Source organism: Polyodon spathula, chromosome 6, assembly GCF_017654505.1.
Source record: "Polyodon spathula isolate WHYD16114869_AA chromosome 6, ASM1765450v1, whole genome shotgun sequence".
In the NCBI taxonomy this organism is placed as follows: Eukaryota; Metazoa; Chordata; class Actinopteri; order Acipenseriformes; family Polyodontidae; genus Polyodon; species Polyodon spathula.
Genome location: NC_054539.1, coordinates 16,271,768 through 16,332,715, shown reverse-complemented (window position 1 = coordinate 16,332,715; position 60,948 = coordinate 16,271,768). Strand labels below are relative to the sequence as shown.

General features: G+C 36.2%; 2 protein-coding genes across 4 annotated transcripts in view; both read left to right on the top strand.

Moving 5' to 3' along the window:
• The first annotated feature begins 701 nt into the window (after positions 1–701).
• Positions 702–38,890, top strand: LOC121316920 (lethal(3)malignant brain tumor-like protein 3). Its single transcript, XM_041252294.1, has 22 exons — positions 702–766; positions 3,274–3,395; positions 7,174–7,285; positions 8,290–8,443; positions 9,369–9,522; positions 9,746–9,830; positions 12,236–12,330; positions 12,599–12,703; positions 12,922–13,057; positions 13,314–13,405; positions 15,506–15,657; positions 16,645–16,721; positions 19,439–19,524; positions 19,644–19,754; positions 20,457–20,571; positions 23,188–23,290; positions 26,143–26,292; positions 28,294–28,449; positions 29,136–29,227; positions 29,709–29,872; positions 30,705–30,767; positions 37,857–38,890. The coding sequence occupies exons 2-22, from the start codon at positions 3,294–3,296 to the stop codon at positions 37,995–37,997; spliced, it is 2,445 nt and encodes an 814-aa protein (XP_041108228.1). The 5' UTR covers positions 702–766; positions 3,274–3,293; the 3' UTR covers positions 37,998–38,890.
• A 16,551-nt stretch (positions 38,891–55,441) lies between these two features.
• The window catches only part of LOC121316919 (transmembrane protein 200A-like), a 7,812-nt gene continuing 2,305 nt past the window's right edge, over positions 55,442–60,948 (top strand). Inside the window, exons 1-3 of one of the 3 annotated variants that reach the window (XM_041252291.1) lie at positions 55,442–56,224; positions 57,795–57,939; positions 60,490–60,948. The exon at positions 60,490–60,948 is cut by the window's right edge and continues 2,305 nt beyond it. In XM_041252291.1, coding sequence (XP_041108225.1) covers positions 60,506–60,948 — 443 coding nt within the window. In that variant the 5' untranslated portion in view covers positions 55,442–56,224; positions 57,795–57,939; positions 60,490–60,505. The remainder of the gene's footprint in view (positions 56,225–57,794; positions 57,940–60,489) is intronic. The other 2 variants (XM_041252292.1, XM_041252290.1) reach the window with 2 other exon arrangements.

Below are 60,948 nucleotides of genomic sequence, written 5' to 3'. Positions count from 1 at the left end.
GGATGTATAGGCTGATGTTCGGCAATACATTGCATTACATTTCCGGATATGGATATACTACTTTATTCAACACAATTATACACATTTCCAGTTCAACCCTTATAGGAATTTATTTATTTTTATATTGAGGTTTCTACACCTCTTGCAAACATTTTGTATATAAATTCTGTTTTAATTTCAATACAACAACAATATATCACGCCTGCATAGTCATGTCATTGTTTACGAATGTTTGTTTGTTTGTTTTGTGGCTGTTGCTGCAAATCCACAGCGAAATCTATATGCAACACTGTGTAAGAACCCCTCACGAAAAAACAGTAAAATTAAGTATTGGAAGGTTATATATATATATATATATATATATATATATATATGTGTGTTGATGAATATTTAGAATTTCATGGGTGGACAGATGCAGGTTTTTTTCCTGCCGCAAATACACTGCAATTTTGAAAAATGAAGCGGATTTTTAAACAGCAAAACACATTAGGCGACAGCAGTTGATCGGTTTGTTGGTGCAGCCTAGAAGGATACAAAAGAAACACTGCTGACATTCACAGTGTACAACACTAAATAAGTAATTTGGATCCAAGTAAAGAAGTGTCACAGTTTATGGAAAACAGTTCAACTTTTTTCCGTCAGTGTATATGTATTTTTTAGGCTATTCTGCATTTCCTTCCATACAGTCCAAGCGCTCGCTCCGCTCTCCGCCCATGCGCATTGGCTGCTGCCTGGGCAATTTGTCAGTACTCGTGAGAGAATTTGGGTAAGAAACAGACACATTTTAAACAATTTTACATTTATATCAAAATGTTGTTGTGCCAAAATATTCCATAGAATTAGATGACGTGTGCTGTCAAATACTTTCGTTCGCGTTATGCAGCGATTTACTTGGCATAAAACTTAGAAATAAAGTACCTTAAGGACTGGACGTGTCATCAGTAATTTTAGCCAGGAAGAGGTTGATTGTGCATGAAAATTACATTTGAAATACAATTCGACCGAAATAGGCAAGCAAGTTATTTCATATTATAGATATTATTGGTAACTATTATTTATTTCAATGGGAGACTACTAATTTATTATTTAGTATAACTATTTTCAGAATATATGTTGTTTCAGTGTAATTCCTCCATACGACTGAGAAACTGCAGAAAGTGGGTACCTGGAGCTGTACAGAGCTTACACCTATATTTTAAACAACCGTTTGTTTAATTAGGTTGTTCATTGAATAAAATTATTTTTTTTATTTTTTAACTCAACGTGTCTGTAGGCCTATGGGTGAGAAATATATACGGTACTGTATATTCCATCTCCGCCATTTTGGGAAACTGCCTTTAAAACCCCATTAAATAGTATCAGTGTAAATAAATTGTTTAGCAGAGCCTGATCTCAGAGTATGTGGGATAAGCGCCTTACACCGGTATTCAACTGCAAAACATGAAATATCAAGTCATAATTTAAATGAGATGAAAAAAAAAGTCATTTGTGTTTTGTTTTGCAATTACAGTAGTTACGCCCAACGCATCGGGGGGAAAACAAAACTATTTGAGGAAGAACACATGGTTATTTATATAATCTATCTGCAGTGTTTTCATATGTGCTAGAATGGGAGCAAAAGAAAGTAAACATATTCATAATAAATATAGCATTGTAAGGTAAACATTTTATTTTGTTTATCACAAACATTTTTTAAAATTTTGCCTTGGTAGTTATTTGGTATTTCGTGAAAATAGACTACTAACTGTACAACAGCTGTGTAAAGTAGTATTTCAGTTTTCTCTTATTGTCTATACAATAGATTTAAAAAGTCAAAGTACAAAATGCATACAAATTCACGAAGAGAAAACGTGCTGCATTGTTTAGTGTTTAAAACACTAGTCGGAATATATCATCTTAAATATGATAAGCTTTTTCACATGGTGTAAATGTGTTTTATTCTAGAAAATGCACAATGTGTTTGTGCATAGACAGCACTTCTGTAGTTTGCTTCTTTATTTAGTTATTATTATTATTATTATTATTTTATTATTATTATTATTATTATTATTTATAGTAATTGGAAAATAGCATTACTTAAACTGATTTCATTGTTACTGTATTAGGTAAGCTCTGAAAGGTGCACATTTAGAAATGTATCAAAATGTGGCGAAGGACGACATCAAGTGGTATATTAAGGAATCAACAAACCTATTTTATTTAGGAGTGATACTTGTGGGCAAATATTAACTAAATCAAGCCAAAACAAATTGACTGTTAGGATAAGTTAGACTGCCGGTACAATACAACGGACTTTGACTATTGCAGTACAACTAAACAGTGAGAGATTGTTCAGGTAACATTAAGGTTCGAACAGCCAATCGGATTGTGAAAGGAGTCACACGGGACACACCTTGCATTGTTTATTTTCACGACACAACGCATTCGCTTTGTTTGCATACCTTGTAATGTTAACGGTGGAGGTTTCGATTCTGAAATATAAATCACCCTGGAAGCATACGCGAATCACCTTGGAATATAATCATAGTAGCATTTTAAAGTATTTGGATAAAACAACCACAAAAAGATAGATACAAAATTGTATGTAATATTATGGACACTTATATACACACACACACACACACACACACACACACAGACACTCAGAATATGCCAATAGATATAATACTGCTATTGTACAAATAATTCTGTCAAACTGTATTCTTCATTGTTAAGGGTTTATTGGGTTAACTTTTAACATGTTACCATAGAATTGCAACCAGCTACAGTTTTAAAATTGCATTGCTCAGAATGAAGGACAAATACAGTACAATAGTTCTGAGGATGTTATGAGTACTTTTTTTCTATAATTATCAGGTGTCTAATCGTAATAGAATTTAAGATATTTAGTTAGATGGATAGATTGTGCCAACTGTAGTGCATTTTGTATGCAAAAAAAGTGCCTTATGTAGTGTAACAAAAGAACAAACAACAATTTTAGTAATGTATTAATATGCAGTCATGTACCATTAAGGAAAAGCAGCTTAGATCTGGCTGTTTATGCCCTTTTTAAACATGTTTTAATCCATGATGCGCATACCGTGAAATGCCCTTTAAAATTAATAGCTGAATTTCATCAACTGGCCACTGATCTCATTACAATCACACAAAGTAAACAATATCTCTTTAACAGGGCATGTAATCAACAATGTGATCAGGCCTTTAATGCACTAGGGGAAAAAAAAAATGTGTGCAGTGAAAAACGATGAAATGTTTTATAATGGTATATTGCAGAGTTCAGCAGTACCCTCAGCATGATGGAAGAGTTAGCAAGTGGAGGTGCCCAGGAATTTGATGTCTATGGTGCCATGGACTGGAAAGATGGAGTTGGGACTCTTCCAGGCAGTGAGCTGAAAGTAAGAATCCCAGAATAGCTGCTGTTCTCTCTACTCTGTCGATTTTAAAATGTTGTGATCCAATAACAAATGTACTAGAAGAAAAAACATACAGATTTTTTTGTGGAAATCGTTTTAGTTTTCTATCAGAGCCCTTTTTTTTTTTTTTTTAGTTTTAGCTCTATCATCCAAACCTGGGGTTCTCAAAGGTTTTTTTTGCTAGGCCCCCCTTTGCTTTTCAAAGGCTGACTACTGGGGGTATCAGTATACTTTTTCGTACTTTACTATGTAGTGTGCTACATGTAGCAGGGACTTGTAATCATTATACCTGCACGTCAATGGCGTGCGTCGCGGGGGGGGTGGGGGGGGTGGGGGGGGGGGGTGGGGTGGGGTGGGGGTGTCCATATAATATAATTTATATTTAATGCACTTTTATTTCGACCAAACAGATCTCAACAGTAAAAAAACAACCAGATTACAAAATAAAACCATGGCATAATATTAGACCCACAGAAGTGTTTAAATCAACAGCAAGAATGTCATTTGTGTCACTTGTGTGTTTCTGTTTCAAGGTCGTTGTTCTGTATGAATTATATGAATTAAGATTTAGTTTTGCCATCAGAAATGGAGCGAAGCATTGAAAAATTGCATATAGTATTGGTACTGTCTATTTGTAGACTCCTCTGATTTGTAAAGAACAACTGTTTCTTTAAATTCCACATTCAAAGTGGCTTCTGTAGGGTTATGTAGACATTTAAGAAACATGTGTTACTGTCTGAAAAATGTGCATCTTACCTTTCACAGACAACATGATGCAGTTGGGAGAAAGTACATGAAAACAAACGTTCGCCAATGATTGTGGCAATAATCATAAGTTTGTACACGGATTGTGGCAAATTGAGAAACCATGTGAAACACAAAGAAAATCCTGAACATTAAAAACGTTTTTTTGACCAGCGCTGCCACTTATACACATACAAACAAGCATCTGGCTTCATATGTCATCCTTTACTGTTAAGGATTATGTGTATAAGCACTGTAATGTAATGCTAAGGGTTCACTTTGTATATACTGTGTGAAATTATTGTTTCCAAAATGCTTGGCCATTTTTTTTTCTGCCACAGTAGTAGTAACTCAACAGAACTTGCACACTTATGCTCACAGGCACATTATTCTGGGGATTTTGTGTGCTCAGGCATTTTTTTACATTTCACCACAATTTGCAATTCTGTTTTAAATTCTCACTATCTAACTGTAATATTTTTAAAATCCTGTGAACAAGCCTTCTAAATGTAGAATTTGCTGCCAGTCAGTAGTTGGGGTGGGTTTAAGGTATTCAGAACAAATCAATGATACATCAATAAGGAGGGACATTGCCCAACTGCACGGAAAGTGGGTAGGGGGGGGGGGGGGGGGGGGGGGGGGGGCAACGTGAAGTTAGTAACCATTTCCAGTGTTTTTCAGGTGTTTATTTGGTTAAAACCAAAAATCAGAAGCCCTAATCTTAAAGTTATGATAGTATTTTTGGTGATCACATGACCCCCCCCCCCCCCCCCCCCCCCCCCCCCCCCCCACCCCCCCCCCCCCCCCCCCCCCCCCCCCCCCCCCCCCCCCCCCCCCCTGACATGTAGTCTGTTGTACTACTTCAACCCATCTTCGGAGAAAGTACATGAAAACAAACGTTCGCCAATGATTGTGGCAATAATCATAAGTTTGTACACGGATTGTGGCAAATTGAGAAACCATGTGAAACACAAAGAAAATCCTGAACATTAAAAACGTTTTTTTGACCAGCGCTGCCACTTATACACATACAAACAAGCATCTGGCTTCATATGTCATCCTTTACTGTTAAGGATTATGTGTATAAGCACTGTAATGTAATGCTAAGGGTTCACTTTGTATATACTGTGTGAAATTATTGTTTCCAAAATGCTTGGCCATTTTTTTTTCTGCCACAGTAGTAGTAACTCAACAGAACTTGCACACTTATGCTCACAGGCACATTATTCTGGGGATTTTGTGTGCTCAGGCATTTTTTTACATTTCACCACAATTTGCAATTCTGTTTTAAATTCTCACTATCTAACTGTAATATTTTTAAAATCCTGTGAACAAGCCTTCTAAATGTAGAATTTGCTGCCAGTCAGTAGTTAGGGCGGGTTTAAAGTATTCAGAACAAATCAATGATAAATACAAGTCAGGAAGGAGGGACATTGCCCAACTGCGTTAGCCTTGAACGTTTCCATCCCCTGCCCATCCTTGCACATCGGTCACGTGCATGGGGGTCGTCAACGTGAAGTTATAGCCCGACCATTAACCATTTCGGGCAAGACGGTTTTCCTCCACCTCCAAATTCATAGTCTTTATTTGGTTAAGGCCGATTGTAACGGGTTTGAAGCCTTTCCATCCGCCCTCCCCCCACAAAAATCATTCGGCGTACTGTCACAAAGTCCCCCAATCTTAAAGTTTCGGTATTAGAATCTTCAATATCTCATCGTAGGTGACACATGACACCCCCCCCCCCCCCCCCCCCCCCCCCCCCCCCCTTTCACCAGACAACATGATGCCCCCCCCCCCCCCCCCCCCCCCTTTCACAGACAACATGATGCAGTTGGGAGAAAGTACATGAAAACAAACGTTCGCCAATGATTGTGGCAATAATCATAAGTTTGTACACGGATTGTGGCAAATTGAGAAACCATGTGAAACACAAAGAAAATCCTGAACATTAAAAACGTTTTTTTGACCAGCGCTGCCACTTATACACATACAAACAAGCATCTGGCTTCATATGTCATCCTTTACTGTTAAGGATTATGTGTATAAGCACTGTAATGTAATGCTAAGGGTTCACTTTGTATATACTGTGTGAAATTATTGTTTCCAAAATGCTTGGCCATTTTTTTTTCTGTCACAGTAGTATAGTAACTCAACAGAACTTGCACACTTATGCTCACAGGCACATTATTCTGGGGATTTTGTGTGCTCAGGCATTTTTTTACATTTCACCACAATTTGCAATTCTGTTTTAAATTCTCACTATCTAACTGTAATATTTTTAAAATCCTGTGAACAAGCCTTCTAAATGTAGAATTTGCTGCCAGTCAGTAGTTGGGGTGGGTTTAAGGTATTCAGAACAAATCAATGATACATCAATAAGGAGGGACATTGCCCAACTGCACGGAAAGGTAGGGGGGGGGGGGCAACGTGAAGTTAGTAACCATTTCCAGTGTTTTTCAGGTGTTTATTTGGTTAAAACCAAAAATCAGAAGCCCTAATCTTAAAGTTATGATAGTATTTTTGGTGATCACATGACCCCCCCCCCCCCCCCCCCCCCCCCCCCCCCCCCCCCCCCCCCCCCCCAACAAGACCCTTGCAACCCCCCTTTTGGGTCGGGACCCCCTGTTTGAGAAACGCTGATCTAAACCATAGGTGGTTGTCTCAACATTTCTACCAGTGGGCATAACCTCTTTATACTAACAACTTCAAATACAAACTTTTTCAAATATTCAGTTGTATTGGTTAATAAAGATCTATTCCACAGACAAATCTTTGGAGATTATTAGAATTTGTCAGTAGCTCAGCATAGGGTAGCATCTTTCCAAACAGTGAGTAAGTGTAGGTGTTTTACATTTTCCATTGCACTACCATGGAATCTTAAATGGCCAATGTAAAAAGCAGCTTTACTGCTTACTGAATTTGCACCTGCTTGTGATCATAGACTGTCCTGCTTTACAAGAATCTGTCAAAATGACAGCTTTGGAAATCCCACCGTGCTTTTTTTCTGCCTTGCTAGTTCCGAGTGAATGAGTTTGCCATCTTGGAGGTGATTACTGATGAAGCTGAAGTGGAAAGTGGAAAAAAGGCTCATGCCACAACAACATGGGCAGTGCCCACTGCACAAGAAGGTTAGACTGGCTTTAAATGTTTCAAATGTTGAGTTCAAGTAAACTACCCATGTAGTTAAATAGTAATCACTACAATATACACATAGTTGTTATTTTTTATTTCTTACCAGACGCCCTTATCTAGAGCGACTTGTAATTGTTACAAAATATCACAGTACAAAGTATCACATTACAAAATATCACGTTACATAATATCACATTACAGAGTATCATATTAGAGATAAGAGCAGTTGTAAAGTACAATGAAATCAGTAGCAAAAAAGATCAGATTCAAATAAGAGCAAAAGAAATAGTACAGTAATTAATTACATGTAAGAGCGAGTTCGACTGAGAGCAATTCAGTTATATTAAAAATATTTGATTATACCAGTAAAGTCCAGTATGAGCATGTGGTAAGTACGATAAATGGATGAGAATGATTTAAAAAAAGAGCAGCTACAAAAAGCGTGACTACAGAGACCTATAAGAGTAAAATCAAATACAAGATACAGGGAGCAGTTATAATGAAGAGCAGTAGTAGAATTCACCAAGGTATCAGTGTTATTAATAGCAGTTGATTCAGTGGCACCGAATATAAAGAGTTACCACATTGCCTGAGAGTAGGTTCCATTAATGGAAGAAAGAGTCTGATGCTATTCATGATTAGCGTGATTTTATTATAATAGGACTATTATAATAGGACTAATGATGTTATGCAGTCATCATGCCTTACTAGAAGAACTAATTCTTCTGAGGAAAATAGTGCTTCAGCTTTGGCATGTTTTTCTTCATTCATTTCTGAAAGACAATTACTCACATGAATGGCTTAATATAACCACTATATTACTTATATTCAGTAATTTCTGAATGATTGAGTGCCACATGATATTAGATTAATCATTAAAATTAATCTTTTTTTTGCCAAAAAGCCTAACTGACTGACTTCACTGGGCGACCTTGTCACATCTCAAAACTTTTCTCCAAAAGTAATTTAAATAACAAAATAAAAAGCTGTGTTCATTTAGCTTTTTCAGAAACCCAAGCAACTAAAGAAGAGGATACAACAACCACTAAGGGAGATCTTTGTTGTGAGCACTGTCATGAGTGTGGCCCTCCACAGGATTTTCTTGGTGGTGGAAAATTTTGTAGTGCAAAGTGTATGACGTTGGTGCAAGACATGTAAGTTGAACCCACCTTTAACTGTTAAGTGAGTGGTATAAAATCTGAGCTCATTTCATATTGTACATGCTGTAAGCAGACTAGCAAGGGTTTCAAACTCTGCAATCTTAACTATATATAAATAGATGAAGGTCCTGTTTGTATAACATCTCTCTCATTTAGTATGTCTGTAATAAACAAGGTTGTGCGAATAGCCTGATGTTACACTATAAGTCTCTGAACTGGAACAGTTGTGTGAGCAATGGAGTAACAAACTAGGCAGTGATATCTGGATGGACAAAAGCAGTGATTGACTGGAACATTAACTGTGCTTACAAGAGCTCTTATTGTGCTATGCTTTGACTTGATACTGTACCTTACTGAACCTGATCATACAGTTTAACATAAATACTAAATATGCTGCTTTGTTACCTTGGTATCAATCTAGTTATGATATTTTTAACGAATAGAGGTGACTACAGCTCATTTAAGAAGGACCATTCATGTTTTTAGTAAGTTCACTTTCACAGAGTTGAATTCTTCTTCTTCTTCTTCTTCTTCTTCTTCTTCTTCTTCTTCTTCTTCTTGATATTATTCGAATTTCACATTTAGGACCGGCACGCCTGGTTATTCGGTATTCAGTGTTATTTTGCACTTTTGCATGCAGGTTGAAATTATTTAATATAAATACACAGCACTAGAGTCATTTAAAATCCACCCTAAATGAAAATGGTCTGAAGCCTTGTCAATCAAGCAATAACTAAAGTGATTCTCAGAAGACTAAATAAGATCAGTTTATTATAATGCAAAATACCCAGAAAAAAAAAAAAAACATTTGACAAATCTATTTTGAAAAAGTATTTTGAACACTGTGAAACAGGTACACAGTGTTCAGATGCAGCAACACCTGATGTGTTAATGATGGTTTTGACTGTCTTTCTTTTAGTTCTAGAAAACAAAAGCTGAAGAAAGAAGCACCAAAATCCAGTGATGAGGATGTCTCGAAATGCATCCGAAAAAGAAAAAACAAAGCGTCTGAGAACATGAAAGAACAGCAAAAAGAGAACAGAGACGAGGTCGGAGAAGAGGAAGATGACCCTGTTAGTAGTAATTTGATTTCCTAGGAGTTTGAATAGAAACAAACCTTTTCACAGCTGGGTTTCACCAGGCACAGGTTTCAAAGTTTTTCTTCATTTCTTGTGACTAGTGATTAGACTCTAATGAGAAAAGCAGAGCAGGGAATAGAAATTGTTCATTTGAATAGAAAAATAATTGCTTTAGTGTTTAATTTACTGTAATTCTTTTGTTATTATAATTGTACAGTACGAAAAACCAGACAGGAAAATACAGAAAGGACCTCAAAGGACTCGCAGAAAAAGAAGAGGGGATGCAGCCCTCCTGAAGCAAAGTGAGTTTCAACACTGCAGAATTGTTTATCACCAGTGTGTGGCTAAGACTCAACTATCGGTTTAAAGAATTGTAAGAGGAAAAACAAACATTTTATTGTGTAAACCAAGACAGATGCTTTGGTTATCTTTGCACCTCTTATATTTTTAGTTTTTATCTCAAGTCATTGTCTGTACCTCAGGAGCGCTTTTGTCCAGGTATCAGTCAAACCAGCCCAAAACTAGGTTGGCCTAAGCACTGTCGGACCTAAGCCTACGACCACAGTGAAATTGATAATAATCACAGTCATAAGTTTACTAACCTTTACTTTACAAAGACAGCAAGTAAAAAAAAAAAAAAAAAGGTGAAAGAACATTATACAGAACATTATAAAAATTAAGAGACCATTGCAAAATTATCAGTTTCTCTGGTTTTACTATTTATAGGTATGTGTTTGGGTAAAATGAACATTTTTGTTTTATTCTATAAACTACTGACAACATTTCTCCCAAATTCCAAATAAAAATATTGTCATTTAGAGCATTTATTTGCAGAAAATGACAACTGGTCAAAATAACAAAAAAGGTGCAGTGTTGTCAGACCTCGCATAATGCAAAGAAAATAAGTTCAGATTCATTTTTAAACAACACAATACTAATGTTTTAACTTAGGAAGAGTTCAGAAATCAATATTTGGTGGAATAACCCTGATTTTCAAGCACAGCTTTCATGCGTCTTGGCATGCTCTCCACCAGTCTTTCACATTGATGTTGAGTGACTTTATGCCACTCCTGGCACAAAAATTCAAGCAGCTCGGCTTTGTTTGATGGCTAGTGACCATCCGTCTTCCTCTTGATCACATTCCAGAGGTTTTCAATGGGGTTCAGGTCTGGAGATTGGGCTGGCCATGACAGGGTCTTGATCTGGTGGTCCTCCATCCACACCTTGATCGACCTGGCTGTGTGTCATGGAGCATTGTCCTGGTGGAAATACCAATCCTCAGAGTTGGGGAACATTGTCAGAGCAGAAGGAAGCAAGTTTTCTTCCAGGACAACCTTGTACTTGGCTTGATTCATGCCAAAGCTGCCCGATTCCAGCCTTGCTGAAGCACCCCCAGATCATCACCGATCCTCCACCACATTTCACAAGAGGTGCGAGACACTGTGGCTTGTAGGCCTCTCCAGGTCTCCGTCTAACCATTAGACGACCTGTTGTTGGGCAAAGCTGAAAATTGGACTCATCTGGGGGTGCTTCAGCAAGGCTGGAATCGGGCAGATTTGTCTTTGTGAAGGGCGCATGAATCAAGCCAAGTGGGACAGAGGATGCGTTTTACAGTATAAGTCTATGGCTTTAGTTTATACAGTGGCTTCAGTGGAAAATGTCCCCAGTATTGTGGAAGGTGTGGTACTTGATACTGTATTATACTGCAGGGTACCGGTCGGTTGCCACGGAAACACTCTTTTAAAAAAAAAAAAAAAATCATGTGTCAACTACATTTGTGATTAATTTCCCAAAGAACTGCCAGGTGGCACGCTTTTCTTTTAAAGCTTAAAAAGAAAACTGTGGTTGTACTTCAGATGGTGTCGTTTCAAATCATGTGGCACTGTATCACATTTTAAGGAATTACTAAAGCTAACTCCTAGATCTGAAAAAAAAAAAAAAACATATATTGATGGGAGAAAGAAATAGGAACACTTACTGGTACATAAAACCTAAATTAACATAAACGCAGCGTAACATTTGGTCTGGCTTTGGCTAGAAATATTTTTTTTACATTCTCATGACCAGCCTTTTTCAGACCCTTTGTGCAGGAAAACTATAGGATCATTAAACTGTGAGAATTGGAATGTTTGTATTTTTGGAGAAGGTGTGATTAAACAAAATGTATATTTATTATGTTAATACTATACTGTGCATTATTATGTGTGTGTGTGTGTGTGTGTGTGTGTGTGTGTATATATGTATATATATATATATATATATATATATATATATATATATATATATATATATATATATATATATCATTATTATTATTTTTGAAGTAGTAGTAGTGTTATATAGTACAACACATATATAGTTGTTTCACATTTTATCCACTTGCTTGTCTTTGTAAAGTGAAGGTTAGTGAAATTATGATTGTGATTGTGATTATGTCCATTTTCACTTAGGTCCAAGGAACCTTACATCGGATTTCACTTACACCTGGCAGTGCTTAGGTTGATCTACTTTTGTACCGATTTGACTATGAACCCTTTTGTCCAGTTTAATAGTTCTACCCTCAACATGCATTTCATAGAAACACAGTACGGCTAGATTAAAGCTCTCATCCTCACAGCCTGGAAGAAAAAAAAGTGTTTGCATGACCATCACATAGAAATGGTTTGAACTAAAATGTGGACTTGTTTTTCCTCAATTCTGTTTCTAGCAATGCCTTATGGGGGGAAGAAGAAATCATGGAGTTGGGCATCATATCTGGAACAGGAAAAAGCAGTTGCTGCACCGAGCAAACTATTTAAAGAGGTAACAAGAGTATTCACATTTGGTTTAGTTTCTATTTCAGAGACTCCTATTGCTACTTGTTTCATGTAGTACATTAATAAATAGTGCTTCTACCTTGCCTGTTTGTAAATTCAAATATGAAATGGCCTGGGTGATATCAAATTGTTAACTTTAAGTGATTAACCTAAAGTGTATTAGTGTATGCCTGGTAATGTTAAGTAGATAACTGATTTGTATTTTTTTAAATAAAATAAATAACAATAATAATAATGTCTTCGTTTTTTTCCAGCACCAGTCATTTCCGCAAAGCAAAACTGGATTCAAAGTAGGAATGAAATTGGAAGGAGTGGACCCTGAACACCCTTCAATGTACTGTGTTCTTACTGTTGCTGAGGTAACCACATAAGTTAAAGTCTAAAAAAAATCAGCTTTGAATTTTGATAACACTAGGTTTAATGTGTTCTGTGCACTGGCATTGTTAACATTACATCTTATTTATGAAATCACTTTTTTCTGTTTTTACATATCCAAAAAACAGGTTGTCATGTGTGTTTCGGTTACCTGGTGAATTTAAATGCATATATTGATTAAATATTGAACTTCTCTTTTTAGGTATTGGGCCACAGAATAAGACTCCATTTTGACAATTATTCAGATTGCTATGACTTTTGGTTAAATGCAAACTCTGCAGATATCCATCCAGTAAGCTGGTGTGAAAAAACTGGACACAAACTTCACCCACCGAAAGGTAAGAGCTGCTTCAACTCAAGCCCGTTTTAGGATTAGTAGTAAAACTTTATACAGTTCAAGCTGTTTTCACTTCCTCTCAAAGACAGGTTAGGTACATGTTTTGCAGTGTTTTTTTCTGGGAGTAAAAACACTAACAGTACTGTATTTCCCCTCAGCCTCTTCAGGAGTGTTGTGGGATAAGCAGTAAGAAAGTTGTTAGGGAGACCTGGACTGAACTCTTATTACGCATTGATGGTGCATGCTTCATTTTACAGGGGTCAAAGAAGGTGAATTTAACTGGCAGTCATACCTCAAGCTATGCAAGGCTCAGGCAGCACCCAAATCTCTGTTTGAAAACCGAAACACAGTAAGTATGATAAGCATGCTTTAATCCTTCATCGGCAGAAAAAAAAAAAAACAGAGCGCGCATAATGGGATAAAACATGACCTGAAGGATAGACTCGGGTATATGTATATTTAAAAGAACCAAAATGTATTTAGCCAATAGTCTTCCTAGCTATAGCTGACTTCACTTTTTATGGTCACTTCTTTTGGGCTAGAATGATTCATATAATTGAATTTTAGCTCCCATTTGAATTAGAGATGCTGATATAAGTGGTAGCTTTATTGCTTTATGCATGATAATGATGGTTGTTTACTGTTGCAAATCTAAATGTGTTATTTCTGAAATGCACCTGCACTACATCTCTAGCAGTTTTTGTAATAAATCTTTGGATTGCCTTCATGTTTCCTCCATATTGGACTTTGTGGTCCCTTATTAAAAAAAATGTTGTAGCAGCAGTTTATTAATTTTACTTCAATACTGTGAGGGAGTTATTAATTCCAACCCTCACTAAAAACCATAAAAGTTAACATTACCATTTCATCATAGTGTGTTTATCATTGCACTGTTTAAGGAGAACTGAACGGTTAAGGGCTGGCACGAACATCACTGTGCTAATTGCTTGTACTTTTGATTTGTAATTGTGTATTTAAACCATAGCTTTTGTATTGCAAAAGTACATAAATCAGTCAACTTACCGGTTGGAGGGGGTGTTAGCCTTGTTGCTGGGAGACCTGTGAAAAGAAAAAGAAAGAAAAGTTAGTAATCTGTGTAAACATGGCGAAATGTGCATACTGTGTTCTTTTAATGAAAGGGTGCACTCTTTTGTTGGAAAAATATTGCAGGAAAGGTTGTGTTCAAAATACACAGTAAAAAAAAAATACCTTACCTTTTGAATTCAGCCGTTGTTTGTTTGTTTGTTTGTTTGTGTGGGCAGAGGGGGCGTGCGTCTGTGTAGGTGTACGCGCATCTAAAGCTCATGCATTTATATTGCAGCTAGCGAGAGCATAATAATATTAGTAAACAGAAAGAAAAAAAGGAATGCAAATCTAATGGCCATGGCAATGTACTTTATTTGGTTTTATGTAAAGTATGCAAATTTAATGTTTTAGAAACTATTTTGAAATAATTACTCCCCACTCACTTGGATGAGTTTAGAGGATGGGGCTGATGACAGTCAGGTGATTATAAGGTCACCTAAGCAGTAGATGGTTGGTTGTGGTTGGATGTGGGTTGTGGTTGGATATTCTGGAGTAGCAGCAGCAGCAGGCAGGAGTTCTATAACTGTTTTCATTTTTTTTTGAGAGGCTAGAGGCAAGCAGAAAGCTAATCCACTGTTAAAGCTGAGCTTAACTGTGTTATCCATGTTTATCCTTGGGTTTTTATGTTGTTGTTTTGATTAAAACAACTGTTCACCATTACTGCAACTGTTCCGCAACCTCACAAATACACTAATAAAAACATGTGCATGCCTGGCTACTATGCTCCATTCTCGGCTATACGATAGCAGGGGAAATATCAGGAGAAAAAAAGTGTGCCAGAAGGGCCCTGGAAAATAAGGGAGAGTTGGCAGACAAGTACTGTAACATAGCCTACTGTACTGTAGTATTAACAAAAGTAATAACTCTGTATCCTCATGTGTTTTTAGCAAGAATGCACATGTCATTTATGCCTCGTTGCATCTCATCATTTTTATTCTACTGTAACACATCACATCTGGGAAGTTTGCTAAATTGCTCAAATTAATTTGTTATGAGGCCACTCCAAAACATTTCTGGCAACACAGTGATGGCACAAACCCCAATTAAGTGGAGAAAAGCATGCCTGCAAAATCAAATAAGGGGTTTTCGGCCAACGCCAGTACCACTTTATGTCCTGCAATTAGGGGCTAACTCGATTTGTTTTTCAAACTACAGTATCTAGTTAACTCTTAAAGACTGCTTGCATCGTTTATAAAATATATACACAGTGTTCTAAGCTTATGGGTCTTCTCTACTTTTAATTAAAGCCTGTGAAGTATGTTACATACTAGTATTGTGGTTCACAGTAGTTTACATAGTGTCTATTCCTAAGCCCTGCAAATGTTGCATGGAAAAATAGGCCCATTTCTTTTCTGTTTTGTAGACTGTTACCCCTTCAGGTTTTCGGATAGGAATGAAGTTCGAAGCAGTTGACAAGAAGAACCCTGCTTTTATCTGTGTTGCCACAGTAACTGACATGGTCGACAGTCGCTTTCTGGTGCACTTTGATAATTGGGATGAGAGCTACGACTACTGGTAAATCTACTTATATCAGTTGTACAGATTCATATTGATAGTGTTTTCTTTTTGAGGTAGAGGACAGTATATGCACTTTTTTTATAATATATTCAGCAATTTGTTATAAGGCAGTGACATAGTTTGTGTTGAAGGACTGAGATACTGTGTTCTGTAATACCTGTCACATTTGTAATAATGAGAGAATGGTTACACTGCTGAAAATTGCAGTTGGTATTCCTGGATCTTATCATACATTGTGCATGGTATTTCAAAAAGCAACATTCTAAAAATGTTTTTTTTTTTTAAACTTTTGAGAAAATCAGCCACCAAGTTCATTACATCTTTCAGTAACGTATGAAGGAAGGCCTTATTTGCAGTATCATTTCTGTAGTTGACCTTTACTAATTCCTGCCTCCTAAACCTTTTTTCGCAGCTTAATAATTATTTTATTCTGATTTAAAACCTCACTCCCAAAGATGACAATGCCAATTGATCAGGGCTTTATTGTCTGCAGTTCTAGTTAAAACCACCAGATGGAGGTAGTTGATTTGTAAAGTGGAGTGTTTAATTATATTTCCTATTTATTTATTTATGTATTTGTTTATTTATGTATTTATTTGTACTTACGCTTTTCAAAAAGGATAATGTAAAGATAGCTTTATTTAGTAATATAAGTTATATTCCTGAATAAAGAGATCCATAATTTTGTACTGTATATAAACCGATATATTGTAGTATTGAGCAGGGATTGCTAGACAGTTAGCACAGTATGACATTTATGCAGTTACTTGGTGGAACACGTACCATTTCAATAGAACGTCATTTTCACATCCATTTATGTTTTAAACATATATTAAACTCATTCTATCTTTATTCAACAGCAGTCTTTGCTGCTGTTATGTATGCAAAAAGAGTATGTTATAGTGCAGTGCCTAATGTTTAATATATACTGCATTCAGACATTAGAGTTGTAGTGTGACTGTAACACATGTTTTTATTTTCTAGGTGTGATGCAACAAGTCCCTATATTCACCCAGTTGGCTGGTGTAGAGAACATGGCAAAGTCCTCACCACTCCTCCAGGTAAGTAATAATAACAACAATGCAGGCTAAAATAAATCCATATTAAATCTGTATTGTAAAATTACATTAACTTTAACCCAAGCCGAGTAAAATCAGAACCACCTATTTGTACATAAAAATGGGTTCTAGGTGGCGGCAGTAGGTTAATTTACTCAAAAAATAAAGTAAATAGTGGAATTCCTAATAAAAGTATATTCGCAATTTGCGCTATTTAAAATTTAGGAAACTATTACTGTTACAAAACTAGTAACAAACAACTTCTTTTGTACCCCTGCCAGCTTAATTTTCCCTTTGAAAAAAAATACAGATTGCACACTGGAGTAAAAACTGTTTGACAAAAGGCGGCTATTGTGTTCTTCCACCCGAGTGCATTCTGATTTTTAGATGTCACATATTATTATCTTCAGACGGAGCATGTGTAGCTTAATGAGATTAGAGTTTACTGGAGGAGTTCTAGGAATATGACGTGCTTAAAAGTAATTCTCGAAAAATTCATAATATAGTACTAATTAAGTATGTGCTTTTAAATGTGTCAATATTAAATTAAATACCCAAACCTCTTCATTGAAAGATGCTTTATTATGTAAACCAATGCAACGGTATGGGTGAAACAAACCACAATTATCACCTTTGATCACAACTAATTCTTGAAATAAAAAGAAGCCGATGCATCAGGCGTTGTTTGTGTTTATCCTGTCCTAGAAGATATGATGTCAAAATAAGCTTTTAATATTTTAGCACCTGTGTCGACTTCTGCTAATTCTTGTGAAATTTTACATGATGAGAATCGCAAAGAGGAATCTGAGAAGACTATGAGTGCCAGTCGTTGTACTGTAACTTTGAATCAACAATGAGTGATCCAATGTCTGCCCAAACTGTTGGGGGATAGCCTGTGCATTGACACATGGGTTTTTCTAAAAAAACATACCGTTACATATCCCCACGTGTTGTTACAACTGTTTAAATAACCTACCTGTAATTTTTTATTTTCGTTGTTAACAACCTGACAACTTTTTACACTTTTAACTTTAAAGTCTGTTTCAAAGCTCTTTTCAAAACAGCCGCTGTAGTGCACTGATAGTGTAAGGATTAATGCCCACATTGTCAAACACATGACCCAGCACTAACGCTTCATGATGTGGTATGGAACAGAAAAGCCAGAGCAGTTTTTTTAATGTTGGCTTTTTTTTTATCATTCTTCCTGCAGTGATTTACGGTCTCCACACACTGGATGCAATGTGATTTGTCCTGCGATAAAATGATACTTTCTCTGTGACACTACCTTTCACACCAGTGGCGACAAGCGCACGCGATGTGATAGGCGATTCTCCTATGATTGTATCATCAGCTGGAAATAATCTGATCTAAAACAAATATGTCCACTTTATTAATGGAAGACCTTTCGAAATGTTGACGACAGATTAATCCGACCACAATTGGAATGCCAGAAAATAGTAATAATAATAATAATCCCTATGACTTGTACAGTTGATAAACATGGAGCTCAGTAATAGCAAGCTACATATGTGCACTCTGTTTCTCTCTCTCTCTCTCTCTCTCTCTCTCTCTCTCTCTCTCTCTCTCTCTGTTACAGTATGATAGTCCTGTTATACAACTAATAAAAATGTAGAATACATAATAGCTTTTCAGAATACTTATTCCGTTCAAGGTAAATGAATCACCCACACCAGCTATATCCAGTTCCCTGGAAATGGACTGCCAGATGTTTTCTGCCATTGCCATGTCTTTATAATATTTGTCCTTTATTGTACAGCTCTGGGTATTTTGATGCAGCGGAATTATGTTTTCTTCCGCCATTGCTTACTGAAGGCGTGTAAGGGAAGCTGTTCCTCATTGGTCAGTTCCCTAGTTGCCTCGTGACAGAATCGCAAAAATAGATATCAGTCATTTTTTCACATCACTTCAGTGTCGCCTGTCGCATCACAGGCAGCGAATGGCTCATATCAAAATTTTTTTTTTTTTTTGTCGTGGACCGGTGGCATACAACACATTTTCTTGTGGCATCGTGTCCGGTGTGTAGAGGCCTTTTAGAGGACAGACCTCAAACCCCCGTGTGCTAGAATGGCCATTTTGAAACGGTCAGTTTCCCTGTACAAATTACAATTTTATTTATATATTGATTTATTGAATTCCTGTCTTGTACTGGAATGAAATTAAATGGAATTAATACATAAAAAGGTAGTAGTTCCCATGACCGTGCTTTCCCGATTCATTCTCATCTCGCATTCATAAGTTATATCACTCAGCCAAGTCTTCAGATAACAAGCATCACTTCTAGGCTACAGGAACTAACCATCACTGGACAGCAGTTATGTGTAGAATTAAGGTTAATAGTATTAATAAACATTTTGTGGTATTAAAAAAATAACAACAAACCTCAGTTAATATAATTTCCAATTGAATATTCAATGAAAATCAATCGTTTGGCTCAGCCCTTGTTTTGTATATGCTGAACAGCAAAAAAATGCCGTTAAAAATAATAGTAGTTTATTGTTAGTTTTTTAGAGTTAAAATTGGTTTAATTCTTTTAGAAAATTTGGCTTTTGTGTGCAGTTTCTCCAGTACTGGATCTAGCTGCCTCTGGGCTGTTATGTGTAGTTCTTAAATTTACCAATAATCTTTTCATAAAAATAAATAAACAAATGAAATGAAAATGGTTTCTACATTTAAGTTAATTTATGAAATCTGTTTTACAGATTATCCAAATGTTAAACAGTTTAGCTGGGAAACATATTTGGAAGAAACCAGTACATTACCAGCCCCTGCAAGAGCTTTTAAAACGGTAAATATGATTTTTTTTTTTTTTTTTCTTAAATCACCTTTATTTAATTTTGTATATACTTGTTTTTTTTAATACATTGGTGGATGCATTTGTAATAAAAAACTGTTTTGTCATTTTAGCAACCACCTCATGGTTTTCAGAAAAATATGAAGTTAGAAGCTGTTGACAAAAGGAACCCTGCGCTTATTAGAGTTGTGACAATCGTAGATACAGATGATCACAGAATGAAGGTGAGTTTTACATTTTTCATACTACTATGTTTCACTTCTTAAAAACAACAGTTGAGGCTGTGAACTAAGGATGGGAGTCATGTTATATGACAATGGACACGTTCCCTTCATTATGTCAGTCCATGGCTTCTAAATATATTCGTTCATTTTGTATAGCTAATTGTACTTGTTTTATACTGTTACGGTATTATTAATAATGATAATTGTGTGTGGAAATGAAGGATATCCCTGATAAAGTACTGTATATAACTTACTTTTTTCAGAATATCTTTATAATTCTTTTCTTTCAAATTTCAATTAATCAGAGTGTGTTTATTTTCAAACTGCACTTGGAGGCCATTGACAGATTTGATGTGACACTGAAAATGTGATGCTGACAATTAATTGTTGGTATTTAACCATTAAATGACCTTGAACATGTTGTATTTTTAAAACTATAGTCCAGTCGATTAAAGACTAAAACTTATAGAACACCTTATCATACAGGAGCAGGTCAAAGTGCTTTACAGAGGAATATTGCAAAAGATTAGGGCTGGTGCTTATGGGCAGGGTATTAAATGTTAAAAGTCACATGTGTGATTTGGATTAGTTTCAAGCTGTCAAACAAAGTATTGTATGTAAAGAAAGATCAGTGGACTGTATTGTGTATTGCATCTAAATCTAAACAGGGATTGTTGAAATCATGTTCTGTTTTGGTTGTAGATCCATTTTGATGGCTGGTGTGATGAGTATGATTACTGGGTTGATACAGATAGCCCTGATATTCACCCAGCTGGCTGGTGTGCTAAAGTAGGCCATCCCCTTCAGCCACCTATCAGTAAGTAATTATGTAAAACTACAAAATGAAGAAACCAAGTCAATTGTTAAGTGTTTAAAGATATGCATGAAGTCATGTTTTACTGATTTTACAAGTGTAAGAAGGGCTTTTGGTTCAGGATTGTTGTTGTTTATTAAAAACTGTTTAGATCTGATAAGTCATACATAACTACCAGTACTGGTATGTCAAATTGACTTTAAGAAACTATTAGCTGCTGTTACTTGCGAGCAACAAGCAAAGGTCCTTGTTTTGTTTACGAACCATGTTGCTGTCCAGAAGAGCTTATTGGATTGTTTTGTGCCTTGGGGGAGGAATGTAAATCTCATCGGTATCCAATAATAACAGTGTTTCTCTAGCTATCACTGGAAACTCCTCAGGGCTTGTCCATTAAGTCTGCTTCTGTAGTCACTTAGTACCTTCTGCACGCATGTTATTGATTTTTTTTTTTTTTTTTTTACCTAATCCACCAACAAAAAAACCCCACAAATGTCACTCTTATCACGAGGAGAAAGTATTCCTTAATTGTGACATTTCTTTCTTGTGGTAATGAACCTATTGTGTAAAAAGCAGTCAACGTTGAATAATACCCTGTTTGTGCTACATGTTGAAAATTGGATTGGAAGTGTGAAAAATAATTTTTGATGGTTTTTTAGTGTGCTTACCTTTTTCTGTCTTGTCTGTAATATGCACATTTTTATTTTGCTTTGTGGACCTGGAGGATACTGAACTAGCTTACCTTCTCTATTGATGATTTTCCTCTAGAATAGTTTCCATAGTAACTAGGGGTATTCCCAGTTCAACTTGGGTAGTTATGTTTGGCGAAAACACATTGCACTTTTTTGTTTACAGCTGCTTTTATGTTTTAACTGTCAATTAATACACTGATGTATCCCTTAAGAAAAGAAAAATCTATAAAAGCCGTTTATCTCCAGGCTTATTCTCTTCTGATTCTTATTAAATGAGAAAAATCTTACATTTTTAGATTAGATTTTTTTCTTCTGTTTTTAAACAAGCACTATCTGAATATGTCTAATATGTAAGTGAACCATGGGTGAAGTATTGCACAGCTGCTCCAGGGTAAAGATTACAATTGTTCCATTGTGCGTTCTTTTCTACTCTGTTGATTAGCAATATGTTGGCAGAATTGGGCATGTTACTGAAAAAAAAGTATATTATATTATATTACTCGCTACATATTACTTGTTATATTTCTTTATCTTGTTTTGTCCTGTGAAACAGTTGTTGTAACTATTCTTTACTTTTTATTTATACATCTTGTTCAATTATTAAATGTGTCTGTGACAGGGTGCTCGTGTCACCTATGTGGGTAACCACTGATGTGCAAGACAGAGAGACATGGGAGTTGGAGTTGAAACGCCAGCACAGGCATGCAGGATTTTTTGACACACACAAAAAGTAAACAAACACACATGTATTTTGTAGATACACACATACACACACATATATATATATATATATATATATATATATATATATATATATATATATATATATATATATATATATATACAGCTCTGGAAAAAATTAAGAGACCACTGCAAAATTATCAGTTTCTCTGGTTTTACTATTTATAGGTATGTGTTTGGGTAAAATGAACATTTTTGTTTTATTCTATAAACTACTGACAACATTTCTCCCAAATTCCAAATAAAAATATTGTCATTTAGAGCATTTATTTGCAGAAAATGACAACTGGTCAAAATAACAAAAAAGATGCAGTGTTGTCAGACCTCGAATAATGCAAAGAAAATAAGTTCATATTCATTTTTAAACAACACAGTACTAATGTTTTAACTTAGGAAGAGTTCAGAAATCAATATTTGGTGGAATAACCCTGATTTTCAAGCACAGCTTTCATGCGTCTTGGCATGCTCTCCACCAGTCTTTCACATTGATGTTGGGTGACTTTATGCCACTCTTGGCGCAAAAATTCAAGCAGCTCAGCTTTGTTTGATGGCTTGTGACCATCCATCTTCCTCTTGATCACATTCCAGAGGTTTTCAATGGGGTTCAGGTCTGGAGATTGGGCTGGCCATGACAGGGTCTTGATCTGGTGGTCCTCCATCCACACCTTGATTGACCTGGCTGTGTGGCATGGAGCATTGTCCTGCTGGAAAAACCAATCCTCAGAGTTGGGGAACATTGTCAGAGCAGAAGGAAGCAAGTTTTCTTCCAGGACAACCTTGTACTTGGCTTGATTCATGCCAAAGCTGCCCGATTCCAGCCTTGCTGAAGCACCCCCAGATCATCACGATCCTCCACCACATTTCACAGTGGATGCGAGACACTGTGGCTTGTAGGCCTCTCTAGGTCTCCGTCTAACCATTAGACGACCAGGTGTTGGGCAAAGCTGAAAATTGGACTCATCTGGGGGTGCTTCAGCAAGGCTGGAATCGGGCAGATTTGTCTTTGTGAAGGACGCATGAATCAAGCCAAGTACAAGGTTGTCCTAGAAGAAAACTTGCTTCCTTCTGCTCTGACAACGTTCTCCAACTCTGCGGATCTTATTACAGTAACGTGTCACCCCAATTCTGCACGTTGGTATTTAGCATGGGAATTCTTAAGTAATTGTTTGCACTTCTTCTAATGGTATAGGTCCACAGGATATGTTTGAAGCCTCAGAACAAGGAGGATGTCCTACTCCAGGATGTAAAGGGGTTGGACACATAAAAGGAGCCAGATACTCAGGTCACCACAGGTACACTTGATCCATGCATTAAGTATCTCTTTGAGGGAAGCTTGTACTCTATACATTTGCAAATCCACTGCATCTACAAATGCTAAAATTAATCAACCATTTCAGCTAGCAACTTCATATTTTCCATTATATTTATTTAGTGTAAAATACAGATATAAAATTAACCACTTGCTCTCAAACATAACTAGACACACAGGCATTTTTGCTTTTCATCTTTGTAGTCTGTAGAAGCCCCATTAACACTGTATTCACTATAGTCAGTTATTTTGTGTTATGGTCTGCTTTAACTCACCCAATTGTTTGCATCGCAGCAGTATCTATCACCACATAATGCACAACTCTAGCCAAGGTGAATGACCAGGTTACTGCCTAGCTAGTTATTTGGATTTGAATGAACGATACCCCTCACATCTGTCTAGCATTTACCATATACCGGTGTTAGTCATTCTGTCAAGACACAATGTAGCACATTTATCTTTTTCTTATTTAATGCAATTAATGACACTTGTCAGCAGTGATTTGTGGTCTTATGTGAGTTTAAAATTGAATGTAAGTATTGCATTTAATACCTTTTTTTTTAAACGGATAATAGCATTATCTTCCCAACACAAAAGTGTGATTTTTTTAGCAGCATTAATTCAACTGCAGACCTCACCACTTCCTTCCTTAACAGTCGCATCATATACATGTCACTATATTTTCTACCGAGTGTCTTGTGTTACAGTGATCTTTTATGCTTCATTTATAAAGTTATGCAGCTGTAATACTTGGTTAACTTATCTAGCATTCTCTTTGAAACAAATTAATAATACATGCACATATCTCCAAACAGAATTAACTGTCAGTGTGAGTGTATTAAACATGAAGAATTAAAAAAAAAAAAAAAAAAAAAAAAAAAAAAAACCCTGGGATTAATAGAGCAACTCTAATAGATCATGTGGGAATGTGATTTCCATCGAGTGAAAGTGATAGACCTAATGCGTGTTATTGCTGTTAAGCTGGATAATACATGGTATCGCACTGGAATTATTGCTTGGTTCCAAAAATAAAAAAGGGACCTTTCAGTATTGTTTTAAAATATGTTTTGTTCTTTTGTCTCAACATTAATGTAAGATTTTCAGAATTTGCTAGATTCAGAGAGAAAGAAAAACGGTTTGATTGTGAGAGGTCCATGATTACTGATGAAGCATATACACCGCTAAGCAATCAGGTCCACATATCAAGTTCTTCTATCACTGCAGAACTTGAATGTGTGGGAAGCAGAGAATCCTGCATGTCCTTTGTGTTTATCACTGGCTATCCCGAAGCACATTCTTGTAGGACGTAAGGTGGCTCTGAGCCAGGGTCATGACAAGGTGCTGCATTTTTTGGCATTAGCATTGGAAGAACAGTGTAATGAGATCAAGAGTTCACTGCCAATATCAGCAATACCTGGCACAGAGAGAATGACATTCCTTCATTCAGGAGAGCAACCAACAGGAAATGTTATTAGAACTAGGAGTCACCTGGGACAATTCGGGGTTTCTAGAGAATGTGCCTGTACAGTGGACAGCTACCCCGTTGAGTCAAAGACAGAAATTTGAAATTTGGGTGTCATTTTTTTACCCTGATCTTTCATTTGGACTGTAACTAAAGTGTATGTTTTTCCATCTAAGAAATATCGCTAAATTTAAGATGCTTTCTCTCAGCACAGGATGCTGAGAGACTGATACATGACTTTGTAACTTCTAGAATAGATTGCTGTAATGCCCTGTTTTCTGACATTCCAAACTGTGTTTTGTCCAGATTGCAGCTTGTGCAAAATGCTGCTGCCAGAATCCTAACGAAAACAAGAAAGTTTGACCATATAATGCCAGTATTGGCATCCCTACACTGGTTCCCAGTAAGATACAAGATTGATTTTAAAGTCCCGTTTTGAACCTATAAATCCTGAAATGAGTTAGCTCCATCCTACCCGAGTGACTTATTGGTCCCATATGTTCTAGGTCAGCCACTCTGATCTCAGGATGCTGGGTATATCATCATTCCAAAAACTGTAAAAAAAGAACACAAGTTGTAGAGCAGTTTCTGTAAGGGAGACAGCAACTATGGCAGCTTTTAAAACTAGGCTGAAGACATATTTTTGTAGTCTATCATATACATGACTACTACTGTTGCCTTTTTACTGTATGTTTTATTCTTTTTATTATTGTATCATACTTACACACTACACTACACTTGGGTTGTGTGACAAACTTATTTTTAGTTTTGTTTTCTTTATTAAATGTGACACGAGGGCTGCCATTGCTGGCACCCTAGTGTCAGCACCGGTGTTGTTTGTGTCTGACTCTTAATTATTCAATGATGACCAGTTCAGGTAACATCCCTCTGTTACTGCCACAATTTTAAATGTGAATATATAAAAATAACATTCTGGATAATGTTTCCTGTTCAGACTAGTTTTTTAGTGTGTTAATATTCACTGGATTTGCAATGAAAACTGACAGTAAACATTAAATAAGGCATTTATTATGTTAAAAAGTATTGGCAGCACTAAAGCAAGGATGGGAAGTGAAGATTTGCAATGACAGTAGTAAGCACAAAGCTTCATTTAAACTGGAATTTACAGGTAAATGGCTTTTATTTATTTAAACATGATATTAATTGGAAAAGCAGCTAATTTCCAAAGGCATTGCTGTTTGTGACTATACAAATGAGAAATACTGTCTTTACATTGAGGACATTTTACGCACACATTTTAATAGATTAACTAAAGTATGTTGCTCTTTTTGTTATATCATTATTCTAACTCATTGTACACAATTTTAATTAAGAGCATTTGCATCATGTTTATGAAGGGTTATTTTTTTCAGTGCTGTTGGCTGCCCTTATTCTGACATCAATATCAACAAGGAGACTGTGCTTCCAGACCGCCTCAGTGGAGAAATGCCTCTGTCCAGTCCAGCCATGCCAAAGAACAAAAAAAGAGACGTAAACAGTGTACCAACACCCCCCTTACTTGAGTAAGAGTGACAATTCCATTTCTTTTAGCATTATGTTGACACTTAAATGCACGTTTTAGATTTCAAATTGTGTGAACTTGCTGTTCTGATAGAAGTGCATGTGCACAGCAAGGGTAGTTGGAATCTTCCTGTTTTTTAGCTAGATACATAAAATATTCAGCTGAAGACTGGAGCTTTAGACTCCCGGCCTTATCCTTGTGACTTTTGTCAACCTTCTTTTAGTGAAATGTGACAATGAAAAATATACATTGTGTTACTTAAATGCATTTTCTGTTCCTATTATTTGTGGATTGAAATTATAATAAAAAAAATGAAAGACATATTTTATGCAAGCCAATCCTGTTTTAGGAAAGGACAGTGCAAACAGGTTCATGGCAAAATTTATGGTTAACACAAAATGTGAATGTGTAGAATGTATCGAGACAATGGGACCTCAAACATTTCCACTTGTTTTGAATATGCATTGGGTACAAGGCAAATGCCAGATGGAACTGGATCATCTAGTTATTTTGTCATCTTCTTCTTCTACTTCTATTATTATATATTTAATATCAGTTTTGTAGTAAATTATATTAGTTACACCATGTGTCTAAAGTTTACACCATGTTTCTAAAGTTTGTATTAGTCCTAATATAAAATGATGAATAAGACCCAATGTAAAAGTAATAAATAAACAGATTTTTTTTAAGTATTTATAATTTTTGAAATATAAAAAAGTAATGTATTAAAGGGAAGCTTAGACTTGTGCAAAAGTTTAGTAAACCTGGCTCAATATCTCCAGTTTCCCATATAGTCAAAAATTCTTTGAACTTCAGAGTAGCCCTCTTAGCTTGCAAAGTAACACATTTTTGTTTTATTATTTTCCAGATTGCAGTCTGATAATTTAAAACACTGAGAGCTAGATGTACAATGATGGGCCAGTCACAGGGCAAACATTTGCTTTTTCGTTGCACCAATTCTCAAAGTATGCATTTGTCGTATGTACTAAGAGAAAATATGTTAATGAAGTGAGCCACTGAAGTGAGCCACAGTATAAATATTTGTTGCATCCTCTTAGCGAGATCTCTAGCATTGCGAGAGTTGTGCAACATTTTTTCGAATAAAATAATGAAAGGCAGTTTAATCCCATCATATTCTTGCCACTGTCTCCTGAAAGGACCCAGAGGTAAGATAGTGCACGGTAGACAATAGTTTGACCACTGCAGGTATAGCATGGCTTCTCTGGTGCCTGTACCTGTGCTAATTTGGTCTTCATTTAAATCAAAGAGGGTAATGCAGTTACGAAATACCCTTTTTCTTCTCATCCTACAAATCACTTTTTCACTTGTCTCCTTCTTGTTGCAATTACAGTGGCCATGGTTAGGGGATAGTGTTTTTCATACTGCCTTTTAAAGGTTTGCTAATTGCATTTAAAACATGCTTTCAAAAGTTCTTAACAAATTGATGCAATTGCTGGCAGTTTTAGTACATCTCATTATAATATTTGAAAACCCTCATTTGCACTAGCTCTACCCCATTTTATACAGGAACGCCCATAATTATATATTCATCTAAGGCTGAATGACAAAGAAAAACTGAATTACACTTGTTTAGTACATTTCACCATAGACTTCCAGCTCGTTTGCAACTGGTTTGTGCCTATTGCGACAGCCGCAACACTTTAGTACATCTACCCGAGTTTGATTTCAGGACAAGGAAGGATCCCTACATACTCCCTGACATTTACAGAAAGCTCCAGATGGGCAGAGTTGTAGCTGTATTGCTTTGTTATCTTTTAGAAAGGAGTGGAGTGTACAGAATGATGCAAATGAAAACATACAGAGATATTAGATAAACTTTAATAAACTTTGCTGGTTTCATGAATCATTTGACAATGTAAGCACATGTAGTACATTTAAAACGTTTTAGTAATGAGTTTCAGTTCATAAGTGGTGTAAAATGTTTTACTATACACTCTAAATTGATTACCATATAGATTATGTATTGCTTTTAATTTTTTAGAAAACACTCAAATCCAAATAACTGCAGACATCCTTTAGCTGCCAATCGCTCTGCGGAGAGTTCTGGAACAGAAAAGATTCCTGCAGAGGAAATAGACAGCGAGCCACCACACAAGAAACCTCTCCTATGTAATAACAAGGGAAAGAAACACAACAGGTAAGCACCTGTTTAAACACACAAAACACTTTGGCCTATATTGAAGACCATGTAAGTAATTTATGTAGGTGTCTACTGACACTACATGAACCCAAGTTCTGTTGCAAATACTCTTTCCCGTATTCATTCAATTGCATCAAAGTTGAATATTAATTTTTGTGAAACAGATCATATTTAACATAATAAAAAAAATCCTTCCCCTTTCATTAAAGTGTAAACTGCTTAAACCTAGTTGGCCATAATTATATTTTGTTTGTAGAAGTTTAAGTATATGTTTGTACTCGTTAATGTACGGCCAATTTACTTCTAAGTTGGGCTTGTCATTTAAGTCTATTTATTGAAATAATGGGAAAATATATCCATTTTGGCTCAAGACAGCAATGGCGTGAACATTTAGTAATTTTGTACATTACTTGTAAATTAAGTTTATGTTAGAATTGATCTTCCATAATGAATTTAGCTCAAAGATGCTGCTTTGGCGTGACAGACAGCACTGTGGATATCAGGGTTTGATTCTTAGTCCCTAATTCCTGTGTTGTATTAAGGACACCAGTGGACCTTTACCAGCATTTCTATTTCTGAAGTTGCTCCACCCCCTGGGTTGCATGGATGGGAAAATGATTGTTGTGGGGTGTTTTTCATAAAAGCTGATACAAGTGAAAATGTATTGAATTATATTGATTTAGAGTTGGACGTCCCTGTAAACAATGGAAAGTAGAGGAGTTGGAGAAAGAGGAGGAGATGGATAGTGAGGTGTTTTCAGTTACTGAAACCAAAGGTATGTATTCCAGCATTAGTACAACTATGAATGGTTAGGTGCATTACACATGCAAAGACTGTGACTTACAGTGTATTTAAAACTGTGTCACGTTTATCATTCAGTCTTCATCCTTACAGTGATTAGATCATTAGTAATGACTGATGTTTACATGGTAATCACTGCTAATTAAAATATTGTAAATATGTCTAGCACAAAAACAGCTCACCTCAACCTCTAGTTATTAACACGTTTCACTATTATGGAAATGTTGAGGGTTTTCAAAATTGTTTTTATTTCTGAAGTGAGCAAGTGCCTATGGATTTATCCCTGCTAGCTGCTGTATTTTAACAATCTTTTTTAGATTTTCATTTCTTACCTGCCTCCTATTATGACTGAGTGAACATGTACAGTAAAATGCATTACCCAAAGGGAAGCCCAGCATACAATTTTGGATGCAAATAGTAAAGTTTTGTTTTTATTTTTACTTCTTCATTTTTAGAAACAGAAGAACTCACCTTGCAGCAAGCCCTGCACCAGTCAGTGTTCATGCCTTCCTCGTCTCCATTACCCAGTCTACCTCTGTGCTGGGAGCAACACAGCAAACTCCTCCCCAGTGTGCAGGGTATAACTGCCAGCAAAGTGGCCCAATGGACTGTACAAGAGGTACAGTAGCTACATAGATAGCAATTTGTTTGATAAACTTGTATCTTTTAAATAATTTGTTATACACATGCAATACTTTTTTAACATTCAGGAGATCTGAATTTTCTAAGAAAGAAACTTGAAAGAGAGATTCATACAAATCTGAATTCTAATAACACGGATGTGCACCAATAAGGAATACTTGGCTCCTAACAGATTGCCTTTTAACAGATTTCTTAATCATATTCAAAAGGAAGTATGATAAACAGCTTCAACATCTCTGTCAGGAAGGTGAGTGGTGTATGGAAGGAGTGAATGTCCAAACCGGTAAACAATTCCAAAGTCATTTTAATTATATTCCGACCCCTCTACCAGCAATGGTACCAGTCGTACACACACACAGGATTTTAATCCACAATACACAGTCCAATAATACAATAACAGTGTCCAATATTTACAGTCCACCCATGCTTGAAGTGCAGGGTCAAGTGCTGATGCTGTGCGGGGGGATTTCTGCTGGCTCTGCGGCTTCAGCTCCCAGTCCTGTCCTCATGTCTCATAGAACATTGAGACACTGACTTTGTATTTAGTCTGGTTTCTGGTTTTAAATATTACGCAGTTTAATTATTGGTCTGGGTTATTTATTGTTACAGTATTTTTTCAATGAAGTGCACTCTACACCTCAAGCACAGCCCGAGACCCCCTTGTCACCTTCCATATACTTCATCCACCACTATTACATGTATATGTGAAAATGTAATGCTCTAAGAGGACTACTTTCATCTAGTTTGTAATCACTTTACCTTTTACCTTCTGGTGATTTTTAGAAATATATATATATTTTTTTTTTTAGGTTTCAGAATTTATCCAGGGTTTACCAGGGTGCAATGAGCAAGTCATAACATTCCGAGAGCAGGTAAGTTTGTTGTGGTAGATTGAAATTATTGTTAAAGAAATACTGAAATTGTCACAAACCGGTTTTAGTAAGGGTATATATGATATAAAAAGTATTAAGACACTTATTTGTCAAAGAGTAATGAATACATACCCTTCCTCTTGTAAAAATACATTGAAACATGTATTTACTGTGCAATATAGTAAAAGTACACACTCCATGCATTTCCTGTGCAATGTAGAAGCTTATGCATAACAGGACACTTAAGGAAAAATAATTTGTTCTGTTAGAAGAATCAGGTGTTTTTTATGGGCTAATAATAACTTGTTCGTTCAAACCTTTTTAAAAACATCATGATGTGTAAACATCTGGTTTGATGATCTAATCTGATGGTGTCTATATAAATACCTACAAGATCGACATAAATAGTCATAGATGTTTAGATTCTTAAATTTGCTGAATTGCTCTTAATAAAACAGGGATCTATTTCAAAGCAGTGTAAAAAAAGTAATAGAAAGATGTTATAGTTAGTTTTGAATCCCCATCCCAGTAATGGTCGAGACTTCTGTTGTGAATGTCTCAAATAGAACAGATGTGGGTCACATGTGCCTTAAGACACATGTTGTTAAGAACTTTAGTGTGCCTGCCGTGAAAGATTAAGGGTTCATTTTATAGTTGGCAGAAGAGCTCAAAACCAGTTCACCGCCCCTTCTCATCTAAAATTGGCAATGCTGATAATAAAGGTAGTCCTTTTATCTTCAGGCAGGTCTCCGTGGAGTGTAGCCGCAATAGGGGAAATTGTTTTGTGTTTTCCATGCCTTTCAGTGGCAGATTGCCATCTAATAACATCTGCCATTAGTGTAAATGGGAATGTGTGCCACTTTATCAGTCAAAACTAATTGCCTGTGAACACATAAATATTTATTATGAGTGTGCTTAAATGCTTTGTTTTCAACAATTTGGCATAGAACATTGGAAAATGTATCGACAGTTTACTTATCAGTAATTCTATGCATATTCAATAGGCTCATCTAAATTTAATTAAACTTGGGGGGACATGTATCAAGATCGACTGATGCAGGGCTAAATTGGAGGAGTGTAAAGTAGCTCTACTGCGGCACAAATTATACCCCGTCCCGAATGTATTAACTGGCCCAAAATTAATGAGGCACAGTATAAGCTGACTCATTTATATGCGAAAATTCAGCTGCACCGGTGGTCTGAAACCCTCAAAATTGGCTACCGGTAGCACAGATTAACAGACTAATCTGAAAAATAGCAGCTCCCCTCCAAATGGGCTACCTCAATTGAACAATAGGTAGGTCATTTGGAGAGGCAATGACGTATGTTGACTAAGTGTCTTGACTTTATATTATATTATTATTATTATACAATGGACAAAACCAAATATACATAATGAGAAGGATGTAAGGAAACAGGTTTATTATACGACCAATACAAACAATTGTACATAGCCGGTATTGAGCTATAATTTAATCCTCAGGGAGATCAAAAAGGTTAATGCAGAAACTAAAAACTCCCTTCTTCTCAGTACTCTCCCTCTGTTCCTGGGTTGTTCAGGAAGGATAGGAGACTGCGATCTCTGTCGTAAGAAATGTCCCAGAAAATTCACAATACCATGAATTTCACGGAAATCGTGTATTTGACTGCCTACCGTGAAAAATGTGCATTTTATTTTCCTTACAGTATTTTTCATTACTGTACTCTTCATCTCCCCTGTTGATTTCATTCTTATATCAAGTAGAAGCAGCGCTACAGTAGCTGTACATGGTCTGGCTCAATGCCATGCATTTGGTTACTACGACAACGGGGTCAAACAAATACCAGCTTCGTGATTGGTAAACTCATAATGTATAATGACATTTCTATATCCTTCTAATGCACAGTGTGTGTAAAGAAAAACACAAAAGCTTCGATTTTGTCATTTCAGATTTTTAGTTAACGTTTCTGCTGTGTTGAATACTTGTATTTTGGGATTAGAGGCAGCAAAATAGACTTGGAATCAAGTCGCAATTTTTCGTAACTCGACTCGACCCCAGTCGTTGCCATCAAATGACTCGACTTGACTCGAGTCCCTGCAAGCAAAGACTCCACTCCACTCCCTACAAAAAAGTCTCCAGCTAACTCAAGTTATTGTCTTCATGATAAAGTCAGTAACAAAATTATTTCATTTTCAGTACATGCAGACCCTCTCTAGATGACACACAGACATCTTGTCATTTTGGATTTCATAAACAGGTTCCTGCCATGGTTGTTAAGACTGTTGCTAAGGAAATAGAAAACACCTTTCTTAGCCTATAGCACCGTTCTGTGATCATAAAGTCACAAGCAGCAGGAAGCACCGGAATCAAAATGTGTAGGCGGGAAGCAAAGACAGATTTCTGATCACCCACCGATCACAGAAAATGGTGATTTTTGAGTTTTGTCACAGACATAAAAAAAACAAAACAACAATAACATGGAGAGTACAGTAAAAGTACCTGCGGCGGTGGAGTTCACTTTTAATAATTATACAGTCGACCGGGAGAGAAACAAGCAGGCTGCATCCTGCCAGCACTGTAAAGCAACAATATGAATAAACTGCATTGAAAACACAGCACAGGTAACTGCCACTAATTTATACCGGTAGGTTTTTTGTTTTTTTCAACGGTTAAAATGAGAATCTGAATTAATTAAAGACTCAGGCATAATGCAACAGCTATATTTTTCCAAAATGAGTAGGTATTTTTCCAAAATGAGTAGGTAGTCGATATATATATTTATATATATATATATATATATATATATTTTTTTTATATATTTTTTTTTTTTTTTTTTTTTCAGGTTAGCACGCAAATAAAGGTAATCAATGCATCTGAAACGTTTCTAATAAGTAAAATTTTGCCTAGTGAAAGCTTGAAAAGTAAATAACTTGAGGAGTCTTTGGTGCTCAATATTCTTTTTTTATTTAATGTATGTATGGTTGTATGTATTTTGTCTGTATTGTATGTATATGTATATTAAGTATAAGATGTACCATAAGATCCAAAATGGAAAATTACCTATATGGTAACAGGGTCCTGGGAGACAGTCAACATGGTTTTAGGAAAGGGAGATCGTGTCTAACTAACTTGCTTGATTTTTTTGAAGATGCAACATCGATAATGGATAATTGCAAAGCATATGACATGGTTTATTTAGATTTCCAGAAAGCTTTTGACAAAGTCCCGCACAAAAGATTAATTCTCAAACTGAACGCAGTTGGGATTCAAGGAAACACATGTACATGGATTAGGGAGTGGTTAACATGTAGAAAACAGAAAGTACTGATTAGAGGAAAAACCTCAGAGTGGAGTGTGGTAACCAGTGGTGTACCACAGGGATCAGTATTAGGTCCTCTGCTATTCCTAATCTACATTAATGATTTAGATTCTGGTATAGTAAGCAAACTTGTTAAATTTGCAGACGACACAAAAGTAGGAGGAGTGGCAAACACTGTTGCAGCAGCAAAGGTCATTCAAAATGATCTAGACAAGATTCAGAACTGGGCAGACACATGGCAAATGACATTTAATAGAGAAAAGTGTAAGGTACTGCACGCAGGAAATAAAAATGTACATTATAAATATCATATGGGAGATACTGAAATTGGAGAAGGAATCTATGAAAAAGACCTAGGAGTTTTTGTTGACTCAGAAATGTCTTCATCTAGACAATGTGGGGAAGCTATAAAAAAGGCTAACAAGATGCTCAGAAAAGTGTTGAATTTAAATCAAGGGAAGTAATGTTAAAACTGTACAATGCACTAGTAAGACCTCATCTTGAATATTGTGTTCAATTCTGGTCACCTCGCTATAAAAAAGATATTGCTGCTCTAGAAAGAGTGCAAAGAAGAGCGACCAGAATTATTCCGGGCTTAAAAGGCATGTCATATGCAGACAGGCTAAAAGAATTGAATCTGTTCAGTCTTGAACAAAGAAGACTACGTGGCGACCTAATTCAAGCATTCAAAATTCTAAAAGGTATTGACAGTGTCGACCCAAGGGACTTTTTCAGCCTGAAAAAAGAAACAAGGACCAGGGGTCACAAATGGAGATTAGACAAAGGGGCATTCAGAACAGAAAATAGGAGGCACTTTTTTACACAGAGAATTGTGAGGGTCTGGAATCAACTCCCCAGTAATGTTGTTGAAGCTGACACCCTGGGATCCTTCAAGAAGCTGCTTGATGAGATTCTGGGATCAATAAGCTACTAACAACCAAACGAGCAAGATGGGCCGAATGGCCTCCTCTCGTTTGTAAACTTTCTTATGTTCTTATGTGACCGGAGAGAAAGTTTAAAAGATTAATTTCTTTTTGTATTTTTTTTCAGTCCAGTATTATGTTTTGTTATGCCATTAGGACTCCAACAGACACGTTTTTACTATGTTTTGTGCATTTGTGAAACAGTGTCTGTTACTTAAAAATGTCTAGTTGACTTTTAATGGAAAAAGACTCTCCATAACAAAACATGTATACAGGTTTTTTTTTCTATTTATTTATCATTTGTCCTGCAGTTGCCTATAATTAATTTTTCTGCATGTATTACTACTTTGTATATGATGTAGAATATGTGAATGTAAACATCTAACACTAGTACGTACAATACTCTTTCAAATAAACATGTACAATTTGCCCATGCATATAATTAAGGCTTGACACACCTTAAAATGCGTGGCTAATGAGCGGCGGAGCACATTTTGGCGGTGCTAACATGGCCTTAACTTGCCAAAAGTGTCATGATTCATACGGGGCAATTTTAAGGCTGGTGTAAACTCGGTGCTATGGCCTTCATGCTGTTGGAAACACTTGATACATGTCCCCCTTGGTCTTGTATGAAATGTTTTATACTTTTATTAAGGTTTAGCAAGCTTACCAAATTTAAGGAAACTGCATATTCATAAGCGTATCAGAATACAGATACCTGTATTTGATCAAACACTGCCTGTGTGTAAGTATGACGGGAATAATCTAGATATTTTAATATAACAGGCTGTCAGAAGATTAACATCTCTCAGTAAAGTTTTTTTTGTTTGTTTGTTTTTCTTTAATGTGAAGAATAATATTAGGAAAATATTAAATGGTCGATATACAGTGAAACCTCCAAAATGTGGCCTTAATAGAGGTATGGTCTTATTGCAAAAGGTACTTGGAATTATTTTGGTACTGTACTATGTCGGAAACTCTCTTTCTATTCATAGTTAATAGGAAAAAATCACCAAGTGTACAAATCCTGTGCTCATCTTCCATACCTCTGAGCAGAGTAATGAGAGAAGCTTATTTACTGAAAATATTAGTGGGTTTGCTTTACATGTAAGCATCAAGGCACCTTAGCAGCAAGTCAACTGAAATCAAATTGAATGAACAGGGTTTTCATGCAGTACCTAAAGTGCTACGTGAGCATTACGAAAGCCTTAAGATATTGTCACAGGGCAGGTGTCACATTATTATTTAATCATTTAGCAGACACTTTTATCTAAAGCAGCTTACAGAGACTAGGGGGTGAAATGTGCATCAACCACATCTGCTGCTGCAGTACCTTACAATGGGTTGCCGCAAGAGAGAGAAGCAGATTTTAGTTTAGTACACCATACATGTATATAAGGTCAATTATTATACAAGCCAATAGACAGTCATCAAAAACAATGCGGACAGAGCTAAGATAACCAGTGCGCCTCACGGCTACAGAATTCTGTAGACAAAAACAGAAAAACTTTATTTAAAATAAGTTGCCCGTCTGGACCCAAACAGTTTCTTAAGGGTGCTGTCTTGTAATTCACTTTTGTCTTGTGTACATACTGAGCTCTTAGTGTCATTTAGAGGTGAGCAGGCTTGGAGATAGACATGCCCTTATTGACCGCTGGCTGCTGATGGGAGTAATTGAAATATTATGCCTTGGTGGTGAAGTACTGTGGTTTGTTTGTTGTGTTCTTTTTTTGTTTGTTTGTTTGTTTTGCTATTGAAAGTTCTGGCTGCAATAAATATTTTGGGATTGCAACCCTATATCTGCCTCTTGACTACTCTGCCATAACACCAGCCACTTGGCAACCTTCCTTACCTTCCTGAATATTAATCCTCAGAGGGTGCTGCTGGAAGTATTCCAACACTGTGTTGAGTTCCTAATGAGGACCCAACCTGATATAAGAACTTGCACTACAGTTAGTTTATCAGAAAGCCTGTGCAGATCATATTATTTGATCTTCCCTTGGCATCAAATGGTTAATAATAATACAAATAATAAAAAAACCTTGTTATTGTTACATATTTCTGTTTGAAACAGGCAATTTTGTTAGAGATTATATATGATTATACAAGTTCCATTTGTGACCAGCTCAATATATATGAACAAGTAAAATAACTCAGTCAGACTCTTATAATTGGAAAACATCTGTAGATAGTTCTATTTCTGGACTTGACCACGTTATACTGGAAGTTCTGGAAAGTTTACATTTTTGTGAGGGTATTTCATCAATAAATTACCATTGCTGCATAGTCACATGGAGGTACTGTAGTAATTATGTGTTGCAGATATAATTTGTATAGTTTTTGTGTGTGTGTGTGTGTGTGTGTGTGTGTGTGTGTGTGTGTGTGTGTGTGTGTGTGTGTGTGTGATTAATCTGCAAGATATTTGCTGGTTTACTCTAGCATTATAAAACTGAGATCAAGCATTTCCCAGGGGTTTAAATTGATTTTTTTCTTGGTTTGATGTATGAAACAGCTTTAATAAAACAACATTTATAAACAGAGCAATAGAGAGTAAGGTTATGGAATTCATTTGTGAACCTGTCTATAGGCTCATATATTTCATAGTGTTTCTTCTGTAAAAAGCAGCTTAGTAAACAAAGGATAAGATTAACACTCCTTGTGCTTTGGGGAAATGTATCTAATTTGGTTTTCAGAACAGGACATTCAATCAAAAATGCTATTCAACCACGATTTTTCAGATGGAGTTTGTAATTTCTTAATTCAGAAATGCCAGTGATTATCAAGAACAGAACCTGTACTTAAAAGAAAAAATGGTTAGATTAGCAATGACTTCTATGCTTTATTCACTTAATCTTTCTTTCTGTAGCAAATTGACGGAGAGGCATTTCTGCTGCTCACCCAGGTGGATCTTGTGAAGATAATGAGTATTAAACTGGGACCTGCCTTGAAAATCTACAATTCCATTCTGATGTTCAAAACTGCAGAGAACTCCTACAATGAACTGTAAGCACTTGAGAGGGGAGGAGGACAGACATGTTTGCACTTAAGCTCAAATAAAGCTGTTGTTTAAATCCAAGCACAAATGTTCACACAGCGTGAATGACCAAGATGGACCAGTAAAGTTCTGACAGAGATTCAATAATGTGCCTCATGCCTAGTGCAGTGTTCCATGGCTGGAACGTCTCCAAGACGCACTGAGTATCTGGGATGGTCAGTGTCAGCTACACTAAAATGCATTAGTTTTGCCCCCTTTCTGCTTACTCTGGTTAGCAACCTGAATTTCTTATGGTGCCCTTGCGCTACACAACAAATTTCACTGCCTCATGATTGTATTATACTACTTCTTGTTGAACCTCCCTCCTTTTTTAAAAATCAACTTCAGAATGTGTTTTGTTTACAGGAAAATTCCATACCATAATAAAAAGTTACTTGTGATTTAAGTAGTTGAAATTAGAACCTAAAACAAACCCCCCTCTGCAATTAACTAGTCTGCTCATAATGGTTTTAAATCAGTGAAAACCAAAGTTATTTATCAGTTTATTTCAGTACTAATTTTCAAACAACTTGTTAAAAGCAACCATAAAATGTAATATTACATTGTTTTTATTATTTAAAACAATCAGAAGTTTCAAACTGTGTTGTTTGTATTTCAGTTGTTTATTGTTAAAGCTTGTGCTTTTACAGTAAATAAAGTTTTCCTGTTATGAAAGTATCCTTTTACTGAGCATGTTAGGAAAAGATTCCTGCTCAGGAGTCTGAGAGTAGTATTTTCACAGCTGGAAGGACGATTTAATTGAATACATCCATGGAAATTGGATAATGCATGTGTGACAGGATAGCGTCATGGCCAAGCTGTTACCGGCAGGAAGAGAGACTCGGAGAAACAGAAAGCTGCAGTTTCAGCGCAAATGCACACATTTAATAAACAAAGACAGTAGATGAAACAAAACACACCAACAAAACAAAAGGCACAAGGGCCAAGCAAAACGGCTGTACAAAACACATGGACGGACATAAATACAACACAGCAACAAGGCACATGGATCTCCACCTCTACCACCAACATTCATTCCCTAAACTCATACTAAACTAACACCCATGGTCACCCTTTTTATACACCTCTGGCTGGAGCCTAATTAATCATTGAATCATTCCAGACGCGGTTCCACACACATTCCCACATGTTTTTGCAGGGAGGAATGTAATCCCCTTCCTGCTACCCAATATTCCCCATACAACACACCTGTGCCCTGACAGGGCTTTCACGCTGTCACAGCATTTGAAACATTATTGGGTTTTGATTAATTTTAAATAAAGCCATGCCTGGGGAAGGTGCTTTTAAGTTCATGGGAGATGAGCAATTTTGATTTCACAAATAGAATCTTGCAGTGTTTGGGAACAACTTTTTTTTTTTTCTTACTGTTCATGTGGGAAGCTGTAAGGTACAAAAGTAATAGGCTGGCAGCTTGCAGGAATAAATACGCAACATTAATCCAAAGGTCAGAATAATCCAAAAGGATTAAGGAGAAAGCATTCCAAAACCGCTTGAGTACTATCAAGACATATTTTTCCATTTGCAGTATCATCAGTGCACAGATGTAGAATAGTGCATGTTTTTACATTGAGGTGGAATAGAGCTACCAGGATCCCACCTGTCTTCTTCAAGTCCTGCCATGCAGACATGCATTTTCCCTGTATAAGGGCCTAGTTTTGGGTTTAGTTTGTTAATAGTGAACAACATTGTTTGCATATTTTGTACAGTCATTATTCAACAATGTCATGCTTAGAAGAAAAAGGCTCAGCAACATGTTTTCTTTTGGCATGCTTATACTGGTGCTGAGTGACAAACTTTATATTGGGATTTTGTTTCCCATCTCATTAAAATGAAGCTATCTTCATGACAATACTTGCATTATTTTAAGACATACAGTACATATGTATACTACCATCCATTTTTTATATGTGTATTGTAGATCGTGGAGATACTAATAGCCCTAAATTGTGTATTTACAGCTGTGGCAGAGTATGTATATTACTTACATATATGTACCTAGGGAACTCTTCTACGTGGTTCAGCTAGAAAATGTATAATTTTCTTTAAAATTGTAAAGCCAATGTAAGATATTTATTGTACTGTATGTGAGAGGGATTGCCACAGAAATTAAGTTCCTTGTAAAATGAATTTCTTTATTAAGAAAACTTATATTTCCATATTTCATATTTCCTGTAATAATTGCATGTACATTTGCTGAATTGACAAGTGTGCCATGTTAAAAGGGTGTTTAACCTCAAATTGTTGAATCAAGGGATTAAGCATCTGGTACTATTTTACAATAAGGGGTTTGGTACGACATGAAATACAAAATTAAATGGTAAAGACTTGCACTGTTTATATACTTTTGTATGTGTATTTAGAAAATTGTATGTCCACAGGGCTTACTATTGAATCAACAGATGAAGCAGATATATATATATATATATATATATATATATATATATATATATATATATATATATATATATATATATATATATATATATATGCAACATGTGTTCCTTATGTTTGTGATGCACATTTCAAATATGTGTTTCTGTTTTCTGTAGCCTAATAAGAGTGAGCTGGGTTTCAAAGGAAAACTCATTTGCTTAAATTCACACTAAAATATGGTTACTGTATAAGAATGTTGTCTCGAGGGTCTACCCTTTATTCAGCATGTTTTACTTCCAAAACGTTAAGCAAAATAACCAAAAGAACAATATATAATAATATCCATAAACCAGATACAGTGGTACAGCAGTTGTTTAAACTAACTGTTCTTAGCAAAGATAGTGTAAGAATTATTTACCCTTGCCAAACTGGAACAAAGATATTCACTAGCACATGTAAAGACCAACATTTAATACGTCTATTCTGAAGCATGCAGTTTCCTTTTGAATCCTATTGGGACAATAACCGGCTTATGAAATATCCAAATTACTTTGCTGGTAATTATGTTTTTTGCTGTCAACTCTGCCTACATTGGTCATGTTTCATGATATGTCAAAAATCATCTCTGCAATGTTTTTGAGAAAATGTATTTGGTTAAAACTGGTTGTCAGTGCAGGAATTATCCAGTGCTAATATTAGCTTGGAGTTATCCACTCTTTTTCTTGCAGAATACAAGCATACTATGCTGATTTAACTGGATGGTTTGGCCATCACCTTTTTTAATGTGAAAATAGTGCTTGATTACTATGTGTACCTAAATTGTGGTTTCAAGTTATCTATATATTATTACACTCTCAAATTATCATTATTAAGCAAGCCCCACACCGCTCACGCATAAATACACACTTCTTGTACACAGTTAAGAATGGCAGCTACTAAAAACAGGTCTTAATTGATGTAACGTTCTTGAGCCTGGATCAGCTACAGCTCAAAATTGTACACCACATCTATTCAACTTGAAAGGCTTATTTGGTCAACCCTAACCCTCAGCTTATCCTCCCTTTTGAATAAAACAAACCTGAACAAAAATTAACTTCTCGGAGCTGTAGAAAACACTAAAGGGCCGCGTGAGGCTCAGCAACCCATATTGGTACCATCCTCAACTGTAAATAAAGAACTCACAGGAACTCAGTGCCTAATTACTCCACCACCTCCGAGCATCAAACACTCCTCAACTACCAACTGCGAAAATTGATAATTTAAATGAATCAGATTTTTAATTAACAAATACACATGTGGTATAAAAAGAACACTCCATTGATGTTTATTTAAACCTGTGAGGAAGGCAGCATATAACAATGTAAATAAACACGGTACTGCATGAACAGTTTAGAGTCTAATCTATTTACTGCACTGAATAACTCAACATTCTGTTTATATGTCTAACCCTTTCAGTGTTTGTATTGTGATGTGTCGAGTTCATAGCCAAAGAGAAGCATTGCGCGGTACTGTGCTCCACAGGGCTAGAAGATTTTGATAAATCTAATTGAAAGGGTTGTATGACTGTCATCTGCCTGTTTTCCAGCAGTTCCAAATTATCCTTTAAAATCTTTTTACAGATACAGTACTGATGTTTCTGTACAGTACTTAAGCCAATTTTTGTTCATGAAAATGTATTTACAATAATATTAAAACTGAGAGAAAAATAATAAGTTTAATCCATCCTCAGGATATGTTCTCAATGTTGGCTACTTCATTAACATATTTGCTGTGTACTAACCCTCAGTCTTATCAGTTATTTAATTTCTATATTCAGTTGTAAATGTACTAAGGGGTCTGGTAGAATGCTACGTAGGAGTTCCCTTTGAAGGTTGTTATATATTTTATCTTTCAGTTTATTTTTCAAGATTTCCTGATTGCTGGATTGCAATTTTTTTTTTTTTTTTTTTAATATTAGGGGATCATTCAGACATAGCTGGCATTGCCACATGAAACTAAACATTGCACATACATTAACCATAGTGGTCACACTCTGAAGCATGAATGTCATTTAGCAATAGGACCCAAAGAAGAGGATTCTTCGGGTAACAGCTGGTGTGCAGCATTTAGATATGATGTTGAAAAGCAATGTAAAAAAAGGGGTGAATCCAACACCAGCATACCCAAATAAATTTTCTCCCAATTTGGAATGCCCAGTCGCTTTGCCCCTCACCACAGCAATTCCCCACACGGTTCAAGAGACTCGAAGGTACAGTGGGCATCCCATGACCAAGCCAGCTTCCTTTTTCACCCAGGCACTCGACAGTGGATGTCACTGAGCTGCCGACCTCTGGAGGACAAAGGCCAGTCCTGCAGTTGTCTGCTCTGCGCTCACTGGGCACCTGGCCAGCAGGAAATCCAGCAAAGGTCAACGTACTTCGTTCAGTCAGGACATGAACCTGCACTGTATGACTGACCCTGCACCACTTTTATGCTTTACCATACCTCTGAGCTTTAAAGTTCTAACCTATATTTTCACTATGCATTATTACACTTTGCTGTGCTTTTTACTGTGGCAAACTTTTATATGGGAAAAGAAGTGCATTTCTTTAAATGATTTCTCTTTTACTACTTTACTACTACAAAAGAGAGATACTGACAAACTCTCAAAGATAAGCGTATCTTCCTGGGTAACAGATCAGCAAAGCTACAGGCTACTAATCACACTGTGAAGTAGAGAGGAAAAGCTTTATTAACTTGAACAGGCTACTAATCACACTGTGAAGTATTTATTTATATTCTATAATATATATAATATATATATATATATATATATATATATATATATATATATAATATATATATATACGCGCGACCCCACTGTAAAGGAGGTCAATTCATTTTCTGAAAGACAAATATTAAACTGCACTTTTAAGAGCCAAAAATAAATCGTGGTAGCGTCTTCATTACCCCCGTTGAGAACTCTCTAGACATCGCTGCCACAATATGAACACACTCAATAGGTCTGGAGTAGGGAATTTAATTCTGGAAACTTTTCCCAATCCCAATTAATTTTTTTTATTTTTTTAATCCAGTGATTCCATTTCTGTAATAATAATAACATTGTGCATTTGCTTTTATTAATAATTTCCGGTGTGGAGACAGAGGTAATGCATTCACACAACAAAGGAGTTCTTCAATAAATTAATTTAATAATGAAAAAACACATACAAACCTTGCAAGTAAAGATAACAGTCATGTTGCTCCAGCTCCAGCATGGAACAAGTGAGGCCCTGCTGCCTGCTCATTTCAATAATACTGTTATTTAAAAATGTAAAAGTAGATAAAACACAGAAGTTATTAAACTACTAACTACTACATTTAAACTACAGAAAGTAAAGTCACCTAGTAAATCCTACAAATGTTTAAAAGAAGCAACATCATACAATGACAACCATTGAGTTTTTTTTTTTTTTTTTTTAATCTCATCTTCTGCAGTAACCAACACCCTGCTATTTAAATATGTATGTTAGCAATAAGATCAAATGAGATAGCAGGATGATAAAGGAACACATTCAGAAAATAAATGAAGAAGCATATATCTGCTCAAAGAAAACCAAATACTGGGAAAATCCTTCTGGGTAAAGTGTGGAGGTTTGGACATTGGGATCCTTCAAGATGAAATGAGACACGTTCCTGTGGGAAATTCTGCACAAATACTAAATGGGTCGATGGCCGCTTCTGATTCCCAAGATCAAACATCAGGATATCTATACTAAAGTACTACTTGTAATCACGTTATACAGAGCATCTGCCAATATATAAGAACTAAATTACCTTAATAAATACCTGTAAAATAAGCATATATCTTCTGTATCTTTTATACTGTTTCACAATCAGATTTAGACACACGCAATTTTCCTCTGCATACTTTGCTCAGGTATGTCATTCACTATTTTGTTTCGCTGACACTTCTACAGCAACAAGCTTATTTGTAGCCATAGAAACAAACACGATAGGTTCCATGGTTGTCTTTAAGAAGCTGCAAAGCCATTGTAAACCAGCTTATGTGGTAATAAATAAATAAATATGAATTCTAGGGGATCTACTTCAATTTTAGAAATATGGATCACAGCTAAGTAACTAAAAAAACTGTTTACAAGACATGGGCAATGCTTTTGTTATCCACTAGCATACAGTATGTATATCTATATTATATATATATATATATATATAGGTTCTTTTTATGGGTTATTGTGTTTTTTTTTTTGTTAATTCTATGAATTGTATAATAATAAGCCTGTAGATCCTGTTTTTAGAGGAATGGGGAATAATTTTATGTTTTCAATGGGGATTTTTTGGGTGGTATGTATGTATGTACTTTAAGCCCCTTTCATGCTGGCATAATCTAAACCTACCCAGGCCAGGACCAGGTGTTACGCGGGTTGGCTTTGCGATTTCACACTGCTTTTGTTAAAGCAGGCTTCACCTGGGTGACAGATGCAAGTAAACAATACGCGCATCTATGCCCCGGAAGCAGCTTGCTACTGACGCTTCCATCTAAACTTCTCTGGATTGAACAGTCTGCCCAAATGTTGATTAGAGCAAATGTTTCTTCATCATTGCAGCAATCTGGGTCATGGTGTGTCTCAATCAATAAAAATATGTCTAAACAAAATAAACAGAAATGTTCCTTGTGGAAGTGAAACCTTCATGCATGGCTGTTTGTTATTTCGTCGGCTTACGAACTGCCGTCATGCATTTTGTCTCACTCAGCCCGGGTCAAACTATGTCGACCCACATCCTGAGATGGATCGCTGGGACCCAGGTCAACCCGCATATGACACAGGTACATGGTTTTACACTGCACGGGATTGTGACCTGGGTAGCCAGAACCCGGGTCCAGACCCAGGTAGGAGTGTCAGTGTGAAATGGGTATTAGATGGGAATAAACATGTTCATGAGCACAAAATGTTCTCAGCACTGATTCAGCATTTCCCACAATCTGTTAAAGCAAAATTACATAGTTTAGTTTAAATAATCTTTTTTTTTTAATCTATTAGTTGTTCCTGCCTTTTTAACATGCACAGAATGGAAATGTCATGTGACTGAGTTAAGAATTTAAACTGACAATTATTATCAAATTAAATCAAAAGTGATTTAGAAAATAAATTCATTTTAAATGGTTCCAATTGTAACCTCTTCTCCTAGAATTGATAATATGTCCTTGGAGAAACACTAAGAATCATGAAGTGAATGATATGCTTCCATAAGATAATAGCTTTTTAAATACTTCTAATTATGGTACACTTACCTGGTCTATTGGTAGGCTAAACCTTTAATGAAAGTGGCTAAAAATTACTTTTTCCTGCTGCTGTGAAAATGACGGTAAGGAATGTGGAGGCAATGAGAAAAAAAGATTGAAGGTATACCACTACAAGACATGGGCAATGCTTTTGTTATCCACTAGCATACAGTATGTCTTCTCTCTATTCCATATTTATGTATTTGAAGAGTAGGTTCTCCTTATGGGTTATTGTGTTTTTTTTTTTTTTAATTAGTGTTGCCTATCACTATGTACTTTGATCTAGCTCTGTTTCTTAATCAATTTTACCTGTGTTTTTGTACCCTACCCACTTACAAATGAAGATTGACAGACCAGTTCTGTCTATCAAGTCGATTGCCTTTTCTCCAAAGCAACTCCCTCAGCCAAAATACTGAACCCTCGAGGCAAGGCATAGTCTGGCTAGTCTCCTTGTCTCCTTCTTACCTTGTTAAGCATGGGCCACTGATGTGAGAGCCCTAGTCAATTTTCCTCCCACAAAAGCCAATGTAGTGCTCCCTGTGGACCCCCAGGATTGGCAACTCAGTACAATTGAGAATTGAACCTTTCAACTCTCAATTGTACATATCTGCTGTATATAGATATGCACTTCTACTAGAAATGACAATGTAACCAGACAGACAAATTCATCAGTTTTATCTGTTGCTGAATTTAGCTCAATGATCTAGGGCTAACTTGCTTTTTTGTTTTTTTTAGTTTGTTAATGTAAAGTTAAAGCATATCATAGGTCATCATGCATTTGCATCTTCCATATATCTCTACATAAAGACTATAATTTTTTTTCATACATCCCCATATGTGGTAGTCATGAATGAAAGGGTTAAGACCCTAAAAACACTGTGTCCCATAAGGCTTGCTGCCCATGACAGCCACACTCACCTTCCAGAAGGTTGTCTGTTTAGTTCAATGACTGTATCAAAAATTATTATGTTCCTGCAGCTTAACCTATAGGTAATGTACACAAACAGGAAAGGCAATTAGTTCTGCTTTCTAAAAAAAAAAAAAAAAAAAAAAAAAAAAAAAAAAAAGTAAATTGCACACCTGGGTGAAATATGGAATAGTATAGTCTGTGAAAGACTTGTTGCTTACCTGGAAGAAATTAGCACTGGAATGAATTTTTTAAACCAACTTGTAATCATAGCGTATAGTTCTTGTTTTTTCTCTTTCAGTCGGTCTTGATTAGCAATTGTTATGTTGATTGTTGGTTGATTGTTGGAACATTTTATTTAGATATAAATTAATTTTTGGTCTTAGGAAACTAGCTACTTCAAAGAGAAAATGGATTTAACCAGATGCTTTGACGCTAGGGTTAAGACAAATGGACAATTGTCTGATCCATGCTTTGAAAGAGGATACCTGCAAACTGTTGTCACCATGTAACCTTTAAGATGTCTGGTTATAACATTGCAACTCAGAACTTTTATCTTCAATAAACTATACTTATCTGGACAGAAGACAGCGACTTGTCTTTCCTTCTTTTATTTCGCATTTCAACATTGAGCATTAGGCTGCATTTATCATATTGACCCGAAACATATTGTTTGTGCATGTGACAAAGTGGCTGAGTGGATGTATGTGCAGGGGTAATGCAGTGTGGTAATGAAACAGACAGAGAGGTTTAATCCGGTTTGGAAAAGGGATCTTTATTTTTGTATCCAGGTCTGGTGACCAATAACAATAACAACAAATAATAACGGGTTTGCAGACCAAAACAATTATAATAAACCACACGTATCCACCCCACAATTATACATACATGGTCACCAGTTCTGGGTGAGTGCTGTAGTGCTCGTGGTGGGTGATACAGTTTATTGCGTGACAATAGTGCAGTGCTGTTCCCGGTTTTGTGCTGGCCCTTGATGACAGCTCCGGAATTGTGTTAGCGATCTAGTGTAGTGTTATAAACAAGATGATTACACAGAGACAAACAAACAAAAAACAATTACTGCGTTATTGCAACAGAGTCTTACCCCCTTCCTGGCTGGCTGACTTCCCTTGAACCCTTGGAAATAACTGTCAGACCAGCCCGTCCAAGGAATTCTGTTCTCGCTGTTTAGCACCCACACAGGTCGGGAGGGAGATTTACAACCAAGAATCATTGTATTTCTTTCACAGTGCACCATATCAGTCCAATTATGATTATGTTTTTATATTTTATGTGCATATTCAGATCCTAAAGTAGGAAAATTCATTAAATGTCATGATGAAAAAATATAATTGTAAAATGTTCTTTTGTTATTATTCAGATAGATCTCAAACACAATAGGAGGGTGACAGAGAAATACTTCTACAGTGGAGGAGGGCTAAACCGTGATTGACAGTTGAATGCATATATGTGTCTTTGTACAATGCAAACTTATACTCCCACTATTTCAATGAAGTTATTAAAATAGCTGCTCATTTTTGCAAAAAAAAAAGTTAAAAAAGTTAACCTACTGTTTAAAGTGACAATGAACCCAATCATTCAGTAATAACCCCATTTAACACAAGACATCTATCATGATTACTTTAAGGTCTGTCATTCATTTGTGGAATGACCTCTACACACATTGAAACCAGCACAGGAATAATTGTGTGCTCCCTGCCCATCTAGATGAATTATCTTGATCTCCCCTTACATGTTTGATTCATTGCCAGCTCCAGAAAGCTACCCTAACCGACCATCATAAAGCCTATAATATCTGTACATGCTCAGTAACTACTATACAAACTTTTAGTGTACAGTATATGTCCAAAATGGAATTTACCAAAAATGTGCTCTTTCTGTTCCATGTTGCAATATTATCCCTATTCAAACTGGGCCAATGTACAGAAGAGAGTAGTTAAAACTAACATTACAGAACTCAACTCCTCCCCACCATTTTGCTTCACAATGCGAAATTATAAATTATCACCAGTGGCTACAGAATAACAATCAAGACTTGTTAAAATGTGGAACCTTTTGTTATTTGCAAAGCATTTGTTAGCTTGGATTTTTTGAAATGGTGTACATAATACATTTTTCACTTTTTCAAATACATATATTTATATTCCAATTAAAATGTATCAATGTACAATGTGACGGGGAACTCCCCATCTATATGAATATGTTTGGAACTGGCAGGGAGGGGGTTAAATTTCTCCCTGCCAAGAAAACATGTGAGAATGTGGCTGGAGCTCTAATTGAATAATTAGTAATTACTGATTAATTGGGCTCCAGCCACAGGGGATAAAAGCCAGGGGAGAGGGCCTGCCTGGGTGGTGTTCTTTTGTTTGGGGAGTTTGCTGTTGTGTTGGGGAGAGAGAGAGATATATATATATATATATATATATATATATATATATATATATATATATATATATATATATATATATATATATATATATATATATATATATATATATATATATATATAAATAAATAATAAATAATAAATACTAGACCTGGAACCAATTGACACTGTCAATTTTACTTTGTAAGTTCAATTTGATTATTTGTTTGAATCTCTTTCTGTTGGCTCTTGTGCCTATTTATTTGATTATTTTTGTTTAATAAAGAACTTTATTTTTGCCTTTACTCTGTCTCTGAGCCTCAATCCTCTGTCATCCTGTCACATACAATTATAGTGAACAACCCTCAAGATTAAGGAATACATTTCAAAATCCTGGCCTATTAACTACCCTGTAGCTACAGCTATAGATATTGGTAGATAGATTTTATTGTGATTAAAAAAAAAAAAAAAACTTTTTTAAACAATCAATATTTTTTTTTTTTGGTTATAACCTATTCACACTGCCTAATATTGCTTTTAACACTTGATTGATCTAGGTTGTGAAAATTAACCTTCCAAAGAACGCCTGGGGTGTTTTCACACCCCAAGCATCATTTTCTATAATTATTATCTTCCACAAGGTGTTCTGTTGAAGGTTAAAAGAACAGTGACATTTAGTTTCAAATGAGGACAAACTAAAGTCAGAATTTTCCCTGAGACACTGATCATGCTGCCAACATGGGCTGTACAACTTTCATTCCTGCAGTGAGCTATTTTTAGAAATAAATTACTAAAAGTCAATAAGGAAACCATAAAACACTCACTACCATAAGATCAAATATTCCCTTTTTTCACTCTTTTTCAGAATCCCGAATTCACAAGGGACTGAGAATAACATAAGACTGCCAGTTCTTTGGCAACCCCATTAAAAAAAACAAAACAAACAAAAAAAAACAGTATTGAGTAAGGATACCAAGCAGAAAGCTACAATTCATTAACAAGCCCTAGTTTGATGCCCTTCCACAATTATAGTTGAATACATGAGGACTTAGGTTGTTATTGGAAAGGTACATTTGTGTGTATAATCTTGTTTTACTACATCAGGAAGTAAACAAATTGTGGACACAAGGATAGATTTTACTTCATAACTTTATGGTTAGTTGAGTTGCGAATAGGATACTGTGCAGGTATAATGGACAGGCATAGAAGGTACTACAGTAAAAAATAATGTGTTTCCTGGTTAATTCATTGTTGAGACACAAGAGTTTAAAACTTGTCATATGATATACCATAAGATTGTCTAGTTTGAGTGCTCCAAGGTTTACATGTGCGTTTATAAGATCCTCATATTATTATCTTGTTTTTATGACTAGCATGAGACACTTGAAATTTATTTAAATTTGAAACATCAGTTCCTTTGGAAATTGTTAAGTGTTACTAGCCTTCAATACTTGAATACCGCCACTCTTTATTTAAATCCTGCTGGGTGTTATTATTAACATTACTACATATAATATTGTGACAGGGTAGCCTTGCATTAATGACGTTCCCAGACCAGGCACGGAAGCTGACGACAACACACAAGCAGATACTCGGGTGAAAACGCAATCCTCTGCACCGTTTTTATTCAACAAAAATAACATATTTAAACAAAAACAATGCTCACAGAGCCCAAAAATAAAAGGTTTAAACAAAAACAGTCACAAACACAAAACTGACAAAAGTACCGTGCTGGCTTCGTTTTTGATTTTCTCTGCTTGCTCTCCTTCTCTCCTCTGAACATCCCCTTCAAACACACAAACATATAGGTTTATACAGGGGTGTAGTCCTGGAGGGTCAATGGGGAGCACTGCTCCCCCACTTCTCTTGGGCAGGGAGAGAACCGCTTACTTCATGTGTAGAATATTGAACCGTTTTGCTCCTATTAATATATGGAGATACATATGTGTATAACCCATATAAATAAGCAAACAATACAATAACCGTAAGAGACACTTGAGAGATAAATAATGAAAATAAGTTTGAATATAGCATGCCTGGTCTAGAACAACAGGTGTAATTAATGTAGAGAGGTGAAGGGAACCTGTATTAACGCTGTGCTAAGGTGTCAGCATTTTACAATTAGATGTAAAAATTGGAACAGTTCTTATTTTTAGACCCTGTGGAAGGGTGGTGGATAATTCACTGACACAGGAGACAGACAGGTGGATTTGGCAACACTGCACAGGTGCCCAGTTTTATTTTGGGGTGCTCTTTTTCTTTTAGCCTGCAGAGGCCACTGTTGGTCCGTGGTCTGCTTACCAACGATGGTAAACAGAACCACGGGAATACCAGGTGATGGTACACAATACCGGCGCACTTGCAGGTGCTTCGAAACAATAATTCAAAACAGAAGGCACAAAGAAACAGGGAAAATAAAACAGTAACAAAACTACAAAGAAAAGGTGCTGCATTTGACAGCTATATCCCGGCCGCCGCTATCCGTGCGACCCGGATCCAACTAGCCTGCTTAGTTATTTTTTTCTCGGGGTCTGCCCAAGGGTTGCCTGTTCTCACTGTCTCACTGTGAAACGTTTCGTTTCTTTTTCTCTCTCGACTGGTTCTCAGTCCTGGACCAGCGCTTCCGCACTCTCGGCGCGTCTATAAGGGCAGACCTGAGGAAACAGCAGAGCATTAACTTACAGAGCTAACAATCTCCCCAAGACTCATCTCCCAGCCATTCATAGAGGGGGAAAGTCCACACACCCACTTTCCCACCTCCCTGTGTCACTGCCATGACTCACTGGCGATTGTTGGACGACTGCCGCCCTCTTCCTGCAGCATTGTGAACACGCCAGCAGAGTCAGCACAGATTTCCCCCTACTACAGACCCATATATAAGAAATCATGTGGATAAATTAAGATAAACATTTATTTAAAAGACAAAAGTCAACAAGCAAATGAAGTGTACCTATGGCCTTACACATCTCTTTTTGCAAATACAATATACAAGAAGGGGGAGTGTTATGCAGAATGTATTAATAATAATAATATTAATAATAATAATAATAATAATAATAATAATAATAATAATAATAATAATAATACTGTTTTAATCATGTGTGTATTAGTGTATGAAACTGGTTGTAAAAGTATGTACAGTATTTGTGTATTTATTTATCTACAATACATATAGCTGTAAGTCTATTTGCTTTACAATAATACCTCAATACCTGATTGTCTGAATTTGTAATCAATTGGTACACTTGTTAGCGGGGGGTGGGGGGGTGTAGATAATAGTGACCCCTCGCTTCTAAATATAGCACTACACCACTGGGTTTGTATACATGTACACTTAACAATAATTACACCACTCAAGCAATAATTCAAAAACGGCTCCAGCCACATTCTCACAAGCTGTCTGCCAGATGTGAGCTGCTACCATTGCATCTGCCAGACCACATCCAAACCTATAACAAATGAAACAGTTGTTTATTTGTTTTTTTTAAACACAAAACAATACATTTTTAAATCAAACTAATACAATAATACAACAATAAACCATTCTTTTAAATACACACACAAATTCACCTGTTCCATTTCATTATGTGCAGGGCTTTCCTTCAAATACAAATGCAAATTGAGTCCTTTAAAAAACAGGTTGATACATTTAAGATCATCCACTGTTTAAAATAATTTAAATAGACCCTATTTTATACTGTATTCACAGTATAATCGTAAATCTCGAAAAACTACTCACTTCTAAATCTTTTGTAGTCATTTTTGTATTACTTTAGTATAAATACATGTTAATTTGGATTTATATGTTGTTTTTTTCTGACTTTATGTGAACGAAAAGACACACATTTGCCTGTTTTCCCATTGGAAATAGTGATATTTTGAAATATCACTGTCCTGGTCACAAAAGCAAAGTTTGTGGGGAATAATAGCCATTTTCTATACTTTTGAGGCATAAGCAATTAGGAAATAACACTTACTACCCAGGAACAAAAATTGTGTTACATAGTGTAATCTGACGTCTGATTTGAGGAACACAGTGTAGCGACCGATAGTTGTAGATGGCTGAGAGGAGGTAGATGCTGAAGCTAGGTGAAGTAGGGAGTGATTTCTAGATCTGGCTGCGGGAGGCTTCTTGGGGGTGATGAGACGACAGGTGAAGTTGGCAGTCCCTCAATCACATCAAGCATTGGTTTTATGTCCGATACCGCCTCTACCTGTTTATGTCCTCAAACATCTCCTAGATTGAGTGATGTGCTGGTAGAGATCAGGTTACAGATAGATAAAAGAAGAAGATGATAAATCTCACCTTCACTCCCTGGAATTCAACCTAAGGGTTAACACTTAAAAAATTATTTATTTATTTTGGTGCCTAAGGATGTGGTAAGTGAGAGTCTTGGCAGTGTGGCCAAACTCACAGCTGTTCTCTTGTTAATGTGTGAGCGGTGTATGTATAGTTGATCTGCACTGCCTGTCCTATTGTCATGAATCAGCTGTTTCAACGAATTAGTATTGATGTGTAAGGGCTGGCATTCAGTGTTTCAACCAATTAACACGAATCATTGACATGTAAGGGCGGGTGCTTATAGTTTCAACCTATCAACACCAAGAATTGCCCTGTTACGTGAGCGTTTACATTCGGAAAGTCTTGTAACAGCTGGTTTTGCTATGATAATTGAGCTCAGCAATGTCTGATGATAAAACATGAAAAACATTCTCTAGCATCCAGCAAGGACTATTTTAACTGTTAACATACGTGTCAATATATCTATCAATAAACAACCAATATCATAAAATTGTGTACATGCTATTGTTTGTGTTTGTTTAGCACTTCCTTTCAATAAACTGCATGTTGGGATTATAGGTTCTGTACAGGATTGTGCAGATATGCCACTGGAACTGGCTCTGCCATTTGGTGCTACTTGTGTTTGCACTTAATGAATGCTCAGTTAGTAAATATTCTATATTTTATGCTGAAACACCTGTCCAGTTTTGTGGGTTTTCCAATAAAAAAACAGTAACTTGAAAAAGACTAAAGAGTTAAAATTAGGTTTACCAGAACGTTACCAACAACAATATTTTTTGGTTGCCGCTCGGCAGTTCTTCTTTTCCTTATAAACAGAAATATCACAGCAGGAATTAATCTGAAGACAGTCTTCCATTGTGCCAAAAGTTAAAAAACAATTACTCAGCTGTTACCATGGCCATAATTATGAGGACACCAAGGTCGTGTCCTCTGTTTTTTTTTGTATCATAAATGCTCATGTAAAAATTCTGGTGAAGTACAAAATACTCCTTCATTTTCTCTGTTGGTTTGATGTGTAACATAGATTTGTAGGTTGAATAGTAAATACCAAGCAGTCATATAAATACTGCCAGCTATAGCTTGAAACCTATTTTGACCTTGGTAGAATGTCAGCTCTAGTTGTGGCCCTGACTGTTACCTGTTGTGTATTTAAAGGTTCACCAAGAAAATATACCACTGTGTACATTTTCTATGATTAAGCCAAAAAAGGAAATAACTTTTCTTGAAGAACCTTGTATTTTCTTTGCTAGTAGTTTTTACACTATTAAGTGCACTGTGAATGCAAAAGCTATCTACTGTATAGTAAACATATTTCTAGGCTGTTTTTTTTTTAAAAACAATTTTAAAGCAATCTCAGAAAATCCACTACATATATTCAGCACCAACTGTACCTGTCACATGCTGCTCACAAGACAAGTACAGTAACAGGTTGCGACATCTGCCACATCTTGAACCAACATAGGAACCTTCTGTACTTAGAACTTCCCTTGTGTCAGTTTCTCTAAATTGATCAAGAGGAAGTGCACTGTCCAGGTGCAGATACAAGTGCTACGGTATATAGAATTTGATTTGAGGTTCTAGGGCACGTGGATGGGGGATGGGGCACTTTTTGCAATTTCTTGATTGCTTAAATGCAGGAATATTAGAATACTGATAAAGAAATGCAGAATGCTCATGGAATGCTATTTGGATATGGTTTCAATGGATTGATGGATCACAAACAGAGAACAAAGTAATTCTGAAAAACCAACAGCCACTGTGGGCATGGGTAGTGGAAAATATGAAAATAGTTGTTGTCATTTCATAAACTAAGCCTTTTTGGTGAACTCTTTGCACTGAAAGAAAATTATACATTTGAAATCTCGCAGTAAATTCTAGTAATGCTTAACTTACCTGCTAGTACTTTAGAGCTAGCAAACATTACTTATTTGGAGTTAGTTCAATAACGTAGTTATGTCCCAGTCTGAAATCTGTAAAGAAGACATTTCCATCAATCAATGACAATATTAAAACATCTGATACCTAGATCAATTGATTTTCTTATATTTTTTTGTTCCGCTACATCTACGTCACTATCACGTTCAGAGAAACGTCACGTGGGACATAGAGCTGTCTTCAGCTTTTCTCTTAGCCAATTCGCACGGAGCTGTACTGAGAGTCTCAGCTCAGTTACGGTAGTAATACAAGGAGAAATATAAATATTTTTAAAAGATGCTCTGTAACTATAACAACACATTATTGTTTTTGTTTTTTTTGTACGCTTGTTCAGCACTGTTTGAGCGGTGGAACATTCAGCTTTGTTTCGTACAGAGGGGTAACTCCCCCGCCTCCGTTTTTTTTTTTTTTTTTAAAAGTAACAGCCTGAAACAAAGACACTGAATTATTAACATCTCAGGTAAGTCTCCACGCTATCTTTTTTTTTCTTCTTCTTCTTTCAAAACAGCTTTATTTTTCTTTGTTTTGTTCCACCGTAACAGAATTATAAGCCTGTGTTTGTAACGGTTTTATTTAGTTAAAACAACACGAGTTGTTTAAAGCGCTTCAAAATTAAACGTACTCGTAATTTAAAAAAAAAAAAAAAAAAAAAAAAAAAAAAAAAAAAAAAATCAAAAAAAACCACAGCGATTTAAATGGATACATTCTTTAGCATTAAACCACGAATATTTCCATTAAGTTAAGTCCTGCGGGCGTTTGGAGTTCTGATTCAGACAGGGAGAAAAATAAGAAGCCCCACAGTAATGGAAGTCCGAGCTTATTCGCACTGGGTTCATGTCTGAGCCCTGAAAAAATGCTTCGCAAGGAATCCACATGGAGAGTGCAGGTGGTCAAGGGCTAGGAATCAGAAGAGTTACAAGTCTGGCAGACTACACACTTCAGCGCAATCTTCACCACAAGACCATGGCACAGTGACAACGGTTTCATTTTACAGGTGAGATTCTCATTCTCATTATCACTCTCTCTCTCTCTCCTCCCCTCCCCACTATTAATAGTAATAACATTTAAAAAAAAAAGGATAGGTAAATGTATACATGAATAATGTTGTTAAGGTTCATTCAAGTTGGTTTTTTTTTGTTTTGTTTTGTTTGTTTTGGTTTTTTGGTTTTTTTTTTTAAAGATCAATTAGATCTGTAAAATAAAAAATAAATACATGTTTGAAAGACCTATAGATCTGATGACTGCATTAAATTTAGCTCGTTTGCCTTGCCGGTAGTAACTAGTAGTAATCGCAGTCTAGCACTGGTGTGTTGTGTGTGTCAAGCCACACTGGCAGTAGTTCAGCATACAGGGACATAAAATACATAACAACCGCAAAATTGCCAAAATTTGTTAACATAACATTATTCAGCAGGTTTAATTCGACTTTATGAAGAAAAATAGTTGATTCTATACAGTGATGCAAAACTTATCGCCATAACTGAACAGTACGCTTAAACAGTTGGTGGCATCTCTTCAAAGGCAAGTGCTTTAAATTAAGATTTAATTAAATAAGTGCGTGTGTGTTTGAATGTTTATTATGAATTATTTAATTTTTATATATATATATATATATATATATATATATATATATATATATATATATATATATATATATATAGAGAGAGAGAGAGAGAGAGAGAGAGAGAGAGAGAGAGAGAGAGAGAGACACTCCCTTGAGAAAGATATGTACAACATATCGAAACGTTGGGCAGCTGACTCTTTGAGCTATATATATATATATATATATATATATATATATATATATATATATATATATATATACACACACACACACACACACACACATATATCATTTGACCCCTAAATCATGAAAGATGACTTATTATAATTGCAGTGTGTTTAACAAATGCAGTTAGAACTGTGGATTTTTATAACCTTCTCAGTAATGATATACTGGTGTTGCTTCACAGTGACAGTGATCTATTTTTCTGGAGCCTTATCCCACTACGCCCTCCCACACACCAACACCTCCGCACACATCTGAAATTTCCGACAAGAAGTGCAGAGACAGGACTTACTACCATGCTTGTGGCGCTGGTTTTAGCCTACATATGAATACAAAAAAAATATTTCATAAAACACCAATAAAGGGGGCTAGTACTTTTACACTAGGTGGGCAGTGGCAGGCATTTAAAATTTTAAAATCTAGATGTGTGCTCACTAATTTTACCATATATTCTAAACTGCTTGACTGCTGTTGAATTTAATTCTAAGTCCTGCTCTGTATACACTGGCTCTAGACTGCTGGATTTTTATTTTTAATTAAATTGATAAATTATTTCAGGGATGCTTTGCATGTCATTTTAAATTGAGATAACAAATGCTCAGCATATTTAAGCCTGAACCCTTTCTATGTAAAGTGGAATAGACTGCTACCCTCCAGCTGTTACACCATACACATTTCAATACGATATCTTTAACCAGGTAGGTGGGTTGGTAACCATAGTGTAATAGATAGGTTGTCTAGAATCACAAACTAAATGTGTCAATTTAAATTTTAGGAGCATCAGAAGCACCCTTGTCAGATGTAAAATGAGATGTTATGGAGGTATATAACAGGAACCTGACTTACTGTTGGATATGAGGAATATAGGTTGTTTCTAAAGGACTGAAAGAATGGAGGGTTTTTGTACAGCTTAATGCAAGGTAAGATGCAAAGGTTTGGGCTTACTGGTTGGTGGAAAGAGGAAAAGGCTGTCATTAGGGCGCATGTCCCACAAGACAATAGAAACAGTAACAAATTACCAAGTGGAGACATTTTAAAGGCAAGCAAAAACATGAATGCTGAAATCATGGTTGATTTCAACTTCCTTGATATAAATATGACAAATCTCCTAGGGATCTGGCACAGTGGGAAATGAAATGGTAGATGCAGTGAATGATTGCTTCCTTACACAGTCAGAAATCCAACTAGGGAAACTATAGGTCAAGACCTAGTGTTCACAAACAGCAATTAAAAAAAAAAAAACATGCATGCCTTAAACAAATGCTTTGTGGTAAGTGTGTCTAAAATATGTCTTTTGGGTGTTTTATGTACAGCACATAAAGAACACATTTTAGGCACACATACTGAATAAAAACAATAAATGTTTAATTAAGAGTTATGTAGACTTGTTCAACTGATACAAATCAGTGACTACAATACAGTTGGCATGTTTATCCCAAAAGGTGTGCACTCATCAAGAGTGTCGCAGATTTCCAAGATGCCAAATCGTTGTTATTGTTTGATCTGTTAGCTGCAGACTGGGTTATCAAAGCAGCAGGTGAATGGCATATTATCCTACGTGTGTATGAATGTTACAGTGTGAACGCTCCTGAGAAGAAAAACACATCAAGTAAAATGTTGTGCCTCAATGATTCTTTTGATTCTATCATCACTCATTAATTATTTTTGCTTTACCTGCTAAGAACCATCACATATCCTGTAATCCAAACAGAGAAAAACTTGAAAACATTACCAAACAATGTAGAACGTCTCAGAACCATGACGACTTTCAACCAGCTGTTTATGTGCCTGGGTGTCTTCGGCTGTCTGACCATTCCGACAACAGTTGCTGGAGGTCTTGGGTGTCCCATGTGTACACACAGACTGTCAGTTGGCAGCTTGTAGGGCCAGATTGAGAGCCAGACGATCCCCCATACAACCTGTTGAATTGATCCCACAAGCTGTCACTGGTGCTATAGCCCGGAAAACATATTGCTTGGACATTATGGGAGTGTTCAATGTGTTTTATAGATTAGGTCAGATGTTCTGCCTCTGGCATAGTAATATACAAGAGCATGTTTCATTAAAACATGAAATATATGAGCAGAGACACCTGATTTAAAACATTTTAGTACTGAATATCTCATGATTTTAGTCTTGCTGATGCTCTTCACCTCAATCTGAACAGCTGAATCTGTCTAGCACTCGATGGGCCCAATAATAAAAAGACAAAACCCTGAATGCCCATATTCCGCTGAATAATGACTGACTGCTGAAATGTAGCCACCTCTTGAGAACATGCAGAAAATCTGTACCAGCATGTCACACAGCAGCATGGGACCCTGTTCATTTGCATATGATGTATAGGATTAACGTCTAAAAATTACAATATCCTTTATGATATACATGTAGTACGACTAACTAGGATTACACCTAAACATATGTGGTATAGGTACCCCAACCACAAACGTGTATGCGACGTTATTTGTATATTACTTCTAGAAGAAATTAATCAATAATGAAACATTGAATGCAATGTTACTTTTTGAAAGTATGCAAAGTGCTGTCTTTCCTTTCTCATTACTTTCTATAACTGTGGTTTAGAGTTTGTTGAGATGCAGAATGACAGTGCTGGAGAGCCAGGTATTGGGTTTTCTCATGGTCATGTGTAGTATGCAGACAGTGATAATGTAAAACTGCTTTCCTGTCCTGAAATCTACCTGTTGAATATTCCCCAGTGGGCCTGCATCATCTGCTTTCTGTTATCGTCCAGTCTCTAATTTCCGTTCTGGCCTGACTGAAATCCCAGATGCCAATTAGTCCAGGTTTTGATGATGCTGTAGCTCAGCTAAGATAAAGTTGCACTAACTATGGATCAGAAAATTCAAGTTCAGTTAATTCTCATTTTTATGCAATTTTGTGAAAATGTTGTAGTTTATGTTTCCAGATCAAATTTGTTTATTTATTCTTTGCTGTTTTTAAAGCAGTTTGACAATTGTATAGGTGCTGCAATTTAAATATATACACAAACAAACAAATGTGTGGCAACATGCATACAGTTTTGTACACAAGTTTTTTCTTAGCTAAAGTAGAATAGTTTTATCACGACTGTAACAAAATACTTCTAGAATATGTGTAGCTAATTTGTCTCTATTCTTTAATGCATTACCAGTATGCATATGGTAACATTCAACCACTGGTTCCTACCATTGTGGTGCCCTGACATTTGTAATTAAATATTACAGTGAGTTTCTATTTTTACAGTAACTGGAGATGTCCCCATCTTCTTAACTTATAGTAAATTACCACCAATCTGTCAACAAAACTAAATGCTAAATCTTTTTGTAGCTTTTATTGAATCCCTGAGGTTTCCTCAGCTCAGAACCATTTGGTTTGATTAACAAGAGTGCCATGCCAGCTATAAAAACAGCCTGTCAAAAAGCCAGATGCATTTTTCTGTAATTGTGTTTGTCCATTGTGTTTTATTGCAGGGCAGAGGAGAGCAGCATGATAGCAACTGGGGGTGTAATAACAGGTCTGGCAGCCTTAAAGAGGCAGGACTCGGCCAGATCCCAGCACCATCTGCCTTTGCCTACGCCACCTTCTCCCCAAGAGAAAAAGAGAGCGAAGCGGAAGCCCCGGGCAGATGTGGTGGTTGTTAGGGGCAAGATCAGATTAAACTCCCCTTCTGGGTTTTTTCTTATTCTTGGGATATTGATCTCAATGATTGGGATTGCAATGGCAATGCTTGGTTACTGGCCTGAAAAGGAGCATGTCTTAACAGCAGAATCCAAACTATCAACTAATGACACACAGGTTACACGTGACCGTGGCGGGATGGTGTCTCAGTTTTTTGAGCAGCACTTGCATTCTGAAAAAATGAAAATGCTAGGACCTTTCACCATGGGCATCGGCATCTTTATTTTTATTTGTGCTAATGCCTTACTACA

Bases quoted from the DNA above. Each gene is read 5' to 3' on its own strand.
- LOC121316920 (XM_041252294.1), top strand. From the start codon at position 3,294: ATGATGGAAGAGTTAGCAAGTGGAGGTGCCCAGGAATTTGATGTCTAT. The intron at 3,396-7,173 runs GTAAGAATCCCA...CTGCCTTGCTAG, and splicing joins TTCCAGGCAGTGAGCTGAAA to TTCCGAGTGAATGAGTTTGC. The intron at 30,768-37,856 runs GTAAGTTTGTTG...TTCTTTCTGTAG, and splicing joins TCATAACATTCCGAGAGCAG to CAAATTGACGGAGAGGCATT.